This window comes from Sprattus sprattus (assembly GCF_963457725.1).
Source record: "Sprattus sprattus genome assembly, chromosome: 7".
In the NCBI taxonomy this organism is placed as follows: Eukaryota; Metazoa; Chordata; class Actinopteri; order Clupeiformes; family Clupeidae; genus Sprattus; species Sprattus sprattus.
This window is the reverse complement of record NC_137926.1, coordinates 34871411-34943499: the sequence shown is the minus strand read 5'-3', so window position 1 is coordinate 34943499 and position 72089 is coordinate 34871411. Positions and strand designations below refer to the sequence as shown.

The following is a 72089-nucleotide window of genomic DNA, read 5'->3' as shown; positions in this document are numbered from 1 at the left end:
ATCTCGTAGTACAGCTGCACGTTAGTGGCGGCGCGGAAGCGGTCAATACATAGCGCACAGAGTGTGAATGTGGTGACGCCTAAAGAAGCCACCTGGAGGGGGAACAGACAGATCATCTATCAGGAACTCAAAAACAAAGACAAAATATTACTACCAGAGAATGTACGCTCGCTTGCTTCCAGGATGTGCGGAAAATTGCCAGTCTACGAGATATTTATGAAATTCTCAAAAACTCCAGACTTTGAGACAAATGCTGGTTCTCGTAGCCTATGGGCAATTTGCCCCAATCATTGTCTCATGACAATACTGCTGATAAACATTAGATCTACGTCACATTAGGTTAGGGATGAAAGGGCAGCTAGCTGTGAATGTACCTTCTTTACGCTGAGGCCTATCCTAACAGACTAGAGTACATAGGCTGTATGCTGGCTCATAGAGACTCAAGGTGGGCTGCAGTATCAGACTTTGTCAAAGGAACATCCACAACCAGAATTGCATTATTCAGCCGATGCTGTTTGCAGACTGGTAAAACACAACAATAAGAAAACATCCTAATTTCTTGTTTCTAGACTATGACACTGAGGATACTAGGTTCTGTCCTAGGTATCATTTCATACATAATGTTTCAGACCATTTCAAGTGAGGCAGTGATGTCTTCAATAAGTACTTGATCAAGACATGCTCAGTGCATCTCGCTTGCAAGGCAGCTCCAGAAAAGTAACACACATGTTCAGATATGTCCAAACTTAAAGGTATTACACATCATTCATTCTACAAGAAGCAACTTATGATTATACCACTGGCTCCATGTGTGTGTACTGCCACCTGTGAGCAACAACAGATTGCTGAGGACTGGATTCTATTGGTTTATTAACCTAATGAATGACCCCCTGTGTTCTGTCATCAGTGGGCACCACTTGCCTGATTAAACTGCACTTTACTGTGGCGCTTACATAATCTTTATCAGATTAATTGTCTGACTGATTGGTGGAAAACCTCTAAAGTAGCCATGTTAGACTCAGGCTGATGAGAAATTCAACACTTAGCCACTCAGTCCAGCAACGCTGCCCTATTCCAAATGTAAGAGTGTCACAGACATTCATTCAGGTCTCACATGAGGCAGTGTGAAGGAACAGGGACAGTTCTGTTTAGTAACTATATGAGCAGTTCACAGCCTGCTCTCATCCATGGCAGGTCTTCCTACAAAGAAGAGGAAGCCACCTGTGCTTGCAGGGAGCATACACTGATAATTATGGAACTTGTCTGGAGTATAAGCTGCTGTAATGCACTTGACTTCATGAACTGCCTATTAAGCGATATTTGTGACTAACAGAAGAATGGCAAAACATTACTTACAATGATTAAAAAGTTCTCAATGCGCTTAGGCAAAAGTTTCTGAAGGACATTCTTTCCCTTGTAAAAACCTGAGTAATGGGACAATCATCTTAAGCGTTTCCTGTATCTTCTCTTCCTGTCTATCCTGGAAGAGCACATGGAGACATTTCCCAGGCCTAACCCATCAGATACAGCTCCTCCTGAGTCAAACAGTGCAATTCCTTTGTCTCATTTGTTAGTGATGTGAACAGCAATAAGTACAGTACAGAACAGTAATTTTAATCAGAACAAAACCAAAAAGGTTCTTCAAACAATCAGGTGGCTCTTACGGTCCAGTATGAGTTTGAGTTTGAGGAACCATGGCAGTGTTGTAAGCACTAGATGTTATATTATTCCCACCTTTAAGTGCACCAGAGAGAACACTTACCTCAATATATGGTATAATCTTACAAGAGAATTCTCCAAGCAGCCAATCCTTTGTCAATTCGTGGAAAATGACCAAAGGCAGGCAGAAAAATATGATCATAAAATCCCACAAAGCAAGATTGGCGAGGAGGGAATTGGAGATGCTTCGCATGTAATAGTTGTGACACACAATGCACATAATTGTAAGGTTCCCGAGAATTCCAATGGAAAAAATTATAACTGAAATGATCAAAATCACATATGCTCCATACGTTTCAGATGTTACGGGGTAAAAGGGATTTTTTACTTCATTATCCTTCGATCGTGTAATTAGTGGTGGAAGAGGGGTGATCTCGCCGAAATCATCTTCTGCCACAGGTAACAAACCGTCATTTCTGGTGAAGTCGAAAGGATAATCTGTGGAATTCTGTGCCATGGCTTTCGGTAAAGATTCCAACATGATATCAGATGTTGCTAAAGGCCCCTCTCCAAAATATGTTTCTTTGCCATATTTGTCAATCTGTCTGCTTTCAATTATATATTTAGTTTTGCTGTCTTCCGCAACTCCTTTAAGTCTGAGGTTTCGCCTAAGGCGATGCGCCAAGTGCTTGTGTCTGGATGTTGGAGAACTGTCGGTTCCTGGCACTTCCAGCTCCACTGTTTGGCTGTTGACTCGATGCCCAATAAATTCTTCGTGATGACTACTTGGAATTCCAGTCCGGTTTGACAATATAAAATCAGAACTATTGTGTTTTGTTGGGTGAGTTTTGTTTTCAGTTGTGGTGGATGTCCTCACATAATTCGAAAATGACGCACCTGTGGAGTACAGTCTTGTTCTGTACGTGTCATTGATAGCCGGGCTATTCCTTGATAATTCCAGTACCGATCTCCTGATATCTTCCGTTTTCGTCCTTATTCCTCTAGAATGTCCATGCCTATAAGGAATCCTGGTGTCCGAAGAGACAGCGATGAGCGCCAAACTCCCGAAGAAGAAAGTAAGCCTAAAGATCAAAAACATAATTGCGTGCTTCTTGGGAGCGCATGAATTTACAGATGAATTGCACTCCTATTGCTCCACTTATCGTCAACAATCAACGTCAGGTCATAACTTCGCAAAAAAAATGTGGACACCAAACCGCAATTACTTCAGTCAGTGTTTAAACACACATTTTCCTAATAAGCATGCCTAGTCTGCCCAGGGCTGCTGTCGATCCAAAATGCATTTACTTCAAGTTAAACCTAAGATACAGGTGCTAAAGATCCGATATTAACTCCAAAAAGTACATCCATCGTCTCAGCGGAGATGAGGGACAGCTCGGGCGCGCCTGCCTGCCTGTCTGCCTGCTAGGAGCTCCAGTCTTCAGCAGTGTGTGCTAGTCAAGGGGGGGCCCATGGTCAGACGCAATACACAACGGTGCGCCAGACATGAGAGCGCCACTGTGAGGACCTAGAAGCAAAATGTTTTTTTCCCTCCCATCTCTTGTATTGTCCACTCAGCTCATACAGGGCACCCTATATCAACTAAAATACTTAAAAACAAGTTGTGTCAGTTCTTTGTTTAAAAACCAACGCTCCCGAAAACTCAGTATAATTTAGAAAACATTTCTTTTCAATTTCACTTTATTGCACACTTTGCACTATTTTGATATAAGCAGATTATTTCTAAACCTTGAACGATAGTGTTTATTTTATATAGGCCTATATATAAAATAAACACTATCGTTCAGGTTTAGAAATAATCTGTTTATGATGAGACTGGTGTTTTATGGGCAGTATTACATAAGGATGCCAGTTGAGGACATGTAAGGCATCGGTTTATCAAACGAGACGTGTTCCTGTCAACCTTCACTAGAGTGGCGGCGCCAGAGTTTTTATTTTGCAGGTGCTATGGGGGTGCTCGGCATTTGAGGGTGCTATGAAATTAAGGTGATAGCCTACTAGCATATGTGTCACATGGTTCTCTACTACAACACCTACTCACCATATCGTCACATCTGTTTACATGTTTGCTTTCTGAAGCGTCTTTGTGGTCCATGAAAAGCACCATACAAATCGATCGTATTATTATTATTATCATTAGGCTACTTCCGACGGACACGCACATAGCCGCGTTCATCTGCGACGGTCACTGACAAAATGCATGCAGCATGTTATAGATTCCGCAATCCCAAGTAGCCTACTTCGCTTTCTTCAGTTGGGGTTAAAGTTGGCGCCAGATGACCACCAAGCCACCACTACCATGTCTGACAAAATAAACTAAACATAAATAGTTCAATACATTCTAAACTAAAGGGCAAATAAGAATAGTAGAATAGGCTACAGATATTTCTAGATGGCCTATAAACATGTCCGATGAAGCATTCGCATTGATGATAACCGTTAATTCAAAGTTTTTAAAATTCCAAACCAAGACGTTGACAATGGCACTTTTTTTTGTTGCGGAGAAACAATGGCGAAATAAACTATTTTTAATCAATAACTTCGTGTTGAAATGTTAATTTGTTGACTGTAGAATTGTTTTATAAAAACAATATAGCACTCGTGGGAGTGGGGTAGGTAAGGGATAATCTATAGCATGGAACGTCTCTCGTCCAATCAGAAACAGCTAAATTACGCGCTATACCCACTTGTTTTATAAGCGGTAGTATCAACAAATTCACAACTAGAAATTGCATTTCCTGAAGGAAATACCAGTGCATGAAATGCAAAAGTTAGGAAAGGAAGAAGAAAAGAAAGAAGAGTGAAAGAAGGAAAGAAGAAAGGAAAGAAGAGTGGAAGAAGGAAAGAAGAAAGGAAAGAAGAGTGAAGAAAGGAGAGGAGAGGAAGAAGGAAAGAAGAGTGAAAGAAGGAAAGAAGAAAAGAAAGAAGAGTGAAGAAAGGAAAGAAGAGTGGAAGAAGAAAAGAAAGAAGAGTGAAAGAAGGAAATAATAGTTGAAGAAGGAAAGAAGAGGGAAAGAAGGAAAGAAGAAAGGAGAGTGAAGAAAGGAAAGAAAAGTGGAAGAAGAAAATAAAGAAGAGTGAAGAAAGGAAAGAAGAGTGAAAGAAGGAAATCATAGTTGAAGAATGAAAGAAGAAAGGAAAGAAGAGTGAAAGAAGGAAAGAAGAAAGGAGAGTGAAGAAAGGAAAGCAAAGTGAAAGAAGGAAAGAAGAGTGGAAGAAGGAAAGAAGAAAGGAAAGAAGAGTGGCAGAAGGAAAGAAGAGTGAAGAGTGAGAAGAGAAAGAGAGTGAAAATATTAAAAAAGGAGATAAAAATGGAGTGAAGGAGAGATTGAGTGTGAGAGAAAGTAGACTGAGAGGGTGGAGAGAATGGAAGGTGTCTTAATGCTCCTAGTTACAGTTAAATTGAGAGGGACAGAGAAGAGGTTCCTTGGATTTGGCGCAGGTGTCAGTGAAGCACAGGTGCAAGCCAGTTTAAAGACCATATTATGATGTCATAATGGCCCAATGTAAGTCAATGGGAAAATTTAGATTCGTTTTTATTTAATATCTTAAAAAGTTTAAAGTTTAGAAAAGTGAAAAATACATAGCATAAGTGTCCTTTACAAGACCTACGCGACAAAGTTTGAATGAAGTTTCTAGTGAAGCGGTTCGGGCTGAATTAGTCGCAGAAAAAGGTGAGAAGAAGAAGAAGAAGCCTAGGAATAACAATACAGGGCATTTCATGCACTGTAATAATGGAACCGTTTTTGATACCCAAAATTTCACGAGTAGAAGAATCATGTGGGTTCTAGCGCGTAATTTAGCGGTTTCTGATTGGACGAGAGACGTTCCATGCTATAGGTTATTCTTCAACATACCTACAGTTATTACGGGACTTTTCACAGCTAAAAATAAATCACTCCGCGATGAAACATTCGCATTGATGATAACCGAATCAGAATCAGAATCAGAAAGGTTTTTACTGGCAAGTAGATTTTTACCTACCAGGAATTTTTTGTGGGACGTTGGTGCAAACAATAAACATACACAATAAACAATACACATATTAAGTTATTATACACATATTAAGTTATTAATCATAGGAAAAACTAAATATAAAATATATAAAAAAATGTACAGAATATGTTAAATGGAAAATGCAGGACTAGTGTGCAATTAAGAGTTCAGGATTAGAGTCCGTGTTGGGGGGCTGGGGTCCAGGGTCTTGTTAATGAGGCCAGCCACAGACGGGGAGAAGCTGCTCTGGTGGCGTGATGTTTTGGTCCTGATGGACCGCAGCCTTCTGCCGGAAGGGAGGGTCACAAAGAGTTTGTGACCAGGGTGGGAGGGGTCGGCCATTATCTTCCCTGCACGCCTCAGGGTCCTGGATCCATACAGGTCCTGGAGAGATGGCAAATTGCAGCCAATCACCTTCTCCACTGAACGAATGACACGCTGCAGTCTGCCTTCATCCTTGGCAGTGGCAGCAGCGTACCAGATGGTGATGGAGGAGGTGAGGATGGACTCAATGATGGAGGTGTAAAAGTTCAACATCATTGCCTTTGGCAGGTTGAATTTCTTCAGCTGCCGTAGGAAGTACATCCTCTGATGTGCCTTTTTGGTGAGGGAGATGATGTTGAGCTCCCACTTGAGGTCCTGGGAGATGATGGTGCCCAGGAAGCGGATGGACTCAACACTGTCAACTGGCGCGTCTCTCAGGGTGATGGGGGTGGGTGAGGCTGGGTTCTGCCTGAAATCTACTATCATCTCCACTGTTATCAGCGCATTGAGCTCCAGATTGTTCTGTCCACACCAGGTCACCAGATGGTCAATCTCCCACCTGTAGGCAGACTCATCCCCACCAGAGATGAGCCCAATGAGGGTGGTGTCATCCACGAACTTGAGGAGCTTGACGGACTGGTGACTGGAGGTGCAGCTATTGGTGTACAGGGAGAAGAGTAGAGGGAAAGAACGCAGCCTTGAGGGGAACCGGTGCTGATGGTCCGGGGGTCAGAGACATGTTTTCCCAGACGCATGATTCCTCCGGTCAGAGAGGAAGTCTGTAATCCACCTGCAGATGGAGTCAGGCACACTCAGCCTGCATCGTCTACAGACCTGTTAGTAATAATGTTAATAATAGTTAATAATAATGATCATATTAATTACAAGGGATCAGAAGGAGGGGGGCATCTGTAATCTCCTGTCTGCAAAGCTAGTGCACAAGCTTGTTTTGGGGGGCTTTGGAGTGAACACTGGCTGAAACACCACTACATAGGCTATTTATCTATAGTAAACACCACTACATAGGCTATTTATCTATAGTAAACACCACTACATAGGGTATGCATCTATAGTAAACACCACTAGATAGGCTATGTATCTATAGCAAATGACAACATGTTGAAATTAAATGCGACAAAAGACAAAAGCTATTATTTTGGAAAGATGTTAACCACATGATTCTGTTGCTTACTTTACTTTTAACATGGGAAATATTACTTCTTTATTTTGTCCGCATGCAGTCTTAATGGACTGTGTGTTCACACAAACTTCAAATCATGTAAGGAATCCCACACTTATACATTTTTATTTTTGACCTTTCCTGGGTCCTTGACATACAACATTTAAAGAATTGTATATAAATGTAACTGAAGCCAAAAAGACAGCTCAAGTCACATAAGCATATTAGCATTATTTAATATTTCAACAAAAGTTTTTCTTTCAACAGCACAAAAAGCTGCCCATGAACATAAGCTTATTCTTCCATACAGAATACAAAATATTCTTGTGTTTCTGTGGACTATCCAAGCTTCATATCTTGGCCTGACCCAAGTGTACTTCCTGCTGGGCTTCTTTTTGGGCTATAGGATGTCCCTGGTCTGGGTGTTGACTATCTGGCACTGGACCTGGCTTTGGCCATCTTCATCCACAGAGTACAAGCTTAGGCAAAGATCCAGCCAAGGACGCTGGGCTGCAAAGAGAGTCAGGAAAGTCATTATTCAAACCAACCGTACATTTAGAATCAGAAGAGTCCAATGTCATGTGTACATTTAGAATCAGAAGGTTTTTCACCATATAATAAGACAAGCCTTGCCCGATATGTGTTGTTATTAGGGTTACAGAAATAGAATAAAATAGAATAGAAAGCCTTTCTTATCACTGTATAGCTTTGCATATAATGAAATGTTGGGCCATGAGGGACCATATATAAGAACACAAACATGCATCAGAAAGTCATGTGAGGGAGGGTTAGCTCTTACATGTGCTGCTGTCTGCTGGCTGGAACATGTCCATGACCTGCTTCATCCTGTCCTGTGCCTCCTGACAGTGTGCCAGGTCATCCGCACACACATGGAAGAAGTTCTCCTGTAGTGGTGGATACAGTCACAGTGGAAGCAGAAGTAACCTTACAGAGTACTCTTGGATTGAGGGCCTTTTTAGTATTCTAGTGTTTGACGGAATGGTGGTTTGCATACATACAGAGTTGTCCCACAGCAGGACCTCCAGTGTGTCAGAGCCGTCCTCCAGCTCCAGCTTCATCAGGGAGACATACTGCATCAGCTGGACTCCCAGAGCTGTGGGAGGGAGATACAGGGGGGGAAATAAGTATTTGAACCCCTGTCGATTTCGCAAGTTTGGCCACTTGCAAAGAAATGTGTGATCTAGAATTGTAATGGTAGGTGTATTTTAACAGTGAGAAACAGAATGTCAACAAAAAAATCCAGAAGACTGCATTTTATAACATTTATGACTTTATTTGCATTTGATGCAAAAAATAAGTATTTGAACCCCTAGCAAAACATGACTTTGTACTTGGTGGAATAACCCTTGTTGGCAAGCACAGACGTCAGACGTTTCTTGTAGTTGGTCACCAAGTTTACACACATCTCAGGAGGGATTTTGGTCCACTCCTCTTTGCAGATCCTCTCCAAATCCTTAAGGTTGCGTTTTCAATGGTAGGGAATGAGGGAATGAGGTTCAAGCCTAATATTCCACGTTACATGGCCCCATCAATAGTCCCCTCGATGCGGTGGAGTCGGTCGTACCATTGGCAGAAAAACAGCCCCAGAGCATAATGTTTCCACCTCCATGCTTGACGGTGGGGTTGGTGTTCTTGGGGCCATATTCAGCATTCTTCCCACTCCAAACACGGCAAGTCGAGTTGATGCCAAAGAGCTTGATTTTTTTTTTCAGTCTCATCTGACCACATTCTGTCTCCCAATCCTCCTTAGAATCATTCAAGTGTTCATTGGCAAACTTCAGATGACCCTGTACATGTGCTTCCTTGAGCAGGGGGACCTTGCAAGTGCTGCAGTACTTCAAAAAATTATGGCATAGTGTGTTGCCAGTGGGTTTCTTGGTGACTGTGGCCCCAGCTGCCTTGAGATCATTCACAAACTCCCCCTATGGTTATTCTGCACCTTTCGTATGATCACCGATACCGCACAAGGGGATATCTTGCATGGATCTCCAGACCTAGAGTGATTGACAGTTGTTTGGTGTTGCTTCCATTTATGAATAATCGCACCAATAGTTGTCTGCTTCTAAACAAGCTGCTTGCCGATGGTTTTGTAGCCCATTCCAGCCTTGTGCAGGTCTACAATCGTATCTCTGACGTCCTTGGACAACTCTTTGGTCTTGCCCATGGTGATGAGGTTGAAGGTGTGAAGTATGATTCTTTGGACAGGTTTCTTTTATACACGTCAGCAGTTGAGATCAGGAGTTTCTTGTTAGACCTAATGAGGACTAATCTGTGTGCTTCTTGGGCACATAATTGGTCATTGGGAGCAAGAATTCTTGATGTTTGCTTGGGGGTTAAAATACTTATTTTTTGCATCAAATGCAAATAAAGTCATAAATGTTATAAAATGCAGTTTTCTGGATTTTTTTGTTGATATTCTGTTTCTCAGTTAAAATACACCTACCATTACAATTCTAGATCACACATTTCTTTGCAAGTGGCCAAACTTGCGAAATCGACAGGGGTTCAAATACTTATTTTCCCCACTGTACATATTATTTTCAGCCATATCAATCTATCAAGAGGGCACTGAAATACTGAAAAGGCTAAAACTGAAGGAACACTACTGTCATTTCCCAACTATTAACTGCACCGTAATTTTAACACAACACTATTTTATGTAATGTTATGAAAACAAACCAGTGTATTAACCGCACCCATGTATTAACCATGTTTTTTTCCACGTTAGGTCATCGTTTCCTCTGTGCCAAACAGCAGATCTGCCTCCCACTAGAGGGCACCGGTTACAAGGCTGGTCATGGTTGGCATCTGGGGGTAGCAAGCTAGCTAATTCAGCTAATTCACTAAGGCCAGACTTTCTTTTTAAGAAAGAAAAAAGATGAAGGCAACAAGGCACATGTGAGGCTCGAGGAGGTAGAGGGAGAGTTATCTCTTGTGGTTGCATGCTAGTTAATATGTGCGGAGATGAGGAGCCACATTAGCCTGGCCAGGGTAATACATTCAAACTCATGTATAGGCCACAGCCGAGTGTAAACTGCAGGCCTGCAGAAAGTTGACAAAATCAATGTATTAACCATGGTTAATAGTCAGGAAATGACTGTAATTATGAAGAAGCTTCTAGACTAACTGGACTGTAAAGAGGTCTACTCTCAAATCAACTGTTCTGATTAAATGAACGTATCAATGTACATTAAGTGAAATATCATTCCCATATACAGTACCTTCAGAAACGCTCTTCTCATTCCAGACCTCCATGCCTTCAACGGTTGGCTTAACAAGTTTTCTTTTTGAACACTGTCTGCAGCTAAAACACCAACATTTGATTTACAAAGTGTAGAAAGGTCTTACAAAATTGTTCCTCAATTACAGCACCAAGCCTTATGTTTTATCACCATGCAATTTAAATGTCAGCAACGAACAGAAAAACAATACATTTCACGTCTCCCACCATCGAGATCTTTAGGGATCTAATCACATGAGTTCTGTCACACGTTGCCTTCAAAATACTGACTGATTGAAATAGATGAAATGTGGTTTATCCAGGGGTACTCTCTGATTGACTGACCCATAGAACTGCCTTTTCCCTCTGAACAGGAAAGGGACCGTGTGGTCAAGGAGGAGCAGCTTCCCCCTGGATGACCTCACGGGAACCATGTACTCCTGGTCAGAAGAGAGGTGGCACATTTCCTGGAAGTCGGCCCCTGTGGTCATTGGAGCAGAGCAGCAAGCGGTACTTGTCAGACATTCTGATCGCACACAGACAGGCACACAACCACAATCATTAAAAGATAATAATACTTTGATTCAAGAAAAAACAGTGAGGAGTTAAGTTTGAGGAATATAAACTTAGTTGTTATGAAAACCCTTAAAGAATAAATTCAGCAAAGGCTTTAAAAGTCCCCCAGGTCAATGCCTGAAGGCAGTTCATTCTAATCATCATTCATAAATTCTACCTTGGATTACAGTGTTGAGGCAAAGGATTGATGACTCATTTCTAATGTGGAATCCCTTCAGTCTGGTTTCTATTAGCAGCAAGAAAACAGCAGATTCTGCTGCCCTAAGCTGAGATTCAGCTAACCTCACAATTCATATCTTCATACATAGCCACACTTGTCACATTTGTTTGGCTCCAAGAGATTGACGGACAGCAATGACTGATCCAATCATGGACTAACCCTGAACAAAGATCAGCTTCGAGTCTCTGTCTGCTGGGCACTTGGCAGAGGACACATGCAGGGTGAACTTCCGGCTGGGATCTTCAGTGTCCGCTATCAGGCTAACGGCCCAGGCTGGTCTACAGGGCCTGTTGTCCATCACAGCCTCCTGAAACCTTGTCCTCAGAGTCTTATGGTCTGGAACCTCTTCACTGCCAACAACATGAGGGGAGAAATAGCAGCATTCACTCCCATCACAGAACTGTACCATACCATCAAACATATACATTTAAAGATCGAATCATAAATCTATTTACAAGAAAACAAGTTTGGCCTTTTCAGTTTTAGATGGCATGTATGTGTATGTACCAGAAGATGACTTTCATGAATTATTTCTGTGTGATCTAACTAGCATGAATGATTCCATTTCACAGAGTGATTTCTGTGTGATCTAACTTAAATGTTGATGCCTGCACACTTACATGGCCTTACACTGGGAACAGAAGAGTTTCACAGAGTGATTTCTGTGTGATCTAACTGACATGTTGATGCCTGCACACTTACATGGTCTTACACTGGGAACAGAAAAGTTTCAGAGACTGGTAGAGTCTCTGTGGCTGGAATGATTTGACCTGGGCTCGAACATGGAAGAACTGAGGGGGGGCTGAGCTCTTCACTTCAGCCAGAGAGACCTGCTGCAGAGTATGCTCACAATTCCGCACTAACACACACACACACAGACACAGAGACACACACACACACACACACGCACACACACACACACACACACACACACACACACACACACACACACACTTAATGTTTCCCAAGTATACATTGCAAAATACTTGTAAAGAAAAGATTCCTTGTATAGACTGTAAGGTGATTTATGTCAACATTCTGACCAACTCATCAACTTGAGTACCAGTTTATTATTTAGAAATAAAGGGAAAGAGAGAGGTGGCAAACAAACCTGTTGAAGACACCTCAACCCCTCCATCTGTAATAGATTTCTTAAATCTGTAAAGCCTGTCTTTTTTCACATACAGAAATATAAGATCCATAAAAGCTTCATATAAGTTGTAAAGTAAATGACTCACTGCTAATCTCTGATGGTGTGAACCAGGCCAGGTCATCCAGAGAGCTGTTCATGTCATCCTCCATCTGTTCAGCACATGACTGCAGCGCTCTGGAGACACAACAGCACTCAGGGTCATGTGCCATGGCATTTGTGTTTACCTCTCATGGCAGGAAAATCCAATGAATTACTTTGCTCTCCTTGTTTTGTGCTCTTGGCCATGTCACACAATAATTTGTAGTTAAGAGTGTGGAGGTGGTGAGAAGAGAAGAGTCCTACCTCTTGAGCTCCACGATGTCTGGGCCTCCAGGGGGTAGGGCACGCAGCCCTCGGCCAAAGGAGGTGCCCCCGTGCAGGTGGAAGCTCAGAGCCTCTTGGCCTCCACTGGCTTCTCCAGGTACCGACTGCGGCACAGCGTGCAGGTTGTAGATGCAAAGGAACGTGCCAGGCTGCCAACACATGACACCAAACACTAGTTTAGTGCAGGTTAAGTGTGCTAACCTGTCAAGTCAGAACACACCTAACTTGATCCTGAAACTTCATGTGATAGTTATTATGCCAGTGATGACAGCTTTTAGAGAAGTTGGTACTTCTTGAGTCTGGGGTTGTGCAAGGCACCATTAGTATGGCAGATATACATCTAGCATCTATGCATTTTTAATGTATGCATTTTACAAAGGGGTTAATACTTTATGCCTTTGTACTGCCTCCTGAAACTGTGGGACTGAGATTCGTCAAAACCTTAATGGCAACTGATTAATTTAACCTAATGGCAACCACTAGATGGTGGTATTGTACTAGGGTAGAAGATTCCTTTGATTGCTGAGATTGGGTAATCTGCATTTCTGTGTTTTTGTACTCAATATCAAGGCCTGTTATATTTTAATCTAATTGGTATAATGATCATGAGATGTGATTAAAGAGACCGAGCCTACTCAATAATACACCAATTAAATGTCCATGCTACAAGTATCCAATGAGATCAAAAGCAAGAGCATAATGCAGTGACACATTACATTTGCAGACAATTTGGAGATTATACATTTGCCAACAAAGTGCTACTACCATGATGAGTATTGCCAGGACCTGCCTTCCAGTGGCTAGTCTGCTAGTTCCATTCACTCGTTATTAGCAAAACTGGGATCTGAGCTCTCCATTCTGGTACTCAACATAAAAAACATTAAGAGAAAAAAGGCTAAAAATGCTATGGATTTCCCCACCAACTTTAGGGGGCTGAATACACTTTTGATTATGCTAACAACTTTGTCCTTTAATTTGCAAGCTTTTATGCCTTATAGCTTTTTAATATTCAGAGCACCTCCCAGATGTGTTTCATCTGGTTACACAGAATATTAGGATTCACTCAAGGGGATGGGCTTTCTTTAAAAACTACCAGAATATTAGTATTCACTCAAGGGGAATGTGCTTTAAACAACCACAATATTAGTATTCACTCAAGGGGGATGGGCTTTCTTTAGACTACCAGAATATGAGTATCCACTCTTAAACTACCAGAATATTAGTATTCACTCAAGGGGGATGTGCTTTCTTTAAACTACCAGAATATTAGTATTCACTCTTAAACTACCAGAATATTAGTATTCACTCAAGGGGGATGTGCTTTCTTTAGTTTAAATCAGAAACAGATTTATTGTCAACTACCAGATTATTAGTATTCACTCAAGGAGATGTGCTTTATATAAACAACCAGAATATTAGTATTCACTCAAGGGGAATGTGCTTTCTTTAAACAGCCAGAACAAGTTGTCAAGAAATGACAGCTCAGCTCAGGACAATCCATGGTTAAAGTCCTAAAATGTAGCAGAAGCTCAATGACAACAAAACATCCCCTTTTTCAGGGCTCCCAATCAGGGTCCCTCCCTCTGAACCTGTTTTGCACTGGACTGGACACATGGCTGAAAGAGTCCCTCCCTCTGAACCTGTCTTGCACTGGACACATGACTTAAGTCCCATCATTGTGTTCATTGGTTTTGTGTCTACTGACTGGTTGGATGATAAAGCACTAGATTCCCCATATTACAGAGATCACAAGAACAGACCCAAAACAAATATATCAAAAAATCTCTCACTCTACCTCTAATGTATCTTAATAGCATCGCAGCACATGTGAATAGGCTCTCTTAAGCAATGAGCAGTTTGAGCAGGATCCCAAAAGAGGTAACTCTTTCCTCACCCACTCAGTCACGAGTTACATCAGATCTCCAATGCCATCACATTCAGACACCTTTCAACTTAGTCCTTCTGAGATTGCGTCAAATGCTGCACTTGAATTATAATTCATTTTGGCACTGCCTTGAGCTGGGTGAGCAAATGACACACCAGGCAAGCAACAATGCCCAGGGCCAGATGAAAAAAGCCCTTGTGAAGAGCAAACTACAATGCCCAGGGCCAGATGAAAAAGCCCTCGTGAACAGCAAGCAGCAGGGCTGATCAGTCTATTTCTCAAGGTTTAGCAGCTCAGTACTAATGCATTTATATGTTCTGCCAAAGGTGATTATTGTAATGGAGAAAAGGCCAGGGCTGCTACAACCACAATCTTCTACTATCAAAAATGATGACTTGGTACAGCAGGGTTTCAATGCTGATCCTGATCAATAATTGGTGAAGAACTTTGCCCGTTTCCCAGAGCCCATATTAATTAAGAAAGATTGGAGTCAGCGCCAACACAGAACAAATGACTCTGACCTACATTTGAGATAAATTGGGCTGTGTTCCAAAACACAGCAAGCAGCACAAGTTAAGAGCACGGAGGCACATGCAACACAATGGAATCAAGCAATACGCCATCCAATGAGTATTCACAGTGTAAAGGTGAGATGGGAGGAGGAAAGCCCCTGTCAGTGGAGTAGTAAAAGTGTGTGTGTGTGTGTGTGTGTGTGTGTGTCTGTGTGTGTTTGTCTCTGTGTGTGTCTCTCTGTGTGTGTGTGTGTGTGTGTGTGTGTGTGTGTGTGTGTGTCTGTGTGTGTAAAAGTGAAAAGTAGAAGTAGGGGGTTGGTGTATTTCAGACCCCTGTCTGTGTGGCTCTACATGGAGCAAATGATGGCAGTATTGATCGGTCACAATCTCTCGAATCAGCAGCCATCTCAGCTGGGTTAACTGTAATGTGTGTGTGACGAACCCCTTTGGGCTCGTCTGCTCTTTGCCCATTTGACTGTTTGTGTTGGTGCATGAATGTCTGTGTGGGCCATGAGAGTGCGTGCGTTGCTGCAATCTATCTCTTCCAGGTGCGGCTGATCAATCACCTGTGGGGGGCGTGTCCCGGTGCTTTAAAGAGCTGGCACTTTCCTGGATTCGGGGAGGAAGAAGGGAGACGGACGTTGTTCAGAGCGGATTGAATTGTTGGATATTGTTGCTTAGGAATTGTAATTGAAACTTCGTGTAGCTTGAGTTTTGTGATTAAACCTTCGTGTTTTTGGTAAATTGGTGTATTTTACGTTCTTGTAGCAAGGCCAAGAGCCAGCTTTGTTACATGTGTGTGTGTGTGTGTGTGTGTTTCACTCTCTCAAATCAGCAGCCATCTCAGCTGGGTTAACTCTAATAGCCTAATTTTCTCCCAGCACCACTCCCCTCTATCCCAGGCCATTTGAAATCAATACTGAAAATGATACACCCTTGACATTTTAGAATGGCCCCTTCCTCTATCTACTAATACCTTCTTAAGAGTTTGAAACATGTATACAGACACACCACTGAAAGTCTTCTAGTGATGAGTCCTTTCACTGTTCTCAGGTAAACATGCAGCGAGTGTAAAGCCTTTAGTGAGGCGCGTTGCAGACTTGAATCAAGCAGCACTGGGGTGTTTGTCCTCCCTCAGGCAGCAGCGCAGGTACCAATCCTGGACGCTATTCAAAGTTTTACAATCCCACCGTCTGTCTGACTGCAGTTTTAATTGAAGAGCACAGTCTGGCGTGAAATGAGAAACTCAGAGTACAGTTGTCTCATGTCTTCATGAAGTAATCTTCTGGGGGAACTGAACGTGGATGTATACATGACATTCAAATGTTTTTGTCTAGTTGATTATAATTTTTTACAAATTATTCTACCACGCCTTAATGAGGCAAAGATTTTGGCCACAAAGATAGCACTGATGATCAGCTGATGAGGACACTTGAAATATTCAGGAAAATAGGCAGAGGAAAATAGGCAGAGGTAAACAAGGGAAATAGGCAGAGGTAAACAAGGAAAATAGGCAGAGGTAAACAAGGGAAATCATGGCTTAATCCGACTCCGTTTATCTAAAAAGTACTTGGTTCACGCTCAAAAATGCATTGCTTGTGCCCCTTTGTACTTTACACAGCCAAAGGATTCAAGTCTAAACAGAATCTTACTTTCAATTGTGTCACCGTCATTTTGTCAAAATGCAAATTCACCATGATGCAAGTGAACCTTCCTCAGAGCATAAAACCAAAGAAACCACCCTCAGTGCCAATTAGGGCTGTAACGATATTGGATCGAACCGAGAAATCGCGACACTCTGGACCGCGACATGCCCTCAGCTAGTAAAGGTGGCTGCTTGCTTCAGCGTTGGGGTTAATTGTTGCGCAAAATTTACTCAGTGCAGTTCATCCTCCCAAAGGTTGCGCGTGTTGTCATGAGCCTGCCATTTGCTTGGCAGATAGGAAGCTGTTTCCCTAACAGAAAGTCTAAAGCTTGAAGTTCTTTTCAAACCTTTGCTTGGGTAGCACTGCTAAACTGAGCAGACATGCAGACTACATTTTAGTAATCTCATCACGTAACATTCGTTTTCTAAAAACAATCACATAGTATTGCATGTTTTACTGTGGTAGAAAATAAGTTAGCTAAATGCTAACGTATATGGGAAATCCTATAGAGACCGCGCTAGGTATTAGCATCAATTAATTCACGTTAATGTTTTTGTATGAGCCTGACATTTGCTCTGCAGATAGATAACAGGTTCCGAAGTTTGTTGAATGTTTTTCAACAGCATTGCTTTGAGTAATAAAAACCTCAATATTTGGTTATAAATAGTTTCTTCATTTTTTTATAGCTCATACTTATTCTAATGTGAATGAGAAAATATATTTAAAAAATCGTGAGGTAAAAAAAATAAATAATAATAATAATAAAAATATCGTGGGGTGTATCGAACCGTGGGTCAAGAATCGTGATACGAATCGAATCGTGAGGTAGGTGTATCGTTACAGCCCTAGTGCCAATTAAGCCTGCTTGTCTCTGGCCATCTCTTTGTGTATACCCCTCTGATGACAGAAATGGAATGATTAAAGCTAGCTAGTGTTGAGGCCACACGCCTTCTGTCTGCTGTCTTAAAACAAACATAGAGTATTTCAGGAAGTAGCTGCCTCAGCTGAAGCTGAATGATTCTCCATACCTGTAGGGCCTGAGCTGTGTCCACATGGTTGTCATAGACCAGCACGTTGGCTATGAGGCCCTGCCTGTCGCTCACCGCAGGAGAACCTCCCTCCAGGGCCCCGGGCTCCACTGGGACCGTCAGCAAAGGGTAGCTGCACCGGGTGCCATCCCATACCTGTTCAAGAGGATCCAATGTGCTCAACTCACACAGATGTTGATCAACTACTGAAAACTGAGACTTCTGCATGTATGCATGTGTGTATGCATTTCCATATCATACATGGTGTATGAAATTCACCAGAAAAATGGAATCAGCAGTAAGGTCTTCCCAAAATTCAAGAGTGTAGCGTTGGGGATGCCAAAGAAACATTTCCAATTGAGTAACAACTTGGCATTTGTTGTGCTTACATAGAATAGAAAAAAAAGAAATCAAAGCAAATGAACAGCGCTGTGTGTTTTGTGTGCAGCATACCTTGAGGAGAGTGCAGGCGCTGTCCATGGTAGCTTTGGCTAACAGCTGACAGGTGAGGTTGAAGTACTGCCTGGGCACCACAGCGGAGAGATGCACCGTGGGCTCCGTGGGCACGGGGGAGTCACTGGCAGCCCAGTCTCGGAGAGCCATTACCATGCCACTGTCCTCTTCGCCAAAGTGGAATTTCTTGGTGGGCGTACGTGGCACAACCGGGCTGCCAACGGTACCGTCAAAGGTCACGGCAGACCAGCCCCAGAAGGTGATCAGAGTCATTGAGCCACCATAGATCTGAGCCTACTTATCAAGCAAGCAAGAGAGCACAGAGGGGGTGCCATTCCTTAGCACGCTAAAGCAGTTAGGTGAAGCAGACCAGCTGCAGATATCTGTTTACAATGCCAGCACAAAACCAATCTTCTTCTTACTCCACTAGAGAATTTATCCTACTGAACAATATCATGGCCAATAAATGGCCTCTTAGAATGCGAGGGGAGCACTGGGGCTGTTACATCAGCTGGACTGGTCAGGTCAAGACAGAAATGGGGACCGTAAAGTAGCATGTTTAGTCTGTAGAGGACTTTGTAGAGGGGTTAGACATTTCTTTCTGACTAACTCAAACACTCTGTTCATGCACCAATAACTCTACCTTTACTCGGTGCAGCCGGATGACATCTCCTATCTTGAATATTTTAGGATGGCTCTCTTGCTTTTCACAGAAGATAGTGCAGCCAACTTTAGCCCCTGACTGGTCTGTGAGCTTCAGCGTTGAACAGTAATCTGAAACACAGAGAGCCCTGGCAATCAGATACTCAGAAAACAAATGACAGTTGAACTGTTTGCCACTTTGAGGAGCGATCTAGTCCTCAGCGCTCTCACTTGAGCCTGACGCAGCCTTCTCCTTTCATGAGACTGACCCCCTTAACTTGAACAGCAACGCATGGAGCTGCTGAACAACTTCTTATTAAGATACAATATCAAGGAAAGGAATTATAGCTAAATGAAATTCTGTCCACCAGATTGTTTTGGAGCCTTTGTAGAAACATTCAAAAGAGAGTTCTAAACATCATATTCATACTCCATCATTATAACGCTTGCCCGATCCCGACTTCATAAGAAAGAAAAGAAGAAAAAAAGGATATTTAACCAACAGCAGACACAAACACAAGTTAGAGTTAAAAACCCATACTCAGCTGAGATAGTAAGCTGATTTGAACCCAAACTCATAAAGAGTGTTTCAATTATAATTACGTAGTAACACACACCTTGTGTATCATAGCTTACCCAATATGCCAAAAGGTGAGGTCAGTATGTTATATGTGTAGTTCCACTTTTACCAACAGTTAAGCCTCCTGAAAGACTGTAACATAAGTGGCTTGCTAGAAAAATTAGGAGCTCTGGTGTGAAAACAGGCATTTACCTGGGAAAATCTGACATCATTGGTGTTTCAATTGCTCAAATAAATTCTCAGTGTCCCCATGAACAAGGATGGCCCTATAATTTCACATTCCTAGCAGCACTATGGACTAACCATCCATTAAATGCTCACTGTCACACTGACTAAGGGCAGACATGTGACCATCACAATAGATGCATCTTTTGTCCTAAAAACTATGACAAATTCTGTGATTAACGTTCCATTATGAAATCCCAGGAAGCAGAAAAGCAAAACATGAGCAGAAGGAGAATGAGCACATCTCCTATGTAATGACTGGAGAAAACTGCCCTTGGTAATCGCTACAGCTGTTCCCCCACAAGGTCCACAATGGATTTTTCACACTGTGTTTGTCACTTCAATGGCAATTAAGCTCAGCCTGAAACATTTGTCCAGCTAATTAAACAAGGCCGGATCTTTCTGCACACACGAAGACCCACTGTGTGGCCCACTGAGTGGAACTGATGGCTTTGTCATCAATATGCTGCATCTATGAAGTTCATGAAGGATCAATGATTTGATTGTGTAACTGCACAGAAAATAGAAATTCACAACATGGTCAATCCTCTAGACATTATTGCTTTGAGATACACATATCTCGGACTGTGTCTAAACCAACATACTATTGTCATCAATACATATCACACAACCTCCGAGAATTGCTGTTGGGGATTTATTGAAGGCTTTTTGGGATGCCCCTGGTAGCAGCACAATTAGACTGAATCTCTTATATCTGTTTAACTGATATAATGTGGAAGGCATACTGGAAGTCGATGTTATAGCCACATGAAATGGAACGTGCAAAAACACCCGAAATGCATTTTAAACGGATCATGTTAGCATTTTACCTCATTCAAAACAGATCAAACTATGAGATACGTTGCTGTTCTACATTAAACATGAAGACCTGAGAAAGCATTTTTACAGGAATCTGGTTAATAGAAAACATGGTGGCACACGCATCAGAACCCCATCCCAAGATCACTGAAAGCCTGCCAGCTGGCCTCCAACAGTGCAGAGTGAGGAGTTAAAGGGAGGAGAAGGAGTTCCTAGGAGAAGCCTGGCCATATGACAGATGGAGGGGAGGCAGAGAGAAGGGGAACACTTGATTGTTCTTGTGCAACTTGTCCACACAACCACTCTGTCTTCCCAATGTTAAATCTAGGTTTATTTTCTGTGGTAAGTAAATGATTTCTGAAATCTGTGTTGAGGGGAAAGGAGTGGGGTTAGGTGACTAACAGCTATCGCTGCCACCTCATCCTGAAACCTCCAATCAGAGACAACAGAAACACACCAGGTCCAGGAGCTAAGCAGAAACAGCCCAGAAATGCCAGCTCCTCTTTTGTCATGTACACTAGAAGAGACACTGCAGTGATACGGCACAAACCTGCCCTCCCCGCTCAGGAAATATGGTCATTTCTGGTTCACTCATTTCTCTGATAACGGCTAACTTTTGTGTTGAACAATCACATCATCTTCTTTTCAGTTAATTTAGCAGAAAGCTAAAGCTATGGCAGAAAAGCTAATTAATGAAAAAATATCAGTACACTTCTTTTTAATTGAGTGTATTCGACATTAAAACATTAACATTAAGCGTTTTGAACATAAACATATTTGTATGTAGGTTTTTAACTCACAAACAGCATTTGCCTGTGAATTTCTATAGAGTTTCAAGCACTGCAGACAGAAAAAGGCCCCGCAAGTATCTGCTGCCTCTTCTGGGATCAAACAGCTCAGGTGCCAGAGCTCTGACTGAGTGCCATAGGGGGGTGCATTATTTTCAACCGCCATGTTACCGTAGAGATTATTAAACACTCACTCTAAACTCTGTTGCATACATAAGTATCACTGTCCCTTAAAAGATCACATTGTAAACACAAGATTACCACACATCCTACACTCAATGATACATTTACATTTAATCTCTTTATTGATCACCCATCCTTCATGAAATTGCTACCAGTGGCTACCAGATCCATTCTGAAATCTGAATCTAAGATAATCTTCTCCTTTCAACCTTCAAAGCCATCCATCACCTTGCTCTGAGTATTATGGATCTCCTCCATTCTCATCCCCCAGAGCAAACCCCTCTCACATCAGCCGAGTTGTTGAGCCTCAGGCTGTCGTCTATGTGTGGCCAGGCAATGGGCATTCAGTGTCACTATACCTAAAACACTAGAACATTGGAAGTCGTACAGACAATTCCTCTTTCATAATTCATATCAGCTTTTAAAGTTCCTGTCTTAAGTCAACTGTTCACCCTGTGCTACTCTGGGCATCTCCTTTGATCAAACCCAAACAATAGTGTCCATTGTCCCTCATTCTAATTCTCCCACTGTTGTCTGTCCAATGCTGTTGTTACTGTTGTTGTTTGCCCTCTGATGTTTACCCTCATGTTTCATCAGTTTTGTTGAGGAAGGTTTGGTTTCTTTCTTTTCTTGGATTTACAAAGCAACATTTTGTTAATACATATATTATTACTATATCTGTAGTATTATAACTTCTTCCAAACACTAGGAAACATATCGCGTCCCCCTATGGAATGGTAAATACCACCCCCATAGCCAAACTTCTCCTACATTATCAAAAGCACACCATAAAACCCCTAAAGCACACTATTACTCTCTCTTTCACACACCATCATAGTGTCTCACAGCTTTGCAGCAGATATTTTGTGTAAAACTGTGTATAAGAGGATTTGACAGTGGGTTTTAGAGTGTGTGAGATATGAGGTGTGATTATAGTGAGAGCATGGACAGCATGTGTGAGTGTGTGCCTGTGGGGTCACGTGTGAAAAGACCTCTCCCATAGTGCTGAATCATTCAAGGCAGTCAGAGAGCGTTCTCCCACCCGAGGGGAACAAAGGACATTAATGATCTGACTAAGCATAGTTTAATGCTGAGAAAAGGATTTCCAGAGCCCCATGTCATTTAGAAAACCTAATCTCTGAAAGTCTAAATTAAGTGCTTAAGAGTCTTTACCTCCTGGAGGGGGTTGACTACTTAATATCATAGTCGCAAGGGTAAAAGAAAATATTTAGGAGTGGATACAACATTAACCAATGTATAAACATAGTGCTTTAGAATACAGGGACATGGTTTCAGCAAGACAGACAGATAATCCATCTCACAACCGTTCATTGATATGATAATGCCTGTGTGGAGAACAACACTCACCTGTGCCTTTGGTGGGAAAGGGCAACTTAAAAAAGGTCACCACTGCATAGACATTGACCAGAGACCCATGTGTCAGCTCGTTCAGGGGGACATAAGTATACTTGGTCTGAGAGGAAACAAATGTCAGGAAGCTCTTATTTACTGTCATACACTCATAAAAAATGCATACTCTCAAATACATGCTCCATCATGTTGACAAAAGGATTTGCATGATTGAATATATGCAAAAACCCAAGCAAAACTGACTAATAAGATACTGAATGAACTGCAGAAGCACTTGAGATATGGACGTAAGAGTGGCCAGTGTGTGTGGCGCTCTGGGAACATTAGACAGGGAAGAGAGAGGAGAGGGTCTCACAGTAGCACTGACTCCAGATGACCCCACCGCAGGAGCAGGAGCAGGCGCTGGAGCAGCACAAACCTGGCACAAGAGCAAAGATTTCAAATCATACTCCCCTTGCTGTAGATCGAGGTGTTGTTCTTCATCAATTATCACCATTCCAGACATCCAATCTTATGGATGCAACCAATTCGGTGTAATCACATTTGCAAGTTGATTTCAGGGCAGAGTGTAGTCATATGAAGTCACACTGACTTACATGAATATGGGCCTCGCTGCCATCCAAGTGAAGGATACAGGGATGGAGTTTGTCTTTCCTCACAGTGGGAGAAGGACTCACTGTGAAGCCCGACAGCACAACGATGTCCTGAGGAAGTACAACACGTGGCACTGAAGCGATGACAGACTATATCATGAAGAGGAAGTATTGCAAGTTCCCCAAAATAATTTGTCAAATTTTACTTCAAAGTGAGATCCTTTACTCACAAGACATAACACAAGACAATTTTTTCATTCATCATTACAGAGAGTTAAAAGTGAATCATTGGTTGCAGGGGTGTAACCATACACGGTCCGTTTTTTGTAAGGTGTAAAAGAAATCTTAAAACAAATAAATAAAAAAATATTTTAAAGAATGGTTAACCAATGCCATACCACCAGTTTACAAATGCTTTGAAAAATCTCTATGCATGTTTGCATATTCCAGAAAGTAAAGCATTATGCACCAACGACACTTTTGAAGGCATGTTGCTATAGGCAACTACTTCTGGCATCATTTTCAAACTCATTTTGATGGTATAGTACGTTATATGGTCATGTGAAGGACAGATAAACACAGCTGTTGTTCCCATTAGCCATCCATGCTATGCACTATGCATTATATTGCCAAAAAACACAAGTTAGCATGTTAGCATTTTATCAGCTGAGGGTTTTGGAGGTGTTTGCGATGTTTTTGCATGCCTTTAAGGTAGTTAGCTTCCTAACTTCTTACTGCCCCTTTAACTGCTGACAGGTGTGTTTGTTTTGCCAACAACAATTACATGTTGTGCATTATATATACCTTAGTGTAGTGAAGTGTAATGTATTTCTCTTTTTGTAGCTGCATATTTAGTTTGTGTTTATGTTTTAGCTGCATCAGTAGTACTCCTCTCCTTCTCTATTTGGCCTAAATGTCTATAGGACTTTAATGGATTCTCTTTTTGATGCGGCAGCAAAGGAATACCCCTTGATTGACACTATGTGAGAAGTCCTTGGCCAGCCCTCCAAACAACACGACATTGATGGATGTGTCATTTGATGCTTGGCTCTGTTGGGGGGCATCTTCTGAAGACACAGACAATTGACAGTAGAGACAGAAAATTGCGTTAGAGAATAAATTAACTGACAGTATCAATATTTACAACTGTTCTGCTTTTTGTAACCCTGTAATACTACTTAGCTATATGCGCAATGCAGTAGAAACTCAAGACTACTGATTGCAAGGACTAGGACTAGGCTTTATTTTATATCATGAAACGCAAAATAGTTGCTATGATGATGCAATTAGGTGGGGAAATACCTTGAATCACAGTCTTTAGGATACAGTTTAGATCGCCTCTCCTAGATACCAACGGGCCCTTAAAATTCACTTTACCCTGCCAGAGAAAGAGACCACATACAAAAGACATGAATGATTCAAGTAAGCGCATAAGATAACCATAATTATCAAATACAATAACATTTCTACATCTGGGATTTGGTCAAAGAACAGCTTACATGTGTCACAGCAAGCGTCATGGCTACAGCAAAGAAAATCAAATCCAAAACATCACCCAGCTACAAGAGCAGGAGGCCAAGAAGAAATCATCAGTTCCCTGATCATATTCTAAGAGCATCTTTGTTTTGAAGCAGTTGTAAGTGCTACCATATGGCTCCGAGGGACTCAGTGAAACTACAGCTCTGCTGCTGCACATCTGGTATGACTGCATAATTAATCTGTGCAGGGATGCAAAATATTACAAGATTTTGTTTTCCACCAAACCTTCACACATTTTCCAGCCAAGTCTGAGTTTTCTGTCAGAGTTGGTATGGGGATACTTTGTAGAGTCTTGAAGCTTGGATCTTGGATGGTATGAATGGGCATGATTCCATTTACCTGGGAGCAAAGAAGACAAGGCATTTACTCCCTAGCAGCCTATACTCAATATTTTCAGAAGTCACGACAAATCGCAAACGCAACAGTTTGGTTGGGTTGAACCATCAATTTTAACCACTTTGCTTAAACCCTTCTAACTCCAAACTCAATATTTAAGGACAGGAAAATAGAAAGGTTCATACAACTGATAACTTGCAACTGCAATAACAACTTAAATAAATAAATACAAATAGCCTAACTCCCATGGCTAATTTTGAAAAGAGACTATTTTAGTCTTGAGAAAAAAGTATTATTCATTCTAATTTAATATAGGCCTAGTTTGTAAGGCATGCAGAGTGAATGACAAGGAAAAATCACTCCTTCCAATGCATCCTCACAGAAGTGACACACTAAGAAAAAATCCGTTATCCTGGTTGACACCGAAATCAATAAAGTGACGTGTACCAGCGCCTTCGGGATAATAGGTCGGGCTACGGGATTATTATCTCCTTTCCATCTAGAAAGAACACATAATTAAATAAAAAGTGAAACAATTAGATACAAGCGTAGTAAGAACTAACATTAACTGAAAAGGTTGTTAGCCAGTGTTGCCAACTCCACTGCTAGTCTACAAAATATAACCGATAGTGAGCCTAAAAAACCCAAACCTAAAAACGAGAAACCGGTGTTCAATAGTTTTAGTGGCTGTTAACGATATTTACCTATTAACTTGAATGAGTGGACGTCAATCTCCCTAGCGTTGCTAGCTATCTGGGTTCATTAATGTTAACGTTACTATCTATACCTGCTAACTAGCTTGCTAACAAGTCGCACGTTTTCCGGTGTAATTGACATTACTGTCGTGAGAGGGAAACGTAGCTTATTTTTAATCCAATTTATGTACCATGATAATTGACCAAAAAACTAATATTGGAGAAAAGAACTCACTCAGCGTACTTGGGCTACCTATCCAAGGCTGCTCATTTCCCGGCTGACTTTCAAAACAATCTGCTTGTGTACTGAGCATGCGTCTTTGACGGTCACATGACCTTCAACTTCAGGCTTTGATGCATAGACATCCTATTACGTAGACGCAGCATCGAACGTAACTGCCGACAGGCGAGACCATAGACATGTATAGGTAGACGCCGCCTCCACTGCTTCAGCCCGTTGCCTCGGCGAAACGCGTCGCCGCCATATTGTTACAGGAGCGCTCTGACGCCAGAGGTCTGTCAAACGTGTTAAACAACCGCAAGTTGCCAGGAGCTGCGGTTTATCTGGATACAAATCACGATAACCTTTTACATTGAATCTCGCTAGTTAAATCGCCAGTCATTCATGTGCATGGGTCTATGATAAACGCGCACCTGTCTTGCACAGCTCGTGCACTTTGAAAATACTGAGAAGCTCTATAAACTATCGAAATAGTGCTTCTTTAGTTACTACGTATTGACCATCATTAAGAGAAAGAGCATACATCAAATAGTGAAATACTGGCAGTCAGTGTGTTTTTCATAGTTTAATAGTTCCTTTTCAAGTATGTGCATTAAGGAATGACTGTGCATTAAGAAATGAATGACTCAGTATAATGTGCAATGGAATAACATATATAATATGTGATACAATATAATATAATATATTTTAAGTATAGATATATTCATATTCCACAAAATCAGGCTGCACCACATTGCAAAACTGAGCACGCTGCAATTACAGACTGGCAACAGTCGAAAAAATACGATACTTTTTAAAGGGTTCTAGCCTAGATTAAATTATTATATTATATCATATATTGTGTGAAATTCTATATTGTGTCAATTGCACTGCATAGATCTGAAAATGTTATGAGCATGATTGTATATGTCAAATTGTACAAATGTACATATATATATATATACTGTATATATTATATAATATGAATATATACCTATACTTAAAATATATTACATTATATTATATTGTATCACATATTATATATATCATATGTTATTCCATTGCACATTATACTGAGTCATTATATTATATTGTATTATATATATGCTATGTTATTTATATTACAGTTCAACTATTGAGATGTGTATGTATATATTGAGATGTGTATATTTTTACTGCTATAGAAATATATAGCTTTTTTTGTAATGTTGATTTGTGAAATAACTGTGTATTGCCAATTGCACTGTTCAAGGTTTCTTAATGCACATACTTGAAAAGGAACTATTAAACTATGAAAAACACACTGACTGCCAGTTTCTCACTATTTGATGTATGCTCTTTCTCTTAATGATGGTCAATACCTAGTAACTAAAGAAGCACTATTTCGATAGTTTATAGATCTTCTCAGTATTTTCAAAGTGCACGACCTGTGCAAGACAGGTGCGCGTTTATCATAGACCCATGCACATGAATGACTGGCGATTTAACTAGCGAGATTCAAAGTAATGTAGAGGCAAATCTTTTTCACACACTTCACGTAGAGCATAAACCCTTGAATACTCCATGAAATTGGTTGCGAAATGTAAAAGGTTATCGTGATTTGTATCCAGACAAACCGCAGCTCCTGGCAACTTGCGGTTGTTTGACACGTTTGACAGACCTCTGACGTCAGAGAGCTCCTGTAACAATATGGCGGCGACGCGTTTCGCCGAGAAGCAGTGGAGGCGGCGTCTAGAATAAAAACAAATGTTGTCTTACCCAGTGTTACCATTTGAATATTGTTACTTGAACGACTTTTTCAGGTTACAAGGGGGCGCCCCCCCTTTTAAGGACAGCAGTCAATATAACATCTTACAGTAACAGTATGCAACAATTATACTTCAGGATTGGGGTTAGGATAAGCAGTTTTACTTAAAAAATAAGTATAATTTTACATGTTTTATGGTAAATTATTATTATTATTTTTTTTTTTTTTAAATCACAATTATCTTGAGCTTCCAGGGGGGGCGGGCGGGGCCGTTGGGGGGGCGGGGCGCTACCCTAATATCATTGTAGGGGAAACACTGGAGAGGATGGCCAAAGACAGGTGAGGGTGGAAACATTTATATTCACAAAAAGGATTAAAACCCCTGAAAGAGGACTGATTTGTTCAGCTTCTTCCTCATGCTTCCTTTTTGAAGCTCAAGAGATGCGAGCTTGGCAATGTGGTGCCGCCGTATTCTGTGAAATACAGACACCACCAATGTAAGCAAGTCAGAGTGGTGGTTGTCAATGCCAAACTGGGTCTCTTCAATGTGATCCCCCAGCATAAACACGAATTTTTCCTTGCCCCTGTTGCCATTGTGCTTGCACTAAGGGGGTTCAGGCTCTGGGCTCTGTAAAGCGCCTAGAGGCAATTGTATTGTTATGGCGCTGTATAAATAAAATTGAATTGAATTGAATAGAATTATAGTCCTCAGCACTAGCATCAGACTGACCTCTGGGTTGGTATAGAAACATAAATGACTGTGGCATTTAAGACTCTCTAAGCATGAAAACTCAGTCCACACACCAACTGAAGAAACTCAACATTGGCAGCCCTGTGACTCTGGCTTGTGGATAACCCATGGAGATGGTTCTGACTGGGTTTAGTCCACTGACTCTGGCTTGTGGAGATACCCATGGAGATGGTTCTGACTGGGTTTAGTCCACTGACTCAGTCTTGTGGAGATACCCATGGAGATGGTTCTGACTGGGTTTAGTCCACTGACTCTGGCTTGTGTAGATACCCATGGAGATGGCATTCATTTTCATGTGTGTATTAAAGTCACATGGTCACCCTACCATATAACAGAAAAACAGTATTTCATGAAGCAGAAAACAAGGAATTACAAAGGTTTTGACGAGACCCCAGTCAAGTCAATGGGGAACTTGCCTCTAAAAATATCCTTCGTGAAGTCAAACGGTGTAAAATAAACGTGTTATTATTGCATTTCCAGTGAGAAATGTCTTAATTTTACAATATAACAGAAAAACTGTTTTTCATGAAGCAGAAAATACGTAATTACAAACATTTTGGTACCATTGATTTAATAGGAAGCGCTCAATCCAATATGACGGACACAGACGGATTGAGCGCTTTAGAGTTCAGAGTTTTGTATATATATTCACACTTCGTTTTGTATATTCAGACTTTTGTATATATATATTCAGACTGTCACTTTTGTATATATATTCATATTTGTATATATATATATTCAGAGTTTTGTATATATATTCAGACTTTTGTATATATATTCAGAGTTTTGTATATATATTCAGACTTTTGTATATGTATTCAGACTTTTGTACATATATTCAGACTTTGTATATATATTCAGAGTTTTGTATATATATTCAGACTTTTGTATATACACTGTATATTCAAATGTTAATTTCCTGAACGGCATGCTACTGTATAATTGCAAGTTTGAAATGCCCAAAATAGTCACTGTCATTATTAAGATAATACCTGTGAGGCTGTCTCATTTAACAGTACTGATGTCCTCATTAGTGTGAAGACTATTTGATGTAATAAAAATCAGCTTATTGTTTGAATGTTGTGGTTTGGCAAACTGTTCACTGTATTTCTTCAGTCAATAATGATCTGAAATGGATGGCAGTCTCACAGCTTTTATGATGCTACTTTATTCAGTGGCCATGGGGCTCAGAGGAGCTATTCAGGGTTCCGCTGTCTGATGAGTCACTGACCTTACTTGCATAGTGTTTGCTGTAGTTTTCAGACCAGATCCTAATATGCATTGTCTGAGAATCAAAGGATTCCATTGTTCAGTGTATTGCAAGAGAAATCTGTTTGTCATTCTGAACAGATTTGCAATTGTTTCATTCTGTTGTTTGCTGTCACAAGGCTGCGACTTCTGAATACTTCTGTTGAAGATCTTACTTATCTTGTCTAGTAGGACAAACTTAGGTTCAGGATTTTAAAGGCTGATACAGGCTATTTATCAACCTTGCTGGTAGCTATCAATATTTGATAGAGGTGCTGGAGGCCTTTTGACTAAACCCCCTAAAGTCCTTTCAAACTGAACTGAAATCTGTAATGAGTCGAGTGTCATACCTTACTACCACAATACAAATTAAATTTCACATCTGGAGCTTCCATTTCATTTTCAAGTTTGAATGACACATATACAAATAGACACCAAGAATAACATTTTAATGACAAAATATATAATGTACTTATGGTCATGTTGTTACAAATTAAAAAAAACATCCTACAACATTTGTCAGTCCAGCTGCCTTCAGTGTGTTTTGAGAGCATCCTGAGGAAGCCCAAACATGTACCCAGTTAATATAACTGCTCATGTGTGCTCACTATCTGCTGTTTATTGCTCCATAGATCAAGGGCACCAGTCCTGACTTCTGTGCTTCTATTGCTCTCTCCAACACAGATGCCTTACTGGGGGATTCAGTCAAACTGGAGTTGGTCTTCATTAACCTGATAGGTAGAGTACTGTTATGTTATGTTTTACTTACTGTCACAATATACTCATATTATATTAGGAATGAATAACTACAACCACAGGCTTTAGGATCAAGCCGTGCAGTAAGTATAGAAATATGCAATACCACAACCTTCTCATTGTATGGATCTGTTGTCGGATGCCTTCATACAAAATGTAGTAGACTGAAGGTGAGGTACTAACAACAGAATTGTCTTACAGTTTCCATACTAATCAAATACTTAAACACAAGACAAGCAGGTGTTAATATTATGGCCATGCAAGAACATGTTTTGTTTGTTGTGGACATTCTGTGATTTTGCACCATCGTCATCTGCTTGTTGATTAGTAGTTTCCCTCTGTGTCATTTAGAAAATAGCACAGGAGGCAGTTTTCTAAACCACGTGGGAAATAAGATCTTATATCTACAGAGTAGAAAACTGCTTTGGGAGAAGAGAATTTCCTAGAACATGTCCTTAGACATTCCTCTTTTGTGTATCCCCTCAAGATATCATTAAAAGTAATACGTTCAGAGACATTGAGTAAAATAGCTCATTTTTATTCATAGTCCAAAGAAACCGGTTTATCCAAATTCCTGTTACTGAGGTCATGTTTGATCAAATTATATGTACCCCCAAATGCACACCCAAAAATACCACACATGTACAAAACATTCCTTTATTATAAATAAACGATTTGTATAAAAAATGGCATGCTTAAGTCATACACATTCAGATTTCAGGGCTATAATCCAACTTTGCTGCTAGCAATGACGAATAACTTTCATAATGCTGGTCAGACACTGTTGGACAACAACAATTTAAAATCATGACAGCCACTGAATATTTACACCAAATTTAAGAACTATTGTGACAGCTCTTGTTTTTCCATCCTCACTATCGTTCGCCTTTAAACCCTTTACGCAGGGCACTCTCTTCTGCCTGATTGCAAGTCATAGGGGGTCCATCTCTCTTCGCCCTCTTGAGTAAGACGTGTCCTCATTAAGAACCAAGTGAGATCCAACTCTACATGCATCCGTGTGTGAAGCACTGCTCTGGTTTCACATGGCGTGGTTGGTGTAACTCACGTACGTGTTCTTTGAGGGTGGCGCTGAAATGCAAATGGGAAAAAAGAACTGCTCACTCGTTTTCAAACAATGAATAAATGGGTCATTCTGCACAGACAAGGAAGAATATTCTACAACTGGGGCTGTACTTACAGCTGCTTCCCTTGGGCTCACAGAGCTCTGTCTTGGCCTCACCGTTGGGCCTCTCACTGGCCAGCTGGCTGAGCTTACTGGTCATGGTGGCAGCGGTCACGATGGCCTTAAAACTGCGCTTGTGCTTGGGCACGTTCTGCTCCGGGTGGAAGAGGATGACATACACCTTGGGCATGTAGAGCATTCCCAGGCAGACAGAGGCGCTGAGGCTGAGGGATGTGGTCAGTGTCATGGTCTGAATATACATCTACAACAAAAGGAAACAACCATTCAAACAAGTGGATTCCATAATTGGATGACATGAGAAAACAGACAACATTAATCATTTTCATCCCAGTGATTCCATGCTGTCACTAGCACGACTGGCTCTAAAGGATCTCCAGCTTCAGCAGCATCACACTAACACAGAGAGAGCCAGTGGAGTGTGTGCACAGAGCCATAGCTGACTTGTAGTTTGCGCTCAAATTAAGATGATTGTGTTGCTCTCCTGGAAACAAGTGGGGCCTGTAAATCCTTTATGAATCTGACTATGTAAGAGAGTAGAAGTCTTTCCTGTGCACACATAGTGTATTTTTGAAAGTACATGGTGCAGAATGACGAGATCAGATCTGCATTCCAGCTGAAGTGGGAAGAGCCATCATGGGACTGTCAGCGTCTGTTCTGGTTTCACTGATCTGATCATTGAGTCTGTTACACAGAGACAGCTACCAAGTGACAGGGCAAAATAGCACACTTGGGAAAAATACGACAGCACAACTGAAGTCCTTCCAAAACTCACAGCATCACCATGCTAATGAGTTCTGGTGGAGAACACAGCGCGGAAAAACAGCAAAGTGCCATTATTGAATCTGATTCTCCACTGAATTCCTGGACATTACAGACATAAATTGACTGACACTGCACACGGAGGAAATCTCCAGTGACAAAAGGGACTTTGAAACCATTTTTAGACAAGCTTTTTACGACCAATTTGCAACACCATTTCTAAGGGGCTTCCACATTCCTATGGGTCTCTTTCTAAGACACACAGCTGGGCTAGTTTTTGAAGTCGACTGTCGCTGAATAATGAGGGCCCATAAGATTACTATTTCAAAATTGAGAAGAAAATATATCAGCACCATAGGAAGATAGGAAGCCCAAAACATTCAGATTCCTATCCTAAATCATGGAGTCTTGGAGGCTATTTTTACAGGTAAGGGCATTCACCACAATTGTCTATATTGGTAAATCTGGAATCCTCATTGTTTAAACATGAGTATATGGATGGCTAATAAGGAGGATAATGGAGGATTCTCCTGAAGAGAACAGGCACTGAATATACCAGTGTGTGTGTTTCTTATTATTCAGGAGCTCTCATTGTTTTAGCACTAACAGTCTAGAACCATCATCTTATTATTCCTGTCACATAAAATGAACCATCGCCTAATTATCCAAACCAATGACCCAAAATCAGGTATTGGAAAATCTGTTCAACCTCACCTTTTCTTCTGACTGTGCTGTTCCAAAGAAGATGGGTATGAATGCCAGCCATATAATGCAGGTGGTATACATTGTAAATCCAATGGGTTTGGCTTCATTAAAGGTCTCTGGGACCCCACGAGTCTTGATGGCATACACTGTGCACGTAACAACAAGGAGGATGCTGTAGCTCAGCGAGCAGATCAGAGCCAGGTCCGAGATGTCACACTTGAGCGTCCCGCGGGCACTGGATGGGTCCTGGGTGCCCTGCTCGCCGTAGTCGATCACGGTGTTTGGCGGGTCGGCCAAGAACCACACGAAGACACCCAGCAGCTGCACCGAGATGAGGCTGAAGGTGATGGCCAGCTGGGAGGGGGGGCTGATGAAGCGCGGCGCAGCCACGGAGCACTTGCCCTGCTCAAAGATGCGGTGGATGCGGTTGGTCTTGGTCAGCAGCGCCGAGTAGCTGATGCTCATGCCCAGGCCCAGGAGGATGCGGCGGAAGGAGCAGGCTGCCAGGCCCGGCGTGGAGACCATGGGGAAGGTGATGGCGTAGCACAGGAAGATGCCCGTCAGCAGCACGTAGCTCATCTCACGGCCTGAGGCTCGGACAATGGGCGTGTCGTTGTAGCGCACAAATGTGACCATCACAATCATGGTGGCCAGGATTCCCAGCACGGCAAGGAAGATGGGCAGAATGACCCAGGGCGAGTGCCAGTCCATTTGGATGATGGGGATGGCCGAGCAGCCGGTGCGGTTCAAGTTGGGCCGCTGTTCGTACGGGCACAGCTCACAGGTGAACTCACTGGCCTGGTAGTGGAAGCCAGCGCACATCTCACAGTGCCAGCAGCATGGCACGCCCTTCACAATCTTCTTGCGTTCACCTGTCTGGCAAGGTGTGCTGCACACAGAGGAGGGCACAGAGTAGTCTCCACTGGTCCACTGCAGGACATCCATCTGGTTATGGGGAGAGGTGGACATTCATGTTGTCACTTTGGCTGACTCTATTTAAATCTATAATAACAATGCAATGATATCTTTGTCTTCAACAGTTCTAACATGGTCCACTGGACGTTTTGAGTGTTTCTATTACTGCAATAGGTCACACTTCTTAAAAACATTTGGTCCATCTCAACATAATTGGCTGACTGGATAACAGCTTTCCAGTTTTTTTCCCACCTGTATTTCCTTAAGCCCTTCTGTAGGCATGATAATTACATTGGCAAGAATGTCTAGAAGGGTAACAATTATGAGATTCTTTTCACCGGTATATTTTTTCTTTTCACATAACAGAACGGAAAGACACAGGGAAGATGTGGTTTCCATCTCATTTGCATTTCTATAGTGTTGAGATGTATACAACAGTAAAATGACTCACATCTAAATGTAATCGGTCTATCCAGTGACCAATGACTTTGTATTCTCCTCCTGATGTGTTGGAAGACTGGTACTGAAAGATGTCATATCGTCCAGGAGCATCTCCGTTCTCATTGAACACAACCGGGGTCTTGGCACTCCCTGCAAGGGTGAAAGTGAAGAGCAGGTTTTTGAACAAGCATCATTTTAATAAAGATGTATACGCTATTGTGGTGTGAGACGGAGAGTATTTATGTATTCTGCATAGGTACTGCATTGCTATTTGCTCTATATGAAAATGCCCCCTTGCCCTTGAATTTGCCCCCTAGGTAAAAGAGAAGAAATTATCCCAAGAGAGTTCTACCATAATATTACTGTTGAACAAATAATGAGAAAAAGACAAGTGATGGATGGTGTCCTGAGACTAAAAATCCATCTCTTCTGCCCGTGAGCAGGATGCTGGCTGTTAGTCAGCCCAGGTGATGGAGGCTCAAGCAGTCAGACATATGACCTGGCATTCACAGGATCAGTCAGACATATGACCTAGCACCCACAGGAGCACCCTGGGCCACAGCTGCCCTCTCTCACTGATTACACTCGCTCTTAAAGCAGGCAGTGTACATAATATTAACCTGTTCTGCAAAATCATTCAAGGCAATGAATTATTCAGAATAAACACTTGCCGTGGAGCCAGAGGGAGGCGCAGAGGGGGGCGGGACGTAATTATGAATGTGGATCTCAGGAGGCTGAGTTGCATGCATTATTAAAGCCTCTGCACTGCAATCTGAGCAGCCAGCAATGGGGCTTGTGCTATTAGATGAGGCAGCCTGGGATTCCTATGGTGTAGTGGTCACGCTTAAAGTGAGATAATCTCTGGGTTATAGCTAAAATCATAATACAGTTGTTCGCCCCAAACAAACGTGTCATTTTGTAATAATAATTTAAGCCCACTTGAGGCTAAGAGAGGCAGGTTTTGTAGCTGAACTATCACACTGTAGCATGTTGGGGATGGGTAATGGAACTCCCCTCTGCAAGGAGGAGGCAGAAGAGGTCTGCCAAGTACAGCCCCGACCATCTGGCCAACGTTCACCCCAGCTGACCGACTGCTGCTACCAGTGTGACGAGCCTGGTTACCCAGCCCACGATTGCCCAGCTCCAGTGCCGAAAGCAGTCACCTAACATAGCAAATGACACTGGAGTCCAGCGAGGGCAAGAAGAACGGACCCAAGGATCAATGAGCCAGTGGCCAAGCTGCTGCCTACCCTCCAGCACTGAGTCTGTGTGCTTCACCGCCCCAGTGACCCAGCCCACTGCCCAAGCCTCCACACCAGCACTGAGTCTGTGTGCTTCTCCGCCCCAGTGACCCAGCCCACTGCCCCAGCCTCCACACCAGCACTAAGTCTGTGTGCTTCACCCTCCAGTGACCCAGCCCACTGCCCAAGCCTCCACACCAGCACTAAGTCTGTGTGCTTCACCCTCCAGTGACCCAGCCCACTGCCCAAGCCTCCCCTCTAGCACTGAGTCTGTGTGCTTCACCCTCCAGTGACCCAGCCCACTGCCCAAGCCTCCACACCAGCACTAAGTCTGTGTGCTTCACCCTCCAGTGACCCAGCCCACTGCCCAAGCCTCCCCTCTAGCACTGAGTCTGTGTGCTTCACCCTCCAGTGACCCAGCCCACTGCCCAAGCCTCCCCTCTAGCACTGAGTCTGTGTGCTTCACCCTCCAGTGACCCAGCCCACTGCCCAAGCCTCCACACCAGCACTGAGTCTGTGTGCTTCACCCTCCAGTGACCCAGCCCACTGCCCAAGCCTCCACACCAGTACTGAGTCTGTGTGCTTCACCCTCCAGTGACCCAGCCCACTGCCCAAGCCTCCACACCAGTACTGAGTCTGTGTGCTTCACCCTCCAGTGACCCAGCCCACTGCCCAAGCCTCCACACCAGTACTGAGTCTGTGTGCTTCACCCTCCAGTGACCCAGCCCACTGCCCAAGCCTCCACACCAGCACTGAGTCTGTGTGCTTCACCCTCCAGTGACCCAGCCCGCTGCCCAAGCCTCCACACCAGCACTGAGTCTGTGTGCTTCACCCTCCGGTGACCAAGCCCAACACCCAAGCTTCCACACTGCTGATGCGAAAAATGGCTTTCTTGGGACTTGCTGGAGTTTTGGATTTTTGAGATATCTACCTCCTGACACCTCCTTCCATGCTAGATCTCTACAGTATGAGAATAGAGATCTCTACCTCCCGACGCCTCCTTCCATGCTAGATCTCTACAGTATGAGAATAGAGATATCTACCTCCCGACGCCTCCTTCATTAGATCTCTACAGTATGAGAATAGAGATCTCTACCTCCCGACGCCTCCTTCATTAGATCTCTACAGTATGAGAATAGAGATATCTACCTCCCAACGCCTCCTTCCACGCTAGATCACCACAGTATGACATTGTTTAGGGCTGTTGAACTTAATCTCATTAAGTGGAAATGAAAAAGCAGCATTGAATCATCTATCTGAATCATGGTGTATTAAATTACATGGTAGCAATAATTGCTTGGAATTCTAGTTTTCAAAGTACTGCAAAGTGGTAATTAGGGAGACATTAGGGCAGACATTTTCCTGCACCTTTGTAAACCCCAAGGTGATCAACATAACAGCCTCCTTTCCCAGACCCTTAGCCACTCAACCAGCTCTGAGTTAGTTGGTATCCCTGTTTGCGTTTATCTTTATGGCTCCCACTTTGATCTGCTGTTGTTTGATGCTGTGAGGTCATGATCAGTTCAGGTTCAGTTTCTAAATCATTTTCATGTAGACACTTAGTGTTTAAGGCCTGTGCTTCTGAAGGAGAGATACTGTGTGTATAATGGGGAACATCTCCAGCTCATTAAATTCATCTGAAATGGAGCATGGTTGATGAGTAATATGTTTGAGATTGGCTGTGAGAGGTCAAAACAGACTCATGGATTTAAGCAGGGATACAGAAGGACATGTGTCCCTAACCCCTGGGGCTTGAGGGCTATCACAGACTGAAAAGGACCTGAGACACTCATCTCAATGTCTGTGGGTCTCAACCTGTCATTCCATTTAAAAATGCATGGAAGGGGAATAGATGCATGCAGGGCGCTGGGTGTGATGAGGGCATGAAATGAATTATGTACTCAAAGCAAACATAAAATGAAGCACAAACATAATACAAAACTTTTAATAAAAATTGAAATAAAAAGGAAACATCAATAGATAAATGACGATAATATTCAATTGAGAGAAAGCAGGTGCAATTTCAAGCCATCACTGAATGGAGGAAATCCAAAGCAAATGGAGCTCTTATGAAGCTCTAAATGGTGTGGATCTGCCTTAGGAACAGGAGGTGACAGATAGTACCAGGAACACAGTTCAAACAAAGCAAAACAAAATGACATATAGTGCTTATTTACGTGATTTCAAGGCTATTGGAATGAAAACATTTCCTGTCATGATAATAAATAGGGTACATCCCAAACTGTTTCCTGTTTGGAAATCATGTAGCAAACTGAGCAAGCACACCTAAGGTCTTATAAATGTCTGTCCTTCATTCCTTTGTCCTCGGCGAAGGGAGGATTGACAAAGAAAGGAAATTATAACCAAAATCATTTTAGTGCATCTATCACTTTACCAGCATAGCTACATCTCTACCCAGGCACCTCTGCATGTTTTGGGGCCGTGAAATGTATCTGTCAATTTAGCAATAATACATTTTGTGTTGTACCTACATGCTTCTAGTCAAATTTGGACATCGATAATTATCAATTTCTCTCAAGTACTGGCAGCGGTTGATTCACAGAAGCTGATGGCTCTGTTGCTTGAGGAGTTTTTTCCCCCCTCCATCTATGCGAGTGCCAGTGAATTAAAGACTTGAGTTTATTCTTACATTTAGTCTAAATTCCATCTTCCCTATTCTGAAGTTTCATATAGGTTATCCTTTCCTACTTCTTTCCGTCTTTCTATCAGCTTGGCAAGTGAAGGTCGCTCCTCACCCCTCTACCTTCACAGCTACAGTTAACATTTCTACACCTTTTGCCTTCTAAACTTTTGTTTCACAGCAGCTGAGAAGGGAAAAGCTCTGGGGTAGAAACTGTAGTGTGCCTGTGCTGTGGTGGACCTGAAGCGTCTGTCTGTCTGTGTGTCCGTGCTGTGATGGACCTGAAGTGTCTGTGTGTCCGTGCTGTGGTGGACCTGAAGTGTCTGTCTGTCTGTCCGTGCTGTGGTGGACCTGAAGTCTGTCTGTTTCTGCTGTGGTGATCATGAAGCGTCTGTCTGTCTGTCCGTGCTGTGGTGGACCTGAAGCGTCTGTCTGTCCGTGCTGTGATGGACCTGAAGCGTCTCTCTGTCTGTGTGTCCGTGCTGTGATGGACCTGAAGTGTCTGTGTGTCCGTGCTGTGGTGGACCTGAAGTGTCTGTCTGTCTGTCCGTGCTGTGGTGGACCTGAAGCGTCTGTCTTTCTGTCCGTGCTGTGATGGACCTGAGGCGTCTGTCTGTCTGTCCGTGCTGTGATGGACCTGAAACGTCTGTCTGTCTGTCCATGCTGTGATGGACCTGAAACATCTGTCTGTCTGTGCTGTTATGGACCTGAAGCATCTCCCTGAGGGAAGCAGGACAAGCTGATGATATCCAGGGTGGGATGGTTCCCTCCATATGTTTGCTGCTCCACCGAGGCAGCGAGAGCCAATCATCTCCTGCCGCCAGTGACCCTTTCCCTGGTTCTCCCTTCCTCCTCCTCCGGGGGCCGTGCCACCTCCTTATCTGAACGGCACACTGACTGATAACTAATGACTGAGGCAGAGGCACCCATGCCACCATCGTTTGCAGTTTCCACCGGAGCAGAAGCAATTTGTGCCGAGTGCCCAATCTCTTGAGGTGCATATCGCTACCATACACAGTTCTCTGTCAACAGTAATGAGTCATTCAGATTCTCGTTCATTTCTGTCAGTTTATGTATTATGTATTTGCTCTTTGAGTGTACAATTTGTTTCTTTGTTTAGAATGTGCATATCATGCTGTTTCCATTTAGATTCAGATGTGGTCTATGTACTTATCTGTAAGCAATTTCAATCCAACATTTCAGTCTTTAGATTTTGCAATTGGAGATATATGTATATATGTATTTGGATTGTATTGGTCAGTGTGCTGAGAGGAGACAGATGGTAACCAGTTTTGTTTGCGAACAAGAAGAGGAATCTTAAGTGGCTGTGGCTTCTGATGGTTGTAGTGCACCCCTTGTCATAATACTCAGGCTAGGTTAAGTATGATGTGACAGTGAGATGTTTTGCCACTGTGGAAAGACCCAACCAACAGCATAAGGAATTGATCTTTTCCAAATCTACCACTCAACAGGTAGACTCCCAGCAGCAGCCCTTAACATGCCCGAGGGCTCAACACAAGGCCAGTCTCAGTCTACAGCTCGTCCCCAGTGCTACTCCCCAGTTATTGGTATTCCCCACTAATCTTCCACTGTTTCATTCCATCTCATGCCAGTTGACCTAGCCCCATCCCTCCAGCACTGACCTCCCTTCCCTCTGCCTCTTTGTCTTGTCTCATTCTGTACCAGCACAGCTAGTTATGAGTGTTCTCCATCCCTACTTTGCCTTCAACTATAGTGCTCTCATGTTCAATTGTACATGTTGTGTTATGTAGACCAGGGTTTCCCAACCCATGGAATGGGCCGCGGAGCACTATTGATTGGGCCGCAATTTTTTTTTTTTCTCAAATTTTCCATGAAGAACTGGTTTTAAATTGAGAGCAATGGGCCTCATTCTCGATCATTTTCTGTAATTCTTCAGAAATGTTTCTTACACGACTTCGTAAAAACAACGTAAAGGAAACGCTTCTGCTGCATTCCCGCACGCTTGAAAATGCGTTCATAAGCAGCCGAAGTCTTCTCAGCTGTGTTCCCTCGGATTAGTTTCTTAAATTGATGCGGGTTCTCGTGAAAGTGGATTTGCATACATACACGCCCCGCCAGCTCCTTATTAGGGCACGCAGCCATAGCCACGTGTGCTGTCGGAATCTCCTGAATCAACACGAAAGCACCTCGTAAGCGTAAAGCGAGGAAAAAACGCAGATCTTTCTTAACCAGTGCAGATGTGGAGGTACTGCAGGATGTATATGTGTCCATTCTATTCCACTATGGCTATTTTAACGCAATTGGGTTTAGTGGTTATTTATTTATTCACTTACATTTGCAGTGTTCGTGTACATTTACATTCTCATTCAGTCATTTAACAGACGCCTTTGTCCAAAGTGACGTACAAGGGAGAGAACAGTCAAGCTACGAGCAATAGAGACCTAGTGTAACAATAACTAATACCTTGTAGAATCATGACTATAAATGTGAAACGTAATTGTTAATGATACAAATATTCTCGTATTTATTATTATTATTATAATTATAATTATTTTAATCCAAGGATGTCTGTAGAGATGACGTGAACGCAATCACCAACAGGTTCTCACAAATTCAACCGTTAACACTTTTAACACAGACAGTTTTTTCGACAAGGCCATCTTGTGGTTATTTGCGGAATCGCATTGAGGAATCTCATTCGGGAAGATTCCGGCAGAGTTACCACTGCTATTTCGCGTTCTGAAAGTCTTCTGAAGTTCAGAAGAAATCCCAGATGAGAAAACTATGGAGAGTGGCAAATGTTTTCCAAAATACCGAAGTGAATGTATTGTGGCCGAGATTAATGTGATACAAATACTTTAATGCAGTTAACGCAACTTTGTTTACTTCCGGTGTGCGTTGACCACTGACACGAAACTGGCACGTGCCTGCTGTCAGTTAGTAGTGATGGGAAGTTCGGATCATTTTACCAACTCAAATCTTTGAATCTCGTTCAGTAAAAAGAACAAAGCTTTTTTGGAGTCATTCTTTCATTCTAAGGGGGGCGGGGGGGGGGGGGGGTGTTGTTCAACATTTTATAGCCAATTCCCTGGCCTTAATACGTCCACTGCAAACACGTATCATATTCTCATCATATTCATGTGAAAGTGAACGAGTCCTTTCTGTTTCCTCTTCTGAGCATATGCAGGTTACGTGAAAAATTATCCAAAGACCCGTATCCGAAGACCCAGTCAAAATGAACAAATCATTTCTGTTTTCTCTAGCCATGATGAGCCTATGCAGGTCACGTGAAAAATGATCCAAAAACTTGTATCCGGCAGATGAACGAATCGTTCACCTCCCGACCGTGTCTTTGGATCAATGTTTCGTTCTTCTGCCAACCGAGTCTTAGGATCAACATTTCGTTCATCTGCCGGATACGGGTCTTCGGATCTATGTTTCGTTCTTCTGCCAACCAAGTCTTTGGATCTATGATTCGTTCATCTGCCGGATACGGGTCTTTGGATCTATGTTTCGTTCTTCTGCCAACAAAGTCTTCGGATCTATGATTCGTTCATCTGCCGGATACGGGTCTTTGGATCTATGTTTCGTTCTTCTGCCAACTAAGTCTTTGGATCTATGATTCGTTCATATGCCAGATACGGGTCTTTGGATCCTTTTCCACATGACCTGCAAAGGCTCAGTACTGGTAGAGGAAACAGAAATGAAATGACGTTCTTTTTCCGACTGGGTCTTTGGATACGGGTCTTTGGATCATTTTTCACGTGACCTGCATTCAACGAATCATTTCTGTTTCCTTGGCTTAGCCTATGCAACAGTCCAGATGCATGGTCATGAGAAAAAGAACGAATCTCTTTTTTAGAGGACTCGTTACTCCCGAGTCCTTGTAAGGATTCTTTCAAAATGAAGGAATCGTTCAAGAACGACACATCACTATCAGTTAGGCAGGAGAGACCGAGACGGTAGTGAAATATGGAGAGAGCTAAGGGATTGTTTGGCGGAAAGTTTCAGTTTAAGAGGCAAAATGACGGAACTATCGACAAATCAAAAGTTGTATGAGGCATTTGTCAAGCTGAATTTAGCTGTCACAGAAGCAGCTTGTCTTTAAGCCATCACCTTAATGCAAAGCACCCGACTGAAAGCAACCCCAGGTTAGATGATCGCCAACCAACACTCCATGACGTTTCTAGGAAAATAACTAGACCAGTCCGTGAAAAAAGTTACCAAAGCTGTATCAGTTTGGGTTGCCGGTGACTGTCACCCCTTCAACATAGTTGAAGACGGTGGGCTTACTGAGGTGTTCTGAATTGCTTCAGGGGATAATTCTTACGATTTACCGTTGAGTGGCAACATTGTGTTATGGCATAATTCCTTGCTTGACGGCGAAAAAAAAATACCATTAAACAACAGTGTCTAAAATACACGCTGTCTGATGTGATTAGCCTACTTGTAAATGTATAGGATTCGACGGACGTCAGTAAAGTTGCATTAGTGCTGTTTTTGTGCGTTATCATTGGAGTGGTCATGCTTTTCTGTGGAGAGCTACCAACTCAAACTACTTTGCAGGAATGATTGGTGCTATTTATGTTGATAATAGATTGCAGCCACATATTTAATTCATTATTTAAATGATTATATTTACCTATTTGAACCCATTAATTTGAACCTATTTGTTTGCATGTCTGAAGCATCACTTATTTTAATTAGGCCTACCTGAGTGGTCTTGTTTGCATGTTCCATCACTTGTTTTGAGTACATGCTATCTTTTGGGTCTTTTCTGGTTTTATTTCCTTGCTTGTTTGCTGTGCACAAATAGGCCAAATAGGTTTTTATGTTGTTTTCTGGTGCACAATACAATTTTGATGCAATATCTAGAGTTAGATTTTCTTTTATTAATTTCTAGGCTTCCACCTGTGGCAGGTGCTGATGTTGCTTTTTGTGACCCATAACAGTCACGTATTAATTAGAATTAATGGATTATAGATTCAATTAGCCTAATGGAATATAGATTCGCTAAAATAAGCGGGGTGTCTGTTGGGCCCCGACCTGTTACAAATATGAAAAGTTGGGAACCCCTGATGTAGACCATTCTAATGCTACATTTTTCCTTTCTCCATCCTCTGTCACTGCTCTGACCCGTGCTGGGGTCCGCACCTCTTAGCCAGCCAGTGACTCTGTCCCTGGTATTCCCTTACCGCTCTTTCCAAGGAGCCTTGGCACCGCTTTATCCTGTCTCTGCAACACTCTACCAAATGTTTCTTTCAGATCCCACCCAGGTCAATGTAGGCAGTCTATGTAATAGATACATTATAATTTGATGGGGTTTTGGGTCTGTCAGTCAGTAGACTGTGTTGCAGCCTTGCTGTTGATCTTTAGTATCTTCATCAAGCCTATACGCCTCTGATGATGGCACAGCCTGACATGCATAGGAGTTCATGCAGACTATTTCTTAACCCACTCTTCTAGGATCGTTGCAGCCCCACTGCAGAACATAACAGTCTGTTGGATCATGCACTGAACCTCTCAGCCAGGGTCCTCTGAAGCCTTTCATAGCGATAAGATCAAACTTACTGGATCTTAGACCAGATCAGAGCACCCTCTCTTTCTGAGCCGTGTTTGTGTAGTCCTGGCCTCTCCTTCTGGGCCGTGTTTGTGTAGTCCTGGCCAGGTACTCCTTATTTGTCTGCATCCTTTGGGGTGTATGCACAGATCCTGCTTGAGTCTTGCCAGTGCAGTCAACTCCTGCATGATCCCTGCATGGCGTTTTAAGACCCTGGCCAGAGACCGTACTAAACACAATCATCTATTTCATCTATTTGAATATCTTAGGCAAATCCTGAACTCAAACTCATGAAACCTGGAAATGATTGAGACTGGGCCTTTTCACACAGTCTCACTGTAGGTTTCAGTGTTCTGGTACCAGTTCCTTCAGGCTTCTGTGCTGTACATATCTGGTACATTATCCTTCTGTGTGTTTTTCAATGCAACTGTATTTCCCATCTACTGGCCTTATTGGAGGTAAGTGTAAAGGAGAGGGAGAGTTCTGAGATGTGGGCACTGAGGCAGACATGACTGTGGCTGAACCGGCAGTCTACCACTGGGTGCAGGAGCTGTCAGTGTGACTAATTCTTGGAGATGGGGGTTGAAGTTAGGCCACAGATTGTCTTGAAACAGCCCATCACTCTTCCAAAAACAGCTCTCAGGGGCACTGTAGAGGAAGCCCACCTCAGTGAGAACACAATGTGCCCATGCATCATCTAGCTCATTCAAACCTGCTGTTTACTGTATGCTAATATGCTAATGTGTCCAGAATAAAAACAATCGTATTGGCAGAGATAGACACACATGTTGAGTTTCCAAAAAAGTAACTCCTTGCCATCTCTTAAACTGTACCTTACACACACACACACACACACACACACACACACACACACACACACACACACACACACACACACACACACACACAAAAAAACATGGAGCATACTAGACATTATATTTAAGTTGCTAGCAAATATGTGGTCTCTGGACTCTGGACCATGTATATAAGTGCACTAGCGTGGTACTTGTCAGCCATTTCTCTCAAGAGGGAAAGTTCCATAGCACATGTCAACTGAGTTATCTGACAGCTGACAGTGGAAGGTCATGAGAAGGATATGAGAATATTTTGACTCTGGAATTTTACAAATGATCCTATGACATCATTTAGCCTACTACTTTAAACTGGAAAATCGTGAAAATGGTCATAATCCAATTTTTATTCCAATCACATAAAACATCAAATAGTTCTCTGTGGCATTTTGATCTTACTGCTTTGATAGTCACGCTGGCATATTTCAACATATTTTTTTCATGGTATTCATTTGTAACTTTTCAGTGATGAAGATTAATGGCTGCCTAATCACAGCATGAATCATTCTCCAGCATAAGGTTTTCAAAGTGACTTTTTAAATGGTGAACAACATGACATTTTACACTCACCGCTGAAGTTGACTGCCCGGATGTAGTTAAGCAGTTTTTTGCCATCCACATTACTCATGTGTGGGCAGAGGCCTGGGTATCCTGAGCAGAGGTCCTGGTGCATCTTATGCAGAGCATGGGACATGGCATAAACAGCGTCCATCACAAACTGGACCTTCCCCTCCTGCTCAAAGGTAGAATCTCTGCCAATTTTCTCCAGTCCTGTGAAAAAGGTGATAGATGGAAAGTGTGTATATATCACATTCAGGTGTCATTCATATTGCCCTTTCCCCTTTGTATGAAACTTAGCCAACTGGTAATTATATCACATCATTTTGCGAAATTTATATAACACATAGATGAAACCCCAACCCTGACCGTGAAGCAGTTCCATAACAATGCCCAACTAAAGCTAGCAGACTCTTCAGTCCACCCAGGTTCCAAGACAAGACGCTGCCGTTGGTTCTGTGTTCCCAGAAGCAGTAGAGCTGAGAGACAGTTTAATCACTTGGTGTAACATCTTAATTAGATGTAATTTATGAGCAAATTTAATTTGCTCTGGGACTGCTGTAACTCACATTTTTTTTCCGATCATCAGTGAGCAGATGGGATGTCACTGCTCAAATTAGAAAATGAGATAAATGGCAAATGACTGCTGCTAGTATAATTGTTTTAATAATGAAATTAGATCATTGTAATAGAAAAATCTATCAAGACAAACAGCATCCAGAAGACAAATGAAATAATGATTTCTATGCCATGTTATAATATCTTCAGTTGCCAGTGATGATCAAAGATACAGCTTCTAACTCAATATTAATCATGCAAAGGCATACACATATCTTGAAACAGTACAAAACAATGTGAAACCTATGTCCCAATGGACCCCAAAACTGGTTTGTGTTTGTCAGTGGTGCACCAGATGCTGGTTAAACTAGTGAGGGTAGAATAGACCTCCAACTCAACCCCTGCTTCCTGAAATTCAAAGCTCCTGGCTAAAGTGCACCATGAATTTCAATTGCCAGAATAAGCATCCTAGGAGATGAGGATTCAAACATGAACTCAATCATTCATTACCAATGTGCTAACCATCCTCACATTTGGACTATATTCTGATCCCGACTCCAGATTATATCCAACTGCAACAGATGAGCTGGTGAAATACACTAAAATATAAATATTCTGATGGGTTTCCAGCACTTGGTTAGTCTCCAGAACGTACAGATGATGGGTGTAGTATATGGGTGATAATTAATCATCATCATCATCATCATCATTGTTTATTCAGGGAGAATTGACTGAGCACAGGGCTCTTTTGCAGCAATGCCCTGACTGAGGCTACAGAATACAGAAGAACAATAAATAAACAAACCATAGCAAAATTAGGATACAATCTTCTCGAACACTAGCCATCAGCCATCCTGAACACTAGCCATCAGCCAAATTAGGATTTAGTCATCTTGAACACTAGCCATTAGCCAAATTAGCCTTCAGTCATCTTGAACACTAGCCATCAGACATCCTGAACACTAGCCATCAGCCAAATTAGGATTGTGCCATCCTGAACACTAGCCATTAGCCAAATTAGCCTTCAGTCATCTTGAAAACTAGCCATCAGCCATCCTGAACACTAGCCATCAGCCAAATTAGGATTGTGCCATCTTGTGACCAAGACATGCGGCACAGCTCACATCTTGCCAGAGAGATTGAGTTAAAAGTGCACTGATAAACTGCATTTATTTGTGTTCATATATTACTTTATTACTTAATCAGTTGTACTATTCTGGCTGAAAACCTTGGTGTCAGACCTTTAGTGTCAAATCAGATGGTTACAAAATCTTTAAACAAATGAAAAAGGTCTCTCTTAGCAGTAAAGCTCCAGATCTTGCTTCCTGGTGACCATTGGCCATTGCTGCCATGGCCATTTACCATTGCAATGTTATATCATTTCCCAAGGGCATTGTGTGTGTGGCCATGTAAACATGTCACCTTTGTCTACACAGATTAGTTTACTGAGCTTGCAGTGAGATGCAGATGTAATCATGGCATCCTATAGGTGGAATGGGACAGACCTGAGGAAGAGCCACTGCCCCCCCCCCCCCCCCCCCCCCCCCCCCCTGTCCAAGCTCAGTAAGACATGATGAAGTGCCAACATGGAACCTTTCAGTCCCGAGTGGCATGTCTGTGAGAAATGTAATTAGTTCAATGAATTCATCATTAGTAATTGCTACTTCTAGCTATCACCTCTGAGCCCCTCCCAGGGAAATGCTTCATTTGTCTTAATGTGGACCGTTAGTCATTCCAGAGTAAAACAAAAGGTTATTGTTTATTAGCGCTCATTATCAACGACACAGTCCACATTCACCGGGATCAGTTGAGTTTAACAAAAAACAGCAGGAGGCTTAAATGTCAAGACAGTCGGTCCACTAGAGCCAATGTCAAATGTAAAACTAGAAAATGCATTTCCTGAAGGAAATACCAGTGCATGAAATGCAAAAGTTAGGAAAGGAAGAAGAAAAGAAAGAAGAGTGAAAGAAGGAAAGAAGAAAGGAAAGAAGAGTGGAAGAAGAAAATAAGAAAGGATAAAAGAGTGAAGAAAGGAGAGAAGATAGGATGAAGGAAAGAAGAGTAAAAGAAGGAAAGAAGAAAAGAAAGAAGAGTGAAGAAAGGAAAGAAGTGTGGAAGAAGAAAAGAAAGAAGAGTGAAGAAAGGAAAGAAGAGTGAAAGAAGGAAATAATAGTTGAAGGAAAGAAGAAAAGGAAAGAAGAGTGAAAGAAGGAAAGAAGAAAGGAGAGTGAAGAAAGGAAAGAAAAGTGAAAGAAGGAAAGAAGAGTGAAAGAGAAAAAGAGAGTGAAAATATTGAAAAAAGGAGATAAAAATGGAGTGAAGAAGAGAGATTGAGTGTGAGAGAAAGTAGACTGAGAGGGATAGAGAGAAAGATGGAGAGATGGAGAGAAAAAAAAGTAGAGAATGGAAGGTGTCTTAATGTTCCTAGTTACAGTTAAATTGAGAGGGACAGAGAAGAGGTTCCTTTGATTTGGCGCAGCTGTCAGTGAAGCACAGGTGCAAGCCAGTTTAAAGACCCTATTATGATGTCATAATGGCCCAATGTAAGTCAATGGGAAAATTTCGATTCGTTTTTATTTAATATCTTAAAAAGTATAAAGTTTAGAAAAGTGAAAAATGCATAGCATAAGTGTCCTTTACAAGACCTACGCGACAAAGTTTGAATGAAAATGCCTAGGAATAACAATACAGGGCATTTCATGCACTGTAATAACAACATACTGTATACATTGGTTGTAGACAGAAAGTGAATGGAACATAGGAGTCAGTTGTGTGTTTTTTGTTGTTGCTATTTTTATGTTTGAAATGTCATGTCCCATGTAAACCCACCTAGTCAGTGGTTCTCATAGGATCTGAAAACAGATGATCTTCTATACATGGCTGCTTGCCTTTGACAATCTAGCTCAGTCTGAGACATTTAAGGCAAACGTACACTGGCCTAATAAAAAAAAAAAAATCAATCCTTGATGGTGATGAGAGATCAGGTGATGTGCACATAGTCTAAATGTTAGGAATTTGAAGCATTTTGTTTGTATTAAGGAGAGAGGGCATATGATTTAGATAGATTTACATGGAACAAATACAATGTGAAGGATTGTAGTATGGAAACTCTCTAATTAATTACAATTATGTTCACTTGGACTCCATATGTTGACAAATAGAAATCATCTCATAATCTCAATAAGATTCAGATACTAACACAAATATATTTTTTTTCTGAAGTGTTACTCATCTCTCAAACATACCCACTATCTCAAGTTGAAGGAAACATAAACTTAGATATTCTAGGTATGTGTACACATGGTGAATGTCAAAAACAATTATTCACACAGCTTGCACACACCATCCACCAACACAGACAAGCATGTTCATGCACCTAAACATTGTTACGACAGGGAACAAAGAATTGTCTCACTTAAGCTGTTATATATAATCATGTCCGAAAAATAGAAAATAACTTTTCTGTGCACCCTTCAGAATCACTGTCAAAAGCAAACGGCAGTCAATTTAAAAGTCTTTCTGATAGACCAATAAAGGTCTCCTACAGTGAGTTCACTGGGTGGGACTCAGCAGGGGGCATATCTCAATCATATTTTTTGACAGTCATGTTTCTTGGGATTTAGTCGAAAGTAGCTATGTTACGGTAACTTCTAAAATGATAAAAATGTCTTTCCAGATATGAAGACAAAGAACACACAATCAAACATACAGTAAACAGCTGGTTTAAATTATCTCACAATCTCCACAAATGATCTCACACACAATCTACACAAATGATCTAACACACAATACACAAACTCCCAAGAGTTTATAGTCTAGATGTGTGTGTATCTAGATGGCTGTGCACATGCATATTGTTTCAAAAATAATGGTGCTGTCACTTGCTCTCTAGTGAAATTAACATGATCACAGTTGGCTAAATGTATGATTTTAAACAATAGCTAGCTAGCTATCTAGCCTCAAAACACAGGTAAATCGTGGAGGATGGAAACATATTTATGTCTAAATCTCAAAACTCTGATGTTACAGGCAGGAGTCCATATGTACCTCAAGTTTCATAGTCTCTTTGACCTAGCATGGGAGGCTATACAACTCATAGCTCATGCCATCCCACCCTTTGATAGTTCAGAATGCATCATAGGCTAGCTTGCATATTAGTATAGATTTAAAGTCTCCCTCCGTGGGGTTAGAATGCTGAAGAAATGCTCAAGTAGCACTCCAACTCACCTTCTGATACCCATCCCTTACAAAGACAGCAAAAAATGCTATAACATTTTACCAAGATATGTTCCTGCCACTTTATGTTCCAGAGAGGTTCACGGTTGATGACCAAATGTATTTTCCAGCATCAAGCTAGGACGATATTTGATTGTTTTGCTAGGATAATGTCTGTGTTTTTTACTTTTCATTGCCAGATCAAATCACTGGAGCAGTATGCAGGGCCAATAATAGACAGTCAAACTCACAGAGGGAGCTTCCCTTTTCCCACTGTGATACGCATTACAGGAAGAGTAGTTATTATTATCATACATGCTTTCACATCCAAACAAAGCTATCCCTTTTTGAGGGAAAATCAGGGGTGTCAGCCTGTCCAGCAGCTTGCTTTTGGCAGAATGCAGGCATTTCAGAGGAGAGACCATTTGAGAGAGCGCCATAATGACAAGAATGTAATTATCTCTATTTTGTCAAGCCATACTGCCAGAACAATGGCAACTGCCACAAGAGAGTTCAACTGCTTTCTGAGCACAGGAACATCAGACAACACAGAACAGCAGAGATGGAGAAGTAGAGAGGAAGAGAACCAAACACACGCAGACCACTCATGCACGCACGCACACACACAAACACACAAACTGGCACACACAGAGGGAGAAAGAGACAGTCTACTATCTTTCTACGTCTGGCAAACAATGATGAAAAATTTAAGAGAATCTGCTATTTGTCTGTTTCACTCTACTCAATATAGCTGCTGACTGTATTGTGATTGTTCGTAAATAAAGACACTTTGTAACCTTCTTTTAGAACATATGTAGCTGTTCATAAAATGTTTAATCATTACAATCTGCTTTCATAGTTATTGTTTTGGTATTTAAAATATGCTTTTTTCCAAAGCAAATTCATCTTCCTTGATACAAGAAAGGAACAGTTCAGCTCACTGGTTTGCACCGGTTTGCTGCATATGCTTTATAAAGATGATGCATGCTGAAGTGAAGCACTCGTGTGTGTTTCTGCATGTGTTGGTTCATTGTAAAAGCAATAACAAGTTAAGTGTCCTGAGACTACAAAGCAGTATATTACATATATACTCTAAACCATATATACCTGCCTCAAACTATGGCCTAATGGTGAGTCCTTATGATGATAAATATGGTAACAGCTTTAGACCCAGGATAATGAAATACTGATGCCGCATCACTTTTAACAATGCACACACACACACATACCCACTCACTCACTGACTCACACAAACACACACACTCACAGACACACACTGAAAACTACAACCCAAATCCATACTGTGGATCACCTTTAGTTTGGACTGCTTGTGATTTTAATCTGCATGTTGATTGAAGATGTTCAGTGAACTAAATCAGTTTGTATAAATCCCTTTTGTAATAATGCAGATATTCCCAGGCAAAGAACAGCATTCAAATGATTGATTCTGAGCCACCAATGATAATACAGTTTATGTATTTCACATTTAATGAATGCAATATAACATCACACTTAGACACTATTATCTTACCTGTGCATTTCTTCAGACTACCTGGCCGTTTGGCATGCATGCCTAACTTGCACTCAAAGTTTTCTTCCCAGAATTCAGCAAACCAAACGTTGCGCCGATTGTTGGACAAAGAACGGCTCTTGAAGTACCTGTCAAAAGCTACACACACACACCGATGGATTTGAAGTGACATTGATTGGAAACTGACTTTATGTATTTTATTTCATCTTTACTTTATCATTGCCAAACTGCTAAATATCACTTGGTTTCCTTTGTGTCTTCAACAATCCATGTTTCCACCGCAGTCATATACTGTATATTGCCTTGTTATCGTCAAGTAGATGCAGTAGAGCAGTTCCTTGGCATCTCTCCTACCAGACACTGATGCTCTCTTTGGCAGGATGGTGATGGCCCCCTCTGCTATGTCCTCCTGATGCACCACGGGAGAAACCTTGGAGCCCCAGCTGTCTGAACCCACCCACAGGAAGTGACCTGTGAGGTTGTTGCGTTTGGCAGCTTCTAGGATCCGTCTACACAAGGCAGAAGGAGCAAAAATAATCTAATTTCCTAGCCCTGGGAAATATGTCTAGCTACACTACACTAAGACAGAAATATATCTAACTACCCTTCACCTAGACAAAAAAAATATCTAGCTACAGTACACTAAGACAGAAATGATGCTAGACTTTTGGTGAAGCAGGAAAAAACTTCATCAAATCACTTCATGTTGATCTGACGTTATGGACTACAGTAATACTATTTACAGTTTCATCAAAACAGGTAGGGAGAATACTCTTGCTTGGAGATTGTCCTTGAAGTCAGTTCACAAAGAAATGTAACAAGAGGGTTTGAAGTTAAAACATATAAGAGTATTTAAGTAGCATACCTGATGTCATCCTCATTAGCAAACGTAATGACTGCACGTGCGCTAGGGGTCTCTAGCAGGCGGAGGATGACTCTGTCAAACTGGCCAGGCGTGGGCTCCCTGGGGATCCTCTGGGACTGGGCGATGCACACCGCACCTGTGAGTGAGGAGATGAAGAGAGATGAGGGGAGGAAAGAGGTAATACATCAGGATGTAGGGGAGAAGAGAGAAAATGAGAGAGATTTTGAAATGGGGGGGGAATGAGCAAATAGGGATGGATAAGTGTGGGGAAATCAGGAGTGAACAGGAAAGATAGGGAGAGAAGCCAGTGAGACAGAGCATCCATTGTGATTAGTCAATAGACAAGAGCTAAATGGACAATTGCTTTTGATTGTGTGATTTGTGATCACTTTTACTGCCTTCAGACATTCCAATTCTCAGCGGGAGACACTGATATACAGACTGCTGCTGAGCTAATGAACCAATCCATTCAAAGGAAACACGTCAGAAAGTCAAGTCAAAGTCACATCTCCAAACAGTTAATAAATCACAACAAACAAATGAAGGTGTTCAATGAGACAAAAAGGTGTGCGAAAGTCAAACTGTCTGTCAGTGTATGCAGTATAAACAACCAGGGATGAGGACACAATTAAAATGTAAATTTTGACGTTCAAAGAATGCATCTTTTTCGGACAATTTTAGAACCATTAAGATGAATCAGTGATTCATCTATTGTCTTTGCCTAGAGGAATTCCCACTGGAAGCTTGTGATGTACATATGATATGGGCTGGGTACTGAAAAACATTTAACCCAATGATGCAAGGACAGGAGAAACAGGCCCTACTTTCTCATCCTTTCTCATAGATAACGTAAGGGTTAACATGTCCACATGTGACATATGTGTCACTAGAGTCTGAGTCTTCAATAGCTTACAAGAGCATCAATTATACATTAGCACTTTAAAAGTTAAATTAGAAATCTGATTAATTTGAATTACTCAATGTTGGATAACTTGGACACATTGTCAGTTGTGCTTTGTTGTAACCTTTCAAGATCTTGAAGGTCTCATTTTAGATTTTTTTTCTCAAACCAGAGAACTCGTAGTTATGGTGATTAAATATAACAGAGGCGAAGCCAGTACACATCAGCATCAAGAGAAATTAGGGGAGCATAGATTGTAAAAGTGCAAATTTAATGAAGAAATCTCTCACTCTTCACATCAGACCTGTATCTGTGGGGTGAGCTGATGACTACAGTGTGTTCCATCAACGCTCTGGTTCCATTTCCAATCAGGTGAACCGTGGAGTCATTAAGAGCCACAGCCCATGCACCTAGTGCACAGTAATTAAATAGATAAATGATTGCCCCTCTTTATAAGAGAGAACTCTTGATAGCTTGGTTACAGATTATAGCTTGTTTTCTCACTTAATCATCTGATTTAATAGAGAATATTAATCTTCAGATGATGTTCATATTGCCAACAAACACTGCATTATGGTCTGACTGGGCTCTAATGAGACTCAGGTCCAGGTTGTTTCGAATAATCACAGATACTAGTAGGTGAGAGATACATTTAACCCTAAAGTTTTGGCTTTTTAAATCATAACAATTAGCAAAAAGAAATATCTTTTTCGCTCATGTCCAAGTATACAGACTTTATTTTACATGATTCTGCTTGGTCAATGGATGATGAGATGTCAATGCAGTAGATAGAGATTCAATTTAATATTGTTATGACCCTGGCGGGTTTAGGCCCCGCCCTGTGATATTTGCATGCCTGTTCTCTGTCTTTACAACAGGTGATTGGAAACAGCAGGTGTATCCTTGATTTGATGGGCTACAAAAGCCCTGATCAGCCGGCAGACGAGAGAGAGCCTTGGATTCCTGGTATTTGGTTACCGTTGGCATTTGGATAGTAATGGGTTTTGGATACTTGTTGGTTTTCGTTCTTTGTTGTAGGATTTTGGATTATCGTTGTTGTTTGTTTTGGATTACTATTTAACTGACTTTACATGACACCTTTTGTTTCTATTTACAACACTGACATTCACCACACGTTTGCTTATAATTAATAGATACATAGGTATATACCTGAAACCCTTAATAAATAACTATAATAATAAATATTAGTATTATCATAAATTCTGCGTGTCCTCCCCTTTATGTTTCATGCATGTGAGCCGTGCACGTAACAATATCATCAAACATATCCTTAAGAGCTATTTTGACCAGTAGTATACTGCAACGATGCAAGAAAAGCATACATTTGTTCAGAAGAAAATGCCAGAACAAGTGACAAAAATAACAGGGACAGATTGTAATCGTAGGAATATACTGTGTCTGTCTGGTTGCAATGAGGACAACTTGAGGAACGGAACAAAGGGATTGTTTCATTTTCATTTCAAAAGACTGTCCCCATTTATAGCTCTTCTGTTCTTTTAGAATTGACCCACAATAGCTATGAGATAAAAGCTGATTTTATGAAGCTCTCTGAAAATCACAAAATACATGCGCAAGATGAAACTCCCACAGAAGGTCTTCTTTCTCTTTCAACACCTCCGTCACTGTGCATACTGACTAAGAGACTGAACATTAACCTTCCACTACCTGCCATTCTCATTCTGACATGCTGCACATCCTTGTCTTGGTGTTGTAATACTCTCTCTAATCCAAGTATTGTACTTATCTAGCATGATTGGCTATTGGAATATCCCATCTCTCCTTCAAAAAGGGTCCATAATATTGTTATTTTAATGTATTCAATTTCTCAGATATTTTTAATAACCTTTATTTAAGATATGTATTATTTACTTTGTTGTTAAAGGTTTTGTTGGAATTATACTAATTACCGGTATGTCCATCATTTTCAGCTAAAACCCAATATCTGCTATCCTTCTATCAACTCCAATATAAAGAACAGCCAACTCTTTTCCAACTCTTCTCTAGCTCTTCTCCCTCCTCAAATCCTCTTCCCCCTCCTGGATATCAGGCCCTCAGAATCTGAAGCATGATTTGAACTGTTTGCTTTCAGTCTTATTCAGTTTCCTTCATCTTCCATTTGCTTGTATTGCATGGTGCAGAGGTTTGAAGTGGCTAAAAGCTTCTACTAAAGGAGTAAATGTAAATGTTTAATTCTAACTCGCTTCTAACAGATAAATAGAACAGAATGAATTCCATGAAGCCATGTCACCTCTCTGCCATGCACCTTTACTGTCTGAGCCACCATTTAGTCAGTTAATGTGGCATCCATTCAAAGTCAGGATCTGCCTCCCTCCATTCTGATACGGTTGATTACTGTTACATACCAGTGAACCTGAGCAGCTTTTGAGCAGTGCTGACCACAATCTAGAACCATCTTCTTCCCCCAAGTCCTAAACTTGTACTTACAAGTAGCACATTAGAGATATGTCTTGAATGGGATGAAGCTATGACACAAAAAGAGAGCTGCTCTAACTGATTTTGCATATGAGCCAACTGATGGTGAGGTTCACTGGTTCCTGGCCACCCTGATCAGACCGGCATCCCTATAGTTCCATCCATCCCGATCAGACAGGCATCCCTATGGTCTAAACATCTCCCAAAGATGCCTCCTTCTGCACTCACTGACAGTGTGTCACTTCAGGGGGACCTCTGCACATCTTTCCCTTTGTGTGTGTGTGTGTGTGTGTGTGTGTGTGTGTGTGTTTACTTGTGCGTGTGTGTGTGTGTGTGTGTGTGTGTGTGTGTGCGGGTGTGTGCTGGTGCGAGTGCATGCATGAGAGCGGTTTTTGCTTTGCTCCTCTTTTTGCAAAGCCTTAGACAATTCCATCTCCATTCCACATCCCAGATGAATTATGTGTGTGAGTGTACTACCCATCTCTATCCACATTCCAGATTAATTATGTGTGTGAGTCTACTACCGAGTTCCACATGGGGAAGAAGATTTGCATTTCATCAGACTGTCAGATAATGCTTGTATGTGACTAATGCAGAAAAATCACATTATGGTTGTTAATGTTAACTACAAATATGTTTGGTTTTCCTGGTCTAGGGACCAGTACACTGCTCAATTATATATCCGGTGGTGATTTATGAACTCATGTTTGTACAGCTCATAACTGCATGAATAATAAAAACTCATATAAAGTGAGCAGGAAAGAATCTGATTAACAGCTAAGTCTGTGCAAAGATAATTGTTGGTACAACACATTTTTGCAGATTTTTCATATCAGGGAGATACTGATGCACATCTGTTTGAAGTATTCAAAGACCCAAATAGTTATGAATTTGTGATTAGGTAATAATGAATTTGATCAACTTTGAAATATGTGAATTGGCAATGATGCCAATTTGATGCCAATTTAGCAGCAAAATGATAAAAAATACATGTTTTCACTAAATGTTGAAAAGAAACATTGCATATCTTACCAGTCAAGTCAAAGTACAGACCCAATCACATGATAATATTGCATGCTATTTAGATGGCAACATGCAAAAATTGCTAGAAAAAAACGTTGAAAAGCCATTCTCATCCGACCCCCTGCTACCATCTGGTAACTCTTACCTCTTAGCCTTAAAATGATAGGGCTATTATTTGTCCTTCTCAGGTGATATGGTACACCTACTGTATTACCTATGGTATACCAGCTTGTCATGCAAGTATGTCTGATTGCAAGTGAAAGAAAGATTGTTATCACAGGACTAATTCAGTTCAGATTTGCCATGCCCTTTACCAGGCAAAAGGAGTGTTGGCAGATTTCCCAGTCATGCACATCAGTGAGCTCCCTGCAAATAAGGCTGTGCAAGACTCCATTTTCTACTTTCATGAAAACTGTTTCTTCACATCCAACAACTATTCTTTTCTATACTAGGTCTATTTCAGTGACCAAACGTCCTAGCCCCTTCGTCAGTCATGCTCCTGCATCTTGTGCTTTTAAAATTGGACCCATTGTACAAGAATTATGTAGAATCTAGCTAATAAGATACTTCACTTTGATTCAAAGTTTTGGTTTGCTTTAGTATACTATACTTCTGGTCATAGTCAACACCTACCGGTAGAATCAGTAGTGGTTGACCTAATAAGCCGGCAGCAGCATTTAAAGTTGAACATGGCAGATATGCAGTTCCACTTGCAGTGTGACTTACACTGACATATTCAGACATTCTGACATCTGCTATGGACGATAAAATAAAGTTTGTTCAGATGCAGTATTACTTTATTCGGCAGCTGTGAATGAAAGTGTCATGAATATAAAATGTTCAGGGTATCCCGGGTGAACTGCTATGGTTTAGGAGAAGTGTTTAGTACTAGTGTCTACCACACTGTCAGAGGGACGCTAAGAGTTAAGCACTAGTGTCTGCCACACTGTAAGAGGGTCGCTAAGAGAAGAGTTAAGCACTAGTGTCTGCTACACTGTAAGAGGGACGCTAAGAGAAGAGTTGAGTACTAGTGTCTGCTACACTGTAAGAGGGACGCTAAGAGAAGAGTTGAGCACTCGTGTCTGCTACACTGTAAGAGGGACGCTAAGAGAAGAGTTGAGCACTAGTGTCTGCCACACTGTAAGAGGGACGCTAAGAGTTGAGCACTAGTGTCTGCCACACTGTAAGAGGGACGCTAAGAGTTGAGCACTAGTGTCTGCCACACTGTAAGAGGGACGCTAAGAGTTGAGCACTAGTGTCTGCCACACTGTAAGAGGGACTCTAAGAGAAGAGTTGAGCACTAGTGTCTGCCACACTGTAAGAGGGACGCTAAGAGAAGAGTTGAGCACTAGTGTCTGGCACACTGTAAGAGGGACTCTAAGAGAAGAGTTGAGCATGCTATCTCCTCTAACTAGTTCTTTATTTCTTATGTAAAGTAGTATTTATTATTAGTCTCTATTGCTCGTAGCTTGATTGTTCACTTCTTTGTCCGTGGCTTTGGATAAAAGCGTCTGCTAAATGACTTAATGTAAATGTAGATGTTTTCTTCTAAATGTCTTTATCAATACTAGTTTTCTAGTAGGGAAGGCAGTGGCTATAGTACCAGATGTTTTTAACCCTAACGGTGCAGATCCATTCAAGCGATCTGGGCGACGCGATCTGGGCGACCCCATGCATTTGAACGGGAGCCAGCTCCATTGTGACGTAGACCAGCGATCTGAGCGACGCGACTGATGAAAATTCGAACATGCTCAAACTTATGCAAATGAGGAGCGATTTTTCTCGTCTTTGACGGTTTGAAAAATCACTAGTCCAGTCTATTTCCACACGCTACACCACGCCCACTCAAAGCGATGGAATTTGATCGCGTCGCTCAGATCGCTTGAATGGATCTGCACGGTAATGCTTTTGCTGTTTGATAAGATGTTGGCAGAATGCTAAGATAGCAAACATCTTACTAATGCATCTGTGGATTGGCCAGCTTTGTATGATTTAATGCAGTTAATGCATTCTACAGCTATAGACGTTTGCCTAAAGACAGAAGTTGTGTATGGAAAGTTCACCTCTAAATCACCTTTGAGAAAACACATGTATCACCAGCTGAACAAACAGTAACATTACACGCAATATTTCAAACAGCAACCACTGTTAGGGTAGCTACGCTGGTAAGGTAGGTCTAGCTTAAAACAGACATGCTATTTTACAGCTATTGGGCTACTCATTTTATAGCCCAAATAGTGAATGTTATGATAGTATAGAAGAGCAATGCATATTGTACACTGTCATAATACACCCTACTATCATTCTGACGTCCTGGTCCTGAAACACACACATTCTGCCTGAAATGTATCATACACGGACAGATACACTAACATACACAACAGAACTACACAGGCATCAAACAACACAGCAAGCGGATGAAATGAGAACAGTAATGCACATCCATATTAGACACAAAAGAGGAGACATAAGCCACACCATTTCAGAACATTAGGCACAAAGTGAAACATTAACACTCCACAAAGCGTTATGGGGTGATCTATTATTACAAACACAGAAGGCTGCTACCCCCTTGCACACTTGAACACACACACACACATATCTTGGAATCATTCGTAACCTAATAAAAGCTACCGGCAACAATGTGCATCAACCAACCCTGCAAGCAGTCCCGGAGAGAAAGGAGTTGATGCCTAACGACAGCACTGAAGGTCACAGAGGCTCTAGCTGGGCGTACTGCTTAAGACGACCAGCCCCTGTTTAATTAAAGTAGGCTACTCTTAACTAAGATTGTACCTATCGAAGAAAAAGGCTGATTGGACTTTTTCTCTAATTAACATCACTGATGTCATTGATGAAATATCAAAGTGTGCATTTGCTGTGATGTGTTATGGGTGGGTTAGTAAGGATGGAGCATTTTATCATGGTTGCAAACTGGTTTCCTAGATAGCCTGAAAATATTGTGTGATACTTTTGAGGGGGCCTTTGAATAGGTGTAGCCCCAGGGCCCTTGGTGTTTTTACCCAGCCTGCGATATTGCATTTCTCTCCAACCTTGGCTCAGTCATGGCAGTCATTAGAAAAGTTCAGTTGTGGAAGATCTGTCCTGGCCATTTCAGACATACCTCCACCAACTGTGGCTGTAGCATAGAATGATTAGGTGAAACTGAAATATGAACATTCAACAAACATGTTAGTCAGTAGTGCCTGTAGCTCATAAGACTGATAACTCCATTAAGTCAGAGATAAAGGGGAAGAATACAGCTCACAATGCAAATGATATGCAAACCTGCCTCTGAAGTTTACAACCATTATAAGTTTTATAACCAAGCACTATGCTTGAAGCCATTTGGCTTTCAGTCCAACACTGATACTGAACTGCAAGGGCCTGTTTTGTACCTTGGTTTACACGCCAATGTAGAGCTCTCAATACATGGTGCCAAAAAAATCAAGTTAATGTGGGTTAATGACCAAGGAGCAGTATATAAAACCTCACACACCACTTTGAACAGAGGCAAAGTCTCTGACCCCAGCAGGAGTGCTGTGGAAGGTACAATAGCACAGTAGAGTCGAGGGGAACCACCTGATCAACCAGAAGAGCTGAGAGGAACTACCTGATCAACCAGTAGAGTTGAGGGGAACCAACTGATCAACCAGTAGAGCTAAAGGAACCACCTGATCAACAAGTAGAGTTGAGAGGAACCACCTGATCAACCAGTAGAGCTGAGAGTAACCACCTGATCAACCAGTAGAGCTGAGAGGAACCACCTGATCAACCAGTAGAGCTGAGAGGAACCACCTGATAAACCAGTAGAGTTGAGGGGAACCACCTGATCAACCAGTAGAGTTGAGGGGAACCACCTGATCATCCAGTAGTAGAGCTGAGAGGAACCACCTGATCATCCAGTAGAGCTGAGAGGAACCACCTGATCAACCAGTAGAACCACCTGATCAACCAGTAGAGTTGAGGGGAACCACCTGATCATCCAGTATAGCTGAGAGGAACCACCTGATCAACCAGTAGAGCTGAGAGGAACCACCTGATCAACAAGTAGAGTTGAGGGGAACCACCTGATCAACCAGTAGAGCTGAGAGGAACTACCTGATCAACCAGTAGAGCTGAGAGGAACCACCTGATCAACCAGTAGAGCTGAGAGGAACCACCTGATCAACCAGTAGAGTTGAGGGGAACCACCTGATCAACCAGTAGAGCTGAGAGGAACCACCTGATCAACCAGTAGAGTTGAGGGGAACCACCTGACCAACCAGTAGAGCTGAGAGGAACCACCTGATCATCCAGTAGAGCTGAGAGGAACCACCGGATCAACCAGTAGAGTTGAGGGGAACCACCTGATCAACAAGTAGAGTTGAGGGGAACCACCTGATCAACCAGTAGAGTTGAGGGGAACCACCTGATCAACCAGTAGAGCTGAGGGGAACCACCTGATCATCCAGTAGAGCTGAGAGGAACCACCTGATCATCCAGTAGAGCTGAGAGGAACCACCTGATCAACCAGTAGAGTTGAGAAGAACCACCTGATCATCCAGAGAGGAACCACCTGATCATCCAGTAGCGCTGAGAGGAACCACCTGATCAACCAGTAGAGCTGAGAGGAACCACCTGATCAACCAGTAGAGTTGAGGGGAACATCCTGATCATCCAGTAGAGTTGAGAGGAACCACCTGATCAACCAGTAGAGTTGAGGGGAACCACCTGATCAACCTGTAGAGTTGAGGGGAACCACCTGATCAACCAGTAGAGCTGAGGGGAACCACCTGATCATCCAGTAGAGCTGAGAGGAACCACCTGATCATCCAGTAGAGCTGAGAGGAACCACCTGATCATCCAGTAGAGCTGAGAGGAACCACCTGATCAACCAGTAGAGTTGAGAGGAACCACCTGATCAACCAGTAAAGTTGAGAGGAACCACCTGATCAACCAACCCCAAAGAGCCAGCAGTCCTCAAGTCACCTGACCTCACTGCTCCTCCACCTCAGGGAGACATGGAGAATACCACAGGGGTCACAGAGGGTTCAAATCACTGCTTCGCTACCTTAGGGAGACATGGAGAATACCACATGGGTCACAGAGGGTTCAAATCACTGCTCCTCCACCTTAGGGAGACATGGAGAATACCACAGGGGTCACAGAGTGTTCAAATCACTGCTCCGCCACCTTAGGGAGACATGGAGAATACCACAGGGGTCACAGAGGGTTCAGCCTGTCTAGTTCTTTACCTTCCTCTTATGTGCTGGATTGGATTAAGAACATGTGGAACGCAGAAGACCCTCTGCTCATTTCACCCTGTGTCTTAGTGGCAGTAAAAGCTAAGATTGACTGGGGATGAAGACTGTGGAGATAGTATTAACATACAGATCATAGTTAAATGAAAAAGAAATTGTATTCAGCTGCCGATATAATTCTAGTGGGTAACTTAATAATAAATAACATGGTCAGCTATTTTATTCATGAATAATGCACTATTTTATTTTTATATATGGCTTATTTATAGATGCTTTATTTAAATGATTTCATGCTAATCGACGTCCTATTTTAAGGTGCTGCTCAGCCAATGCAAAACAAGAACTGTCATACTTTTGAGTTCCAATAGGATGTTGAAGTGCAGTAGAATTGTCCTTTGTATTTTAAGAAGGATTAGGGTGTTTCAAATGTCCCTGTCTATACCACTTCTGGTTTCTGCTGTATACCATTAGTAATATTATAGTTGTATTTAATTAGAGTATATTGTATTAAAACGTGTTAAATGAGGATGCACTCCATAGTCATTACAAGTCCATTTTGGTCAGCCAATGCTGATTGGTGATAACATAGAAAGTAAAAACATTAGCACTATCTAGCACTAGCATGTTACCAACAATAAGAGGGAGTTGTAGCTCATACTGCTCATTCAACAATGGTATCTTATACTTTATACCTTGAGAATGACTGAGTGGAAGTCGACACAGGAGAGGTCAAAGTTGAGTGTGATCAGGAGCTCACTGCTTATGAGCTCCACAGAGCTGGCAATGAGTACGTTTATGTCATGTGATGTGCAATCTCACATAGCACACAGAGCCCGAGCTTGTCAGTCTGTGACTCACCACTGCTATTAAACTTCTCCACTCCACTTGTATAACTGGTGTATGAAAATACGGGATAAATCGCGTCCCCATTTTATTTTCCGGGACAATCCCATATTATAAGGGAAAGGTGTCAACTCTAATCAGGATGTCATTTGAATGTGTCCTTCTTTTTTCTACCTGTTTTATACATTTGAACACCTTTTATATGTACGTATGTTACTATGAGATGTCTGAGCATAGTTTCTTCACATTACAGTTGTGAGACAGAGGCAATGTGGTCCGTGAATGTTAGTTGGTCATCGATAATGACACCTAGATTTCTTGCTGCTTTGGAGGGAGCAAGAAATAAGTAATTGGTAAATTGGTAAATTCTCTCTTTGCTATCAGCAAATGATATCTGTGTGAAAACAAAACAAAAAAAGTCTTTTTACAGCATTAAGTGTTCTGAAAATGTTTCAACAGACCAACTTCTGTGAAAAGTCCCAGTACCTATCAATTTTTTTATGCTGTTTGAAATGTTAGTTTATTGTCATCATGGCACGCAGTCATTATGTTATCAAATCTGGCATAGTTTAGGCTGAAGTGAGGTTTCGACCTCAAGCATTTTTCCCTGATGTTATAAACCGCTGTACTGCTCCTCATTTAAGAGAAGTTGGCTTGACAGATAAATGGAGACCATTCTTCAGAGTATGCTTGCCTGTCTATTAGCCTATACATTCCCTCCTCCTCTTTGTTGCTTGTCAGAATTGTGAAATTAGGATAAAGGATTTTCTCAGAATTAAGTGATGGTACCTGCTGTCACTCAGCAGAGTACAACATCATGTTATTAGAAAAAGATTGAAAAATATGACCTTTCTAAACTTCAAAAGGGGCAGAAAAAATTCAGTGGAGCATGTAAAGAGCAAATGCAAATAACCACATACAATGATTCAATGGAGTTTCAAAATCACTGGAATATGTGGTTATTAGTAACAATAATTTAAAGGCAAATGAAACTTGAAATTCAGATTGTGGGTATAATTGTGAAGGCTGTTCTCATTGATATTACGCTGCAAGTTTAATCTTCTAATTAATTATCTTCAATTTCATTAATTTACAATTTATTAAATCAATGATACCTTTGACTTCTCAGCCTTGCTTAATGGCCTAGCTTGTAATGGCCAAGTTTCAAGACTTGAAGACTTCATGGCAAAATGGCGCTTCTCGTTTAGCATTAGGTAAAATGTCAAAATGCAGCTTCTGGTTTAGCATTAGGTAAGAAGTCAAAATGCAGCTTCTGGTTTAGCATTAGGTAAGATGTCAAAATGCAGCTTCTGGTTTAGCATTAGTGAGAAGTCAAAATGCAGCTTCTAGTTAAGCATTAAGGAAGAAGTCAAAATGCAGCTTCTGGTTTAGCATTAGGGAAGAAGTCAAAATGCAGCTTCTGGTTTAGCATTAGGGAAGAAGTCAAAATCTGAGGGTGTGCTCCTCTGTTCCCCTCCGGGGGTTGGAGGAGATTCTCTGGCAGTCTCCTGTAATGTAGCAGGTGTGGATAATTGATTCTAAGCCAGGCAGCTTATTGCGGATAGAAGGGAGTGGCTGGGGACAGACCTCAGCTGGCTCCTCTCTCCGTCTAAAGGATTCCCAGAGCAGAGAGTGGCATTTAGAACGAAATGGCCCTGCAGCGCGATCCATTTTCTCTTCATTTCCTCTAATCAAATGGCAATATCTTTTTGACCATTTCAGACCTCTATGACCGTCATGCTAATCAGATTTATGTCATGCATCTGATGTAGCAGGAATCCTTTTAATTTGCACTCAGTTCATAACACCCCCTGATTTAAAGGGCAATGGTTGTTTTGTTAGTTCTCATAGGGTTACCATCTGACAACTCCTAAAAGTTTACATACACACATGGAAAGGCTGGTGCATCCAGCATCTTGTGAGACATTTTGAGATTGCTGCAGCCAAAAGTGATCATTGTTGTGGGAATTTTCTGAATTGCATTTTTTTTTTTTTATTTCCTACTGGTAATCTTTAAATGTTTGATCTCACCAGGATCCTGCTAGGGTTTGTTGGGATTGTTGCATTTGCATACAATTGCTTTTTTTGGCAGAAATATTGTGGTAATAAGAGAAAATTGCAATTGTGAGAAATCCTTGCATTTGCAGGAATTTGTGTAAAAGCAAAATGGCAAAGCCTGGAGGGACTGAAAGGCACCTTGTCGCTATTTGGACAAAAACACAAATGGCACCAGGGACGTGCACAGGAATTTTGAGGGGCAGTTGCTCTGGCCTGAAAAAAGGGCTAAACCAAGGGTAAAAGGGCTAAACCAACCACCCCTAGGCTGTCTGATTCCATCATTGGTACAATGCAGTTTCAAGGTGGAAATATTCAGCCATGAAACATGGTGCAACTATACAAACAAGTATTACTAATTGCTGAATGAGAAAACTATTATGCACAGAGCATAGAGGCAATCACAGAGTCTTAAGGCAAGGTTCCCAAATGTTTTATTCTTTTCATGAATGTGTAATATGTGAATAAGAGTTGAGTGTAATAGGAATGGGAGGGTGTCAAATCAGCTCTTCTTTCACATGTATTGACAAACAGTTACATTTCAGCCTTCAGCTTAAGAAAAAAGATTGAATTGATGTTTCATCCTGATGGTTATGCTAGACAGGGTGACTCCTTGTCTTCAGCACTGGTGCATTTCTCACTATGAAAGGTGGCGACTAATCAAACTACAGTATGTGTCATAAAATATGAAGACAAATCAAAAGCTATATTATATACCCAACAGGCTTATGCCTGGTCTGGGAGACATCCACCAGGATGTTTGTTTGGTTGTTTGGTTGTTGAGTGATGGTGTTTGTATAAATGACATACAGAATAATTTGTTTCACAAAAAAGCAATGCTTATTGCCTACTGCAGGGGTCTTCAACGTTTTTCAGGCCAGGGACCCCCAAACTGATGGCGAGATGAGCAGGGACCCCCTACTAAGGGCCTGATTTACTAATATGCGAGCGCTTCTTAATCTGCGTTCGCAAATTAACGCACGGTGTTTTTGCGCATTTTACTTGGTATTTATCAAGCCAGATCTGCGCTGGGCAAACTGTGCTTACTCCGCCCTTTATTTATTTTTTTTGAACTTTATTGCCCATTGCCAGACACTTTTTGCGGTACAACATCAATCATAAAATAAAAAGACACACAAAAGAAAACAAAACAAAACAAAACAAAACAAAACAAAACAAAACAAAACAAAACAAAACAAAACAAAAACAATCACCTTAAGGTTGGTCTTTAAGTCATCACATATGTTGGATACATACAGTAGGGTCATATTACAGAGATACATCACACGCTAGGCAACTTGGTATTCTTAATTCAGGTAAAGAATGACAGGTGTCCACCTTCGTATGAATATAGGTACTTTTAGCTGAAGGATTGCAGTCATATTTTCCATTGTATTGACCTGTTTGACTTTTTGTTTCCATTGAGCTATTGTTGGAGGGTTAGGGTTCATCCAGTTAACAGTAATCATTTTTCTCGCAATCATCAACAAAATATGTAACATATAGCACTGGTCCTTAGTAAACAGTTCTTCCTGTGTTTTATCAAGTAAAAAAAATAAAGGGTCCATGGGAATATCAGTCCCAAACATTTTTTCCAACTCGTCCTTGATGCCATTCCAGAATGTCTGTATCACAGGACAATCCCAGAATATGTGGGTTTGGTCCCCAACCATACCACAATTCCTCCAACATTTGTCAGAGGCATTATTTTTAAACACTGATACTTTCAGAGGAGTCCTAAAGAATCTTATCTTTACCTTCCAGTCAAATTCTTTCCACATCTGACTACCAACCCCCTTGTGACATCCACTACAAATATCTTCCCATGTGTCATCATCTATAGTTGTGTTAAGTTCCATTTCCCATTGTCCTTTAATATGTAAGGTGTTATCTGACTACTCCGCCCTTTAAAGAGCCTGATTTACTAAGATTGATTTGCGAACGCATCTTTGCCAGGCGCACATTAACGCACGGTGATTCCCCGCATTTTCCGTGATATTTATAAAGCCAGATACGCGCTGGGCAATCATTATTTAGCGCACCGTTAAAAGACTGGAGAACTTGCCAGCAAGTTACTGCCACCATGGAGATTCGAGGAAGAAAAAAATAAGGTTCAGCGAATAGATAGCGAATAGATAGCGAGATAGATATATTGGTTCACGTTCGCTCAATCACTGAACCTGATTCAATGGGTTATATTGTTGTTTTGCCCGCCATCATCTACAGCGAGATGTTTAAAAGAACACGATTATAAATAATATGCTATTGGTGGCATTAATGCATAAACTGTCTATTATAACAATATATATGTGTACATGGCGAGATTAATACGTTCTACAAGGGACATGGGTTCACTACAATATATCCCCACTGAAACAAATACATTTACCAAGTAGACAGGCCTCTCCAAAATCACCGTTGCTCAATCATGGATAAATGGCACTATTCCGAAAGATAAAACTGTCATGGACAGACCACTTCCACGTAAGTAATGGTCATGTTGGCATCACATATGACCTGGACATTCATTGAATATGTGTGCTTTCTGTTTCGGTAAACGTGTTCGCGGATTGAAGGTGGGACTGTTTGCATGTGGGTGCGATCAATTTCTCCAATTACGTTCGGAAAGTTTAATTTCATATATATGAATATATGAATTATACGAGTTGAAACAAATATTTCTGTTCGCTGTCTCTGTCTATGTCTTTGCCTTGCTGCAGCCATATCAACGTTTTCAGACTCAGTGGAAATGCGCTGGGTTAAGACGTGCTTTTATGAGGCGGAGAATTAGCCTGCAAATCAGAGATGTGCGCTCGCCGGGCAGTTTAGTAAATACCACGCAGTTCATCATTAGGCGCACTCCTCCCATTAAATAGCGCTACACGCCTACGTTACCACCCACGTTTCCGAACCATCCCACCTGTTTGCAGGTACACACCCTCAAAGCGTTAATATGCGCTGCGCCAGCTTAGTAAATACCGTTTTTCGTTACGACCGCTATTTTACGCCAGAAAATGGGCGCAATCCTGTTAGTAAATCAGGCCCTAAATTGCATAAAATTTTGTTTATAATATACTTGGCCTAGTGCCAAATAAACATAGCTACCCTGTTATTGTGTCGATGGCACACATCCTCCCACATTATTGAGATGTATCTTCTTTTCAATAACTCCTGACTGACACGATCCAACGGATGACGGAGGAGGAGTCTGGCGCATGGAGTTGTGTTGACAACATAGATGTTATAGTGAGATTGACAGGTCAACAAACCAATCACACCGCTAGCAAGTTGTTAAGATTGTAGGTAGTAGCATGCTTACATTAGCTAGGAGGCTCACACACCTCGCAAATCCTCACTTATTTTTCAGTTACAATTTACGTTTTTTGACCTTGTACAGTGTCTATTTCTCTTTATTTATTTATTTATTTTTTTAAATCTAAGCAAAAAAATGTCAAACTAACAATTTATAGGTACAAACAAGACCAGCTATGGAGTTTGGTCCGCCATCTTTTATCTTTGATTTTCGCACTCTTTAGACTTGGGCAGAAACGCGATCTGATTGGCTAGTGCCTGTGCATGAAAGGTGCTGTGAGTGAACCGGTGCCCAGCTTTAGAGAGCTCCTGTGGGTAGCTGAATGTGTCGATTGGACTGAAAGATAACGTCTTCTTGATCAATTTATACGTTCGCTACAATATGTTGGATTTATGTTAATGTAAATTTAAAGGGAATAAATACAATTCTGATAAGGAAGACATTTAAATTTGCGGGAAAAAAAAATTGTTGAAATTATTATTATTTATTTATTTTTTTAGAAATATTAAAAAAAATATCCTATCAACCAAAGATTTCGCGACCCCCCTGCAGTACCTCCGCGGACCCCCTGTTGAAGACCCCTGGCCTACTGTATACCATTTTTTTCTGAGATTCTAATAGTCTTATTGGCTGTACTACCTACTATTTACCATTCTCATTCTGAGATGCTAATGGTCTTGTTGGTAATACAACCTACTGTATACCATTCTCTTTCTGAGATGCTAATAAACTGAGGCAGATTTTGGGGAGTCATACTCTTTTCAGAGGCAACTAAGCTAAGATGCCTGCAGTCAGTCTAACATGAACACTCCCCTCTTGTGTAGACAGTCTAACATGAACACTCCCCTCTTGTGCAGACAGTCTAACATGAACACTCCCCTCTTGTGCAGTCAGTCAGTCTTACATGAACACTCCCCTCTTGTGCAGTCAGTCTAACATGAACACTCCCCTCTTGTGCAGTCAGTCTAACATGAACACTCCCCTTTTGTGCAGTCAGTCTAACATGAACACTCCCCTCTTGTGCAGTCAGTTACATCAATAAACCAACTTACTGTTTATCATAACATGGTAATATAAAGAGTATTAGAATGCCACGCACAGCTGGTAATCTCTCAGTGGGTTTATGAATTTATGAATACAATTACAGCATAATTAATCTGCTAAACCAACACCTGCTTAGACTTGAGAAGAGAAAGATGTGGTAGATCGGTAGATTCCAATCGTTCCCATATGTTTATGCATGAAAGAATGTGTGGACATTTCATTATGATTTTTAATCTATAATATAGGAACTAAATGTATTACGTAATACATAATAAAACAAATAACTGTTGAATTATATTAATGATTGCATTACTCCTCTATTTATGTCCTTTCCCCTCTCTCTTCTCTCTCTCTTGAAAGCACACACACCTCACGTTCAGTCTTCTCTAATAAATCACTCTCTGATGTGACTGCTATTGGGCCAGCTCTAATTGTATTGTGACAAATCACTGTGGATGCAGGCAGTTGAAGCAACCTATTTATAACTGCCCACGGAGAACACATTTCACCGCAAACAGAAAGCCATTACCCATAAAGATAACAGAGCCACAGAACAGAACAGAACTACAATGCCAAGAGAACAATATTACATCCTGTACACGTAAACTTACAAGTCACTTTAGTCAGCTGAAAAACATTACAGTTTTACACATTACATAAACAGTTTGGTGTTCATTTCAAAAGGATCTTGCCAAGACAGGGATGCTTTTGGTATCCTACGAAGTACCCAGATAATTTGAGGATTCATACCTCCTTACCCAAACAGTCAGACTGTTTGTCCTTTTTCTACTCACTCACAAGAGAAATATTTGTCTCCGCCATGTGATTGTAATGCTAGAGTGTGATATAGACCACTTCCTGTCAGTGTGTCTTCACAACCTGCACTTTGCACCCACCTGACTCCCGTGAGATCTGAAGGAAGGCCTCCACACCACTCTCCCCATAGGAACCCTCTGATGCCAGCGTCGAGACATAGTTCCATCCCATCGCCATGACGATGTCCAGCATGGCCTGTGCCTGGAAGGTGTCAGGCGGCACCACGCGGGAGAAGAAGTCATAGCGGGTGTCGTCACTCAGCTCTGGAGCAGTAGAGGCATAGCTAACCTGAGGGATCTGCAGAAGGACAGAAGATATGACCACAGGAGCTATGCCATTCAAACACACCTAGCAGAATATTTTTGTTTCAAGTGTAATCAGATATCACAGTACAAATACACCACATCTTATTTAGTTTGAGGAGAATGGATTGGGAACAAGGGTTAGTGAAAGCCCTTCAAGTAATCTCTGAGCAGACCAGGCCAGAAGGCTACCTGGGTAATGGGCCACTGAAAGCAGTTGACAGACTGATGGATTTTTCCTGAGCAAAAGGCCAACATATCCCCTGAGGCTCCACAGGCACCATTTATTGTCATTCCCAGAGAGAAATGGGCAAAGCCCAACCACCCATACAGATCTGCCACTCAGGACATGGCAGCTCTACAGACCAGGACACACGACAGTCCACAGTCTTAAAGGGTCCTGGACATGGGGGAATCTGTAGAAAATGACAGTGTCAGTGTTTTAGCTTTCTCTACTTACAGTCTCTGAGTGTTGTGGTAATTATCTACAGGTTCTTTAGAGTTATTGAGGTAAACAGACGCAGGTATATCCCTGTAGGGATCCTTTCCATGTTGTCAGAATATAAAAATGTTAGAATAACATTTAGGAGCCTGTCAGTGGCAAAAAGAAGTGGTTTACTTTAATGTGCTGGTTTGTCTCATAGTATTCCATTGTATAGCCACTTTTAAACTTGCCGTTCCAACTGAATACTGGACTTTTGATTCTTCATTGTCTTTAGTAAAAGTTTGGACCTAAATATATCTATAAATAGGGCCCAGGTCGAAAGATACCGAAGGTTCCCTTTGAGAGGTCACTTTAAGTCTACGTCCTTGAAAGCTTTCACAAACTCCAGAGCAACATATATAAACAAATAAATAAATAAAATAGTGTCTGTAAATACTTTTCAATACACCCATATTTTTGAAAGTGTGCCAACTATATAAACAGGATGTCTAGCCAATCAAAACAGCCTGTTGCTATGCATAGCCTCTCTGCTGTGTGTGTGACAGGATGTCTGGCCAATCAAAACAGCCTGTTGCTATGCATAGCCTCTCTGCTGTGTGTGTGATCGGATATCTGGCCAATCAAAACAGCCTGTTGCTATGCATAGCATCTATGCTGTGTGTGCACACTAGCCCTTCTCAAGAGATTTAATCTAACCCAATCCAAACTCTGATTTGCTGTGCGGGGGTCTAGAGATGTGGGCTACATCATGGCCTTCATACATGTAATGATCACAGTTGAGATTCTCAATAAAAAGGTTAACTTCAGTGAAACCAGAGGGAACCCCAGACAGGGTCATCCATGTACACAAAAGTCAGGTCAAACACGGCAAGGTACAGATATAGGCAGACTTTTCCAATGAACCACTGTCCAATAATCACAGTCAGAAACATAG

At 41.6% G+C, this 72089-nt stretch overlaps 3 protein-coding genes across 3 annotated transcripts in view; all 3 read right to left on the bottom strand.

Moving 5' to 3' along the window:
• gpr37a (G protein-coupled receptor 37a) overlaps positions 1 to 2176 on the bottom strand; it is a gene marked incomplete at both ends in the record, with an annotated part of 2900 nt that extends 724 nt beyond the window's left edge. The window contains 2 exons of the mRNA XM_080841817.1: positions 1 to 92; positions 1763 to 2176. The exon at positions 1 to 92 is cut by the window's left edge and continues 724 nt beyond it. Of these exons, the coding sequence (XP_080697943.1) occupies positions 1 to 92; positions 1763 to 2176 (506 nt within the window). The remainder of the gene's footprint in view (positions 93 to 1762) is intronic.
• A 5344-nt stretch (positions 2177 to 7520) lies between these two features.
• Positions 7521 to 24918, bottom strand: pot1 (protection of telomeres 1 homolog; the record flags this gene model as incomplete). Its single annotated transcript, XM_080841816.1, has 18 exons — positions 7521 to 7630; positions 7920 to 8025; positions 8140 to 8234; positions 10363 to 10445; positions 10707 to 10887; positions 11317 to 11507; positions 11860 to 12016; positions 12396 to 12484; positions 12653 to 12822; positions 17745 to 17900; positions 18198 to 18491; positions 18841 to 18971; positions 22803 to 22908; positions 23161 to 23223; positions 23402 to 23509; positions 24365 to 24465; positions 24701 to 24776; positions 24898 to 24918. The coding sequence occupies 18 exons, from the start codon at positions 24916 to 24918 to the stop codon at positions 7521 to 7523; spliced, it is 2238 nt and encodes a 745-aa protein (XP_080697942.1).
• Positions 24919 to 31729: 6811 nt separating this feature from the next.
• Positions 31730 to 70600, bottom strand: LOC308368587 (metabotropic glutamate receptor 8-like; the record flags this gene model as incomplete). Its single annotated transcript, XM_080842786.1, has 9 exons — positions 31730 to 31779; positions 31889 to 32135; positions 33368 to 34303; positions 34725 to 34864; positions 45560 to 45760; positions 51852 to 51989; positions 52206 to 52360; positions 52717 to 52852; positions 70489 to 70600. 9 exons carry the CDS (start codon positions 70598 to 70600, stop codon positions 31730 to 31732), a joined length of 2115 nt encoding a protein of 704 aa, XP_080698912.1.
• Positions 70601 to 72089: the final 1489 nt, after the last annotated feature.